The sequence below is a fragment of the Papaver somniferum genome, chromosome 8 (genome assembly GCF_003573695.1).
Source record: "Papaver somniferum cultivar HN1 chromosome 8, ASM357369v1, whole genome shotgun sequence".
Classification (NCBI taxonomy): Eukaryota; Viridiplantae; Streptophyta; class Magnoliopsida; order Ranunculales; family Papaveraceae; genus Papaver; species Papaver somniferum.
Window position 1 is genome coordinate 30,002,844 of NC_039365.1, and position 72,089 is coordinate 30,074,932.

Here is a 72,089-nt window from a genome sequence, read left to right on the forward strand (position 1 = left end):
GCATGCCTTTGGCGCGGAGTTGTGGCTAGCATGGTATGCCATTGGCACGGTGGTGCGGCTGGCATGGTTGGCATGCCTTTGGCACGAAGATGTGGCTGGCATGGCATGCCATTGGCACGGTGGTGCGGCTGGCATGGTTGGCATGCCTTTGGCGCAGAGATGTGGCTGGCATGGCATGTCATTGGCACGGTGGTGTGGTTGGCATGGTTGGCATGCCTTTGGCGCCGAGATATGGCTATTAGGATTTAACGTGTCGAAACCCTAGTTTAAAATATGTGGCACGCGTGATTGGCACGTTTGGCTAGCATGTGCGGCTGGCATGTGTAGAGATGATGCCAGTCATTACCGAGGGCTCTGTCGTGGAGCATGGCTTTTACATAAAAAAAATGGCACCCCGATAATTTTACGTAGACATGTTGAATGGTTTAATAAATGTGTTAGTGGCAACATTATTACTCAAGTGTGACGTCACTGTTTGACTAAAGTTTTACGATTTTAACTCTAAACTAAAAACCACCATCAACAACTGGACATCGACTTTCTTATTCAATAGAAGGGTCTGCTAATGTTTGATATTTAAGGAAGGTTTTCTTAATCAGCAACCTTTGAAGTGGAGAAAATGTAACATACCCCCAAAAAGAAAAGTTGAGTTTGGTAAGTATGTCATGTGCACATTTATTCAAACCTAAAGAAAGGAATGAGTCTAGTTAGTTATTAACCCAAATACATAGTGAAGCTTAATTATCCTAAAAGGGACGATGATTTTGGCTAGTTACTAGTCCATATACATGTTGTAGAAAAATTGTTACCATAACACTCCTCAAGATGTGTGTTTGATTTTTTTGATAGCTACTTGATGCATGATTCATTACTTTAATAGCTTAAATGCTCCAAGGTTTGTTGTAAAGCGAACGTGGGTGTGTAATTGCAAGAACAGTTCGGTGCCATAATGAGTAATTAAGAACTCTATGCAAGTTTTGTGAGGAGGACATAATTAGGGAATGTGTACCTTTTTAGTTGGAATTTCAGGTCTATTTATATACTCCTTCCGTCCCACTCTTAAGTGACCTATTTGAAATTTGCACAATTTTTAAGGCAAGCAAGTAAAATATTATTTTTAAGCATTTTTTACAATTATACCCTTATGAATAATAACTATCGAAATTTAGAAATGATTTACCTCTCAAAATACTCCACGGATGTTCGCAAACTTCATACCATTGAAAAGCATTTTAAAACACCTACGTAACGAATATAAACATGCCTATCAAATTATGCATATTTCGTATATTCTTTATAATTAACTAAAAGGATAATTCCGGAATATCTCATTGTTTAATGATATAGGTCACTTATCATTGGGACAAAATCCAAAATCAAATAGGTCACTTAGGAGTGGGACGGAGGGAGTATTTTTTATGATATACGTCCATCCTTGTAATCGTATGGATTTATCTGACAATGCTCTTGGACCAAGTATTCCCCAGGTCCATCCTTATATTAAGGATAATTAAATTTATATTATGTATCTAAATAATGAAATTATATATGAACTACTAACTATCCAAATTTATCATATACTTTTCCGATAACAAGGATTTTTCTGTGTATCTCGACTAACTCAAATTCTATGGGGACTCATTTTCATCCAATCAAGTAAGAAACCGAGTGAAGTGGCCGGGAAATATTAGGAAAACTGATTCCTCTATTTTAATTACCATGCCACATGTTTAATATTTTTGATTTTTCTTATTTATAAGAAATGATATATTTTATCGGTAAATAATTGAGTTACACTAAGTTTCTCCATGATCAAAGAGGATAGCCATAATAGTAGCCTCTCCAACCAGACTAATAACTATCTTGAATTTTTGCATCCATACCTAACATATGGGCTACTTCATTTGTTTCTCTTGGGATATAACGACACTCCCATTTATTAAATGACTTAAACAATTCTAAACAATCACTAATAATATTAGTAGTAGTCCACTGAATAAATCTTAATTTCCCGTTGGTTGCATTCACCACAATCAGGCAATCCTCTTTTAAAATGAAATTTGAAACATTATGCTACACTTCCCATTTGATTCCCTCAAATGTATCCATGGGTCCCTCCTTCTCTGGATCTTGATCTAAGCCTAGAATGCATCCTGCCCTTCTTGAATTACTAGTATCATCAACAATAATTAGTCTTGTTCCCATTTGATTTGTTTGATTTGAGAAGAAGGAAAAGAAATGATTTTTATAAAAGAAACATCCGGTCTCTTCCAATGTAACGAATTTCTAATCATGCCACGTGTTTGCCTACTAAACACCTGATTAGGCTTACTAGTAAGCCACTGCATCCTGCTTTGGTTAATCTAACTTACTATATTTCCCTATTCAACTGTATATTTTCAAATACAACTGCATATCTAAGTTTCCATATACCCCATATTGTAAATCCTGTAATACTCTTAAGGTTATCTTGAAAAAAATACCATTGACACTAGTCTGAGACCAGCTGGCTATCCATTATGTAACGGGAATTCCATTGAAGTTACCTACGGTATTATTATCCACAAAATCCGAAATTTTTCTGCCAACAATACCATTTCTAGCGGGTGCAGAACCTTTCTCGTTCGTCATTGGTGGTTTTGTAAACAACGTATCAACAATTAGCAAAATCCTTTTTGTGATTTCCAAAGACTTTGATGGATTTTCAAAGTATTACATTACTGGTTGTATATTTTAGAAAACTCCTTGTGAATATATGTTACTCGTTATATATCTGTAAAATCTCTTTCAAAGTTTGTGTTACTTGTTGTAAGCTAGAAATTTAAAGACTTTGCATGCTTGCCAATTTTTAAGACTTTGAATGATTTTTATGTGTATATTTGTTTTGGTGAAAGTCTTGCATAATATGAAAGATTTTGGAAGACTTCTAAAAAAATTTAACGTTTAATATACTATCTTTTATTTTCTTTGATATATATTTTTTTTTAATTTATGCCATAAATTAATATACCATCAAATATGTTATTACCATGCCGTACCACTCTCACGTTCTACACATGGTGATTAACTCCTTACTCCAAATTACCATTTAGACTAGAATCAATTCCTCCCTCCTTGGTGGTACTAGTATGTTAATTAAATATTTGACCCGTGAAAAATCTGATTGCATACCATAAATAAACACATGTACGTGTAGATATAAATATAATGATAATTGTATACAACAATATCAAAAAAAAATGTACTTATTTTAGATTATGATTAACACTAAATTTATACATTAAAATGTGTACTTATTTCTGATTTTAATTTGTAACTAGTGTTTTTCAAGAATTATTTTTAATTCGATAAATTTGTATATTTGTCGCGTTAGGTTGTTATACAATTCCATAGAAATTTTGTTTTCACAATTTTTTAGGACTCTACAAATCTCTTTAAGATTTGGGCCAACTCTGCAAAACTCTACAAGTATTTTCCCAACTCTGTAGAACTCTCTGAAAGTTGTTATTTTTCATGACTCTTTTTAAATCTATACAAATCTACAAAAGTAGTTATTGAGTAAACCCCCGTAAGACTCATCTCCGAATCATTGTTTTTCATCTTTTCAGGCAAGTACAGGTTTCCAACCATTAACGGGGAAAGAATATTATACTAATGGATCTGGCTCGTATTATGCTACCAAGGTTATGTGGAAGTGATAATATAAGTCTGGAATGAGTATTGAAGACACTGTCAATGTTGTTCAAGAATCTACCACATATGCATCAATCAGGGAATCGAATTGTGGCTGAAAGGTTCAAACAAATTGTATGGAGAATCTTGTTCCAAATGATACAAAGACAGATATGATTGATCAGTTGTGGAATACCCTTCAGGCAACTCTTGTGTCCAAGAATCTCGGATTAGTGCTAGAATTTGAAAAGTTATATCCCAATGATCTAAGTGATTGGTTCACTAGTTACTATATTGCGGATTCTTGGCCGAATATCTGTTGCGTTAAACCCCCCATCTGTTCCAATGACTCAACCCTCTATTCCTAGACAGAGGAAGAATATAATGATAAAGAGAGATTAGCATATCCCTTTATGGATATTCTTGTGTTGTATTTATTTGAGATAATTTCTATATGTTTTGTTCAAAATTTTATTTATTTGAGATCATTTCCATCTGTGATGTTTAAAATTATGTTTTTGCAAGAAGTTAATTGTTATCATAAGTAATTGATATCCTGTTTCATCTTCAGATCTCAATTTCTTTTGTTCCACCTTTGATGTTGTATCAATTAGTTCCGATATCCAGGCGTTTACTTACTTCTCTTTTATCACTCGCCACCCTCATGCAGTAGAGAGGCTATTAAGCGGATTATTGTTTGATTGGAACATGGTTATAGGGTTGTTGCAGATTTGGTTTACTATTTTGAACAATAACAAGGTCTGGAGCAAATGAACTTATGGAAGTAGTTCATTTGCTGGTGGTGATGTTAGTAAAATTGAACAATTTGGTGTTGGGTTTTACTCTTTTTTTTTTTTAAGTAACGAAAGCGAAAACCTTAACCACTCCCCCACACTTAAACATTACATTGTCTTCAATGTAATTGAGTCATCCAACGTAGAAATTAAGATGGGAGATTCATAAAATGCAAAAGTAAACAAATAAAAATAAAGCAAGAAAATAGATATACCTACTGGAATATACATAAAGGATCCCCATAAACTAATAACCTAAATATTTGAGGATCAACCCACAGTATAATATTTACAAATGACAGCTTCACACTTATGTTATGACAACGCCGAGACACTGAACTATCAATAACAAAGAATTACCCCCGAGCCAATTTTTTACTACACAAGGAAGTGCATAAAGAATATAATATGGGGATACTATTTGGACTGGGAAAATATTAATTGGTTCATGCACGATTTCAGGAATATGCAAGTCCTCTGGGTATTTGGATGCAAAGTAATCCAAAAAAACATTAGAAGCACAATTCTAACCCTAGATTAACAGTATTATTATCAAACCAAATTTGCAATACATATGCTTTCCAAGTAGTTTCAGATTAATCAATTGGTCAACAATCTGTATATAGGGTGAAGCATGTTGAGATGATAGTGGATGCTTACAACCTGGAATCCAAACATCCTTCCAAATGGAAAATACTTCTACCATATCCAACTTCTGAGCAGTAGTTTTCTCTAATTATATTGAGGCTTCTACCCACACTTTTTCATTTCAAGAACCCTGCTTATCATTAGCATAATGTAAAGGGTTATGATTAAGAAAATACTTACTTCTCATAGTAATGACCCATTTAGAATTGGTTTTAGTAACCATCATCCGAGCCAGCTTACTAAGCAAGGTAGTATCTATGGATTCGGTCTCCAAACCTCTTAGACCTTTAGATTGATCTTTTTGTTTTCCTAAAAAAGTACTAATTTCGTTTAAACTGGGTGAATGCCAAAATATAATAACATTTTTGTCTCCTGATCCTCCTCCACATGATCAGCATCACCCTCTTACTCCTAGGAAGCTCTAATGAGTGCTCTCCATTAAAGATATACAACAATATATATGGATGATCCATAAAACTCGTCCTTGACATAATCAACCTATTCATCAATATACTTATAGTACTAAAAGTGATCACATGGAATGTATTAGGAGCGGCAGACTTATTCAATGATTTACTTCATAGTGTGCAAACCGTGCAATTGTATTTATTATGAACATCAATAACATAAGAATAATGGTTGATGAATTGGAAAATAATAACAATGACAATTTCATGTTCATTAATTAAAGAATAGGCTCAGAAATACAAACAAATATTGAACTTCGTTAGGGATTATACAGTATGTGAATCACAAAATAATGTTGTTCTGCAGCTAGGATTCTTTTAATAAGAAAGAATCCTTCTCCACGGACAAGACTTGCTCTACTGTAGAATAAACTAGTATAATTCCCTACCATTTCGCAATGAAATATGTCTAATAGGATTGCTCTCCTATCTTAAATATGCCTTCAACGATTTAGAGATTTGATGTTAATCATTTTCTTCTTTAGAGTTTGAATTATAATTATATTTAGGCTTTGGGAATTTAAGTTTTCTTTAGGAAATTAAAAAGAAAAGAAAAACAACGTGAAACAGTAAATAGTAGAGAAATATATTTTCCTGCAATATATAAGCCATCTCATTCAGTTTCATACTTGACTAAATAAATATAATACTGAATTAGGGTTACATAAAGGACGATACAGTCTGGTTTTCTTCAAAACCAAGTACCTGTACATCCTAGTGGCCGGTTTCAATTTTGGGTACATGTTACTGTATATGTACTCGTGCCTATGCTTGTACCTGTTTTACCATTCCGGTTCCAGTCCGGTTCGGTTTTTTAAATATTATGATTATCAATTATGTATATTTGAATTCATTCCTTGTGTGTTTGAATCCATACAACATTTGTTCAATCATACAAATCAATATCGGAGATATCAATTTTTTCGTTGTTTTTCTTGCCTAAAACTTGTTGAAAATTATTTCAAACTCTAATCTAAACTCACATCACATTCTACTTATTTAATAGTTAGATTCTGTCGTAGTTGAACATAGATGAAACTTAATAGTTGTATCGTAAATTTAAGACATATGGTTGAGGTCCTGACAATGATTTTTGCGTACATTATGGTAATGTTTTTTTGTTTTTTTTGTTTTTTGGACTGTGACAAGGCTATTTTGCTTGCAGTTGATGAATATTTTAGACTAGCAGTTGATGTTGGGCTTGTGTATGAGACAATAATTCTTGTTTACATGTATTAGTGCAAACTTTTATAATTTTTGTGCGCCAGACGGATTTTGTGCTTTTGGTGAGAACAAGACTTAAATTCTTCTTGTGAGATGAGGCTTACATACCTCCATGAAGAGAAAGTTTTCCGTTGATACTATGGTAATGTTGATGCACTTACTATTTGCAAAAATTGGCGTAGTGCTTGCTCTGAGTACGATTTGTTCAAGTTGTTGTAAGATAATATTAATATATTCCAACTTGATGTTACGCTGATGTCGAGATGTCTTCTGGGCCTTTTAGATGTTATAAAATATCACTACTCGTGTAATGAGAGCTTAGTAGGTAATATCATCAGACTTAATGCATTTCTTTTGTTTTCCCAGATATCGCTTCATTGTATCTCAAACCCAACATCAAGTCAGATGAGGGGAACGTAAGTTGAACATGAAAATCGTTCCTTTTAAATCTTTGAATCATCTAATTGATGTCGATTTTATTTTACATATTTATAAAGTTTCATTTTTCCTTTTCTTTCCGTATTCGTTCTTTGTAGAAGTTTGTTTCTTAGCTCTTTTCCACCAGTTCTAACAAAGTTTCTTCGTAAATTTGATTTCTTTTATTTATTTTTCCAATTCTATCTAAGCTTTTTTCGTGATTTATTTGTTGTTGTTTCTTTTGTACTTTATTTCCGGCTTTAATAAAGCATCTTTATGAATATTGATTTATTATTTATGTCCTTTTCGCTCCATATTCACTCTTTCCAAAAATTTGTTTTATCATTCTTTTTTCCGGCCTTAACAAAGCTTCCTCATTAATTTTATTTGATTTTTCTCCCATCTAATCCTCTTCGTCAATTAATCTTTTACTTTTTTTTTCCTTTCGCTCCAACTCCAATAAAGCTTACTTACGTTAATTTATTTATTGTTTTGTCTCCTCTCGTTCCAGCCCCAATAATAAGAACGCGCAATTGGGGATAGTTAAACTAATCGGGAGTTATAAACTAGTATGCCCATTAAATAGTGTCTTCTAAGGGGTGTTTTTTGGGGACAGAAATACTAAAATATCCTTTGGTTAATTAAAAACATTATGGAAAGAAAATACTACCTTTCTCACAAAATAAAAATCTTAAATCTTAAAATAAAAACATCCCCCATTCTCATTCATATGTTCTGGCACTCCTCTAAGTGTAGGTTTTTGAAAGGAAAAAAAATTCCTTTATCATTCTTCATCGTTAACACCATCGTTCTTCATCGTTGATTCAAAAATATATTAGTCGATTACCCGAATCAATAACCATGCCTCCGTGAAAAAAACCTAATCCCAATCTGCAATCAAAATCGAAATCAATAGCTCAACAAAAACAATAAGAAAAGGATCAATCAAATTGCTCTTGAAGAAGAAAAAAAAGGATTCGGACCATCAAACTCTTGAACAAATGACTTCTATGAGAAGGCAAGTGATTATGAACTATTCTTTAAGTGTTTTAATCGATTTAAGGCAGTGGGTTTAGGTTAGAATCGCGAACCCTAACTCAAACAATTGAGTTACAATCAATCCTGACATTGAAATTAGTATGAATACAATGCCGACACTGATTTACGACATTGAATTTAGTATGAATACAATGCCAGTAGCTTGTTTCGGCATCGAATTTAATATGAATACTATGCTGGCTACAAAACTAAAATCACCTGAAACTGAGTGTTTAGTCCCGGCATTGAAATTAGGATGCATACCATTCCGGGACATGGTTACGGTATTGATTTTATTTATATATATATTCCGGCAATGCTCTTTCGGTATAGATGAATAACCTAGGAATTACCTAAGACAACCGGTATTGTCGGAATTTTCTCGACAATGATGGCTTCATGTCCCGATATACTTTATTTTTAAATTACAATGCAGTTTTATGGTCTCGGCATGGAAGGTTTTTCGTGATACAATGCCGGCACTTATGATTCAATGTCGTTATTCAACATATCTATTCCGGCATCAGATATGAATGTTAGTTGTCTTATATTTATTTCGTGTGTCTTTTGATGTAGGTCTAAAGCCAAGAAAGCTAAGAAAGAAAAAAAATAAAGATGCTGGCATTAAGAAAAGAAAGAAGAACGCTCTTGGTACTCCGGGAGCAGGCTCTACAAGAGGGAAAAATTGGGAGAGTGGTGGAGACCGTAGAAAACTCGTAATCTGTGAACGTACTGGAATAGTTGATGATGAGCACGATGAAGAGGAAGACGAGAAGGAAGCTGATGAGGTTGATCCAAGTCAATTAGCAATTAAAACGAAGTTTTAGAGGAAGACGGTGGGCCAAGTCAACAACCGACACAAGGTGAAGGTGAAGGGGAACAACCAGTAGAAGGATATCAAGAGAACAATAAAGTAGTAAAAGTAAAAGGTTCACACCTTCCTCATTATGATGACATGTTACCTGACCTTGATCGTGGTAGAATTTGGGGTGAAGCTTCGGATCCGAGAATGCTATTTGGCTACAAGGACATGTGGGCTCGTACTATCTATCAAACCTATGTAAGAATTTTTATTGTCTGCATATGTATTATTTTGTATTTGTGTAAAATCTCCTAATTGTATTGTCTTCTAATTGTAGGATCATAAGAAAGTTGTGCGTGTTTGCCGTCACCAAGCCGCGACTCATTGGGATTTGGATACGGAATGTAAAGAGGTCCAACAATTAGTAAAAGACTCTGGGCTATATCCTTTGGTTGAAAATTATGTGAAGTATGATTCCGTGACAGTCAATTACTTCGTCAAGAGGTATCATGGTGAAACTGATACCATGCACTTCCCATTTGGGGAGATGACCTTGATACCTGATGATGCTCAGAACATTCTAGTATTATGGTTTATCGGCAAATCAGTTGCAGAATGAGATAAATGTCCGGACCTAGAATGGTCGAAGTTACACGCTTTGACTAACAAGCTGTTTGGCTGGGAATAAAAAACTTCTTTGAAAAACTTTTATGTATCTAAGAATTCGAGGACAAAGACAATCAAAATGAAGATGCTTAAGGAGAGGTTTCAAAATACGGAGAAGAGACGTTTGAAGAATGGCTGGGAACCCGCACAGGTTCGTTATACAGCTATTGTGTACCTGTTATTCATCTTGGGGACTAAGATATTCCCTGACGCTAGTGGGAACAAGGTGAGTGCAAACCACCTGCAATACTTGGATCCGTTGGAAGAGGTCTGTATCTATTCTTAGGGCACCGTGGTAATGGCACATATGAGGGAGGAGATGAGAAGGGCCTCTAAGGCTGTTACCAACAAATTTGTCGGGAATTTCACTCTACTCCAGGTAATTTTGTTATTAAACTTATGTTCTTATATATTGTTCACATGTACCCTTATTATTAGAAACAAAATTACTGCTTCTTATATGTATCATTTCACATTGGCATAGGTGTGGGCTTTTGAACACTTCCCAACATTGTTCACGAACTATAAATCCTTGACGATAAAAAAAAGTTCTGAACCCGATGAGCCTAAAGCTCGGAGATACGAGTTCAAAAATACTCCGAAGACCGGTAACAATCGTCGACTGACAAATATGCGATTGGCTCTGGACGCGATGCCTACAAAATAGGTTGTGTTTGACCCTTACAAGGAGGATAGAGAAAACCGCCACTTTTTGAGGTATCATAATGTTGCAATTTACAATGGACCGTTGTTCCACCCAAAGGGATACGTTATGGCTGATCCTCGACGTGTGATACGGGAACTTGGATATAAGCAATTACGTACATAGATTGGAGACAGTCTCTCTTGAAAGGTACGTTGTTGACTATCCTCGAAACATTTCAACTTCCTTAAGGTTGAGGGTAGAGTATACGCCAAATCCAGAACCAACACATTGGAAGGATAGGGAACCACGTCGTTTGGTAGATATTAGTTAACAAAGCGGGATCTAACAACCATACCCAATATTTAGTTTCGGAAATCTATATGGACTAACTCCAATATAATTCCAAGAGAATCAACTAGACAGTCAGACTCAATCAAGGAAAATAATCCAAGAGTTATATCTCTGTTTCTCAATGTAATCAGCAAATCAAACAGATAGAAATCCGCGAGCCTGATTATTATGAGAAACAAATTGAACGGTACCAAAGACCAATGTTCAACTGTCAATCAATTTATATCAACAACCAAAGGTTGGATATCTAATTGATTGAACTACACACAACCTGTGATATTTCAATTATATAAAAAAATATAATGCGAAAAAGAAATAACACAAACACTAGAAATTTTGTTAACGAGTAAACCGCAAATGGAGAAAAACCTCGGGACAGTCCAGATTTGAAGACCACTTTGTATTAAGCAGCTACAGACTCTAGCCTACTACGAGTTAACTTCGGATTGGAATGTAGTTGAGCCCTAACCAATCTCACACTGATCAAGGTAAAGTCGCATTCCTTACGCCTCTGAATCCCAGCAGGACTGTACACACTTGGTTCCCTTAGCTGATCTCACCCACAACTAAGAGTTGCTATAACACAAAGTTGAAGACTTGGTAAACAAATCTGTCTCATACGGAAAAGTTTATTGAATAGATAAATCTGTCTCCCACAGAAATACCTAGAGTTTTGTTCCGCCTTTAGATAAATCAAGGTGAACATGAACCAATTGATACACCGGACTTATATTCCCGAAGAACGGCCTATTAATATCAATCACCTCACAATAACTTAACTGTATGGTACCGGAAAAAGATATTGTGGAATCACAAAGAATGAGACGAAGAGCTTTGTGATTACTTTTTATCTTACCTATCAGAGATTAAATCTCGAGCAAATCTTAGAGAAGATAGTATTCAATACGATGGAACAAAGTAAGATCAGAACACACAACTACAGAGAAAATAGTTGGGTCTGGCTTCAGAATCCCAATGAAGTCTTTAAGTCGTTAACCTATAATGGTTTTAGAAAAACCTAGGTTAAAGGAGAATTGACTCTAGTCGCAACTAGTATCACACAGGAGGTGTGGGGATTAGGTATCCCTGTTGTTAGAGTTCTCCCTTATATATTCTTCAAATCAGGGTTTGCAATCAATGTTACCTTGGTAACAGAGCATTCAATATTCATCGTTAGATGACAAACATGATTAGATTCAATCCAATATCTTTCAACCGTTAGATGGTCTTGGATTCTTACACACAAATGAAATATACTTTCATTTAGATATGGATAACCGTACCTAAACGTGTACACTTAGTTGGCTCAACAACAGTTAACTGCAGTTATCCATATGAACACTATCATATCAACCTTGTTCATCTTAATCACAACTAGTTCAAATGACTCAAATGAAAATAGTTATAAAGTTGTTCAATTGTTTATATTCTCGTAGAAGTATTCAAGACACAATTGAAGCAAAATCGGTTTTGATTCACTCGAATCAATTCATGAACATTATAGCCACAGTTTGAAAAGATTGCATTCCTTATTATATAAATGTATTTGTTCATGAGTATGTAAACATACTTAACTGATTTTAGAACTTAACCCACTCAACTATGCAAACGGGTATGCATACTTAAGTTCCCGGACTTGGTCTTGTTGGCCAGTATGCAAACGGGTACGCATACTTTCGTTCATGACCGAACTCAGTTGACATCGGTACTCATACGGGTATGCTACTATAGTTCCCCGAATCAGTACGCATACGGTTATGCATACTAAATTAATGGACTTGGAATACACTTGGAACGGTTAGCATACAAGTACGCATACTGTGCAATATCCAATCAATGGTTAATTGTTCTAAACTCCCATTTTAATCATCGAAACATTCTTAGAAGATGAGAAAAGTTGTCTCACATAAACTATTAGCTTCAAAGCAATTTTTAAGTGATCAAATGATCACTATGAAACATTCCGAGTCTACATCAAATGACTGTCTCACACAAACCATATAAGATGTTACCAGGCGATTTTCATATGATCATCTTTTGACTTTCGTCAAGAATAAAATATGAACTTGGTTAAAGCGAAAGCTTACCAACACATATTTCGAGAAATATGTAAGCGAGTTAAATTCAACTCGAAATATCAAATGTGTATAATTTAAAGTCTATATATCTATTCGACTTTTGTCTCAATAGGAGATATAATAAAAATAGACTTCTGAGTGATAAATGAGTTCAAGTCTCCACATACCTTTTTTTTTATGAAGTTCCACAAGCTCCCCTTAGTAGTTTTTCGTCTTCAATCGATGAACGTCGTGAAATATAAAGCTCGACTACACATTTTATCCTAATATGAGACATAGATATAAGTAGACTAGAAATCAAGAGTTATAGTTTTGACAACTAAGCTTGACAAAAAAATCTTGAGATAGCAACGCTTGCGAGTTCGATAGAGAAATGCTCTAACAATAGTAATTGAGAGATTGCGGAAAACGATGATGAAGCCCATCCCGACTACATGAGGTATTACCTGCAACGTGCACATCCTTTTGTTGTGCGCCTGGATGACGTCAAAGCTCCACCCCAGAAAAACCCTCCCGTTCCAACTCCTATAGAGGCACCACCTACGATTTCCGGACTTGAAAAGACCGTTGGATTGCTAGTAAGTATTGTTAATTTCTTAGTCATTTAATGTATACATAATCTTATAGTAGCATGTATATACTAATTATATGTTGGAAGTATGAAACTAGCGACAGAGGCTTGGCAAGTTGAGGAAGATGTTTGGTTGCAAGAACGAGAAAGGAGATGTGTTATCCCCTGAAGAACGAGAAAGGAGATGTGTTCGGGAAAAATAGGAAGGTTCCAAGAAGCAAAAGACCAAGTGATATAAGATTCGTATTTTTGTTTCTTCATTTGGATGGTGGTTGTTACGTTTTGAACAATTTGGAACTTGTTTTTGTTTGTAACTCATGATGAACACTTTAGTTATTTGGTTTTCTTTTGGTTTATGGTAGATGGATTAAGAACATTTAAGCAGAATTCAGTGATTTAGTTTATGTTGAACATGTTTAGAGCTTTAGAAAATTAAAAGTTATTTTCTAAGTTTTCTTTATATAATTCGATATGTTTTGGCGTTGTCAATTCACTACATTTCAATGCCGGCAACTGTGTCGGTATAAAGGAATTTTCTAAAACTATGTCGTTAAATAAAGACGAAAGTCACCACATTTCGTGTATAAAATTTGGACACTGTCGGCACAAAAATGTTTATTGATTCCATGTCGGTAGTCTGATTTGTTTTAAACTTGGGGAATTTTCGCAGAATATCTGCATGGTATATAAAATATATATCAATGTCGGCATACTGTGCACCTTCAGAAATTTAGGTTTTTCAGAATGTCGGCATTGGGTTGGATAAAGCCACACTGTCGGCTTTCTATGAATATACATGAGTTACGAATGCTCTTTTTACTTTATTCCTAGATAATTTATTACATTAGATTTGAAAGAACAACTTTAAATTAAAACATACTAAAAAACATGGGAATTGAGTACTTTTTGTTTTTATGATGATCTCCTATTTAGTATCCCTTTTCAACAATTACAACACCTTTGAGCCTTTCGCGAATATCTTTGAAGACATCGTCTGGAAGCTCGGTTTCAAGGATCATCTTCATTGGTTCATATTTTTTTTTCAAGGTATTATTTTCCCTTCATATAAGAGACCAATAAACTTTTTCCCAATCACTTTGAAATTCCAACCACTTTTTACGATTTTCATTGTATTCCTTGTCCGCTTTCTCTTTGTGTTGAAAGAAAGACTTGCAGAATATGAAGCAAGATATGAATCTCAACAAAAATGTTTTAATGAAAGAGAACTCAGTCTTCTCGCCAGAGAAACCTTTTTGGATACTGATCTCGCTGCTGCCCTTGATAAGGTAAAATCACTGGAAGAGAATGTGGAAAGATTCAATTCTAGCTCTACAAAATTATCTTTTATACTTGGAGCATGTAAAGAACATCGTGATACACGTGGTCTGGGCTATAAAGGAATAAACTCTCCAAGTACTAGTAAGATCAATTTTGTTCGTGCTAATGACAACTCTTCATGTGAAAAACCTTTTCCATCAGCTGACGTTCTTAGGAACAAGGATTGTGCACCTTCGAAATCAACTCGCATGAGAACAATCAAGAACAATTCCTTTAACTGCTATTATTGTGGAAATAAAGGAAACCTTGAACGGAGATGTCGTCTTCGACTGAGGAATAAAAAACTTCATAACATTCTTGCATGGATGTCTAAAGAAGTAGTTAAACCTGTCTCTCATCTTGGTGGAGTACAAGGCATTGTCTACAATCAAGAGAAATGTTGTTATAAGTCATTTCTAGATTATGATTTTGAGACAAAAAACTCCTGCAATTGTAGAAGGAAGAACGTCAGATGGACAATTGACTCTTTAAATTACTCTGAGAAGAGAAAAAGGCATATGAGAAAGAAAAAAGGTTCAAATTCCTTTACTCTCTCTGAAGAAGGCCTTGAACCCAAAGAGTCTGATCTAGACTTCATTCATATCAATAATCGAGTCTCAGAGCTCAAGAACAGCATAAACAGACTCAAACTGAGCATTAAGAAGGCAAGGAAAGCAGCAGTTTCAGGTATCCCTTGTTCTCCTCTGGTTAAATCTCTTTCGACTCATCCCAGTGATTTTTCTGAAAATCTTCATGAAGGAAAGACAAAAGAAGTCAATATTCTTGATGAGCAAAATGTTCATCAAAATACAACTTGACTGCTCAATGTAGCATCCTTCTTGTAATTGTGGAAAGATGCTCGTAATTCTCAAGAACATATTTTTTCTTGAGAAAGTAGACGTTGTTATATTATTATTTTCATTATTTTTTCCCTTTACATAATGATGATCATAAAACTGTTGAGCCTTGCTCCAGTACCTTACATGATGTAATGTTTTTGATCGTCCACTCTTGAGAATAATTCCTTGTTGATTGCCTTGGAGGACCTTTTTTTCCATTGACCAATTAGTTGTTGTTTATCAACAATTATCTTATGTTCTTTTGAACTAAGAATGTCATCAATCTGTTTAGAACGGGTCCTTGAGTTTTTCAAGACTTGTTCTAAATTTGGCTCCACTACTCTCTTGGTCGTGTACCAAGTTTGTAACCACAAGTGCACGTACACCTGACCCGCACGGAACATATACGAGTTTCCCTAGGTTTCCTATGAAACACTCATATATATATATATATATATATGTATCATACTCCTCCTTGATACATACACGTTCCGTAACTTCAAAAAAGTTCGCCTGAATTTTGTATGCACAATGGATGGATGCAATAAGGAAGACAAAGTTGGGAAGGGCAAGACTATCGAGTTTCACGAGAACCCTATTTTCATAACCTGTTATCATGTTGTTGATCATGAAAACAAACTACCAGTTCAGATGTCATCACAACTGGTAGGAAATCTTCTTCGAGATTTTGAGGTCGTACGTGAACAACTTGGAATTGCAACAACGAATCTTGAATTTCTGAAAAACAAACTGAAGAAAGCAACTGATGAGCTCGTCCATGTTCATTCTCTGGTTGCTGGCCATGTTTAATATTTTTCGAATTGTGTTCTCTATGAGTTGTTTTGATTTCTTTTGTTTAGGAAACTTCTTATGAGAAGGATAACTAGGGTTTGAAATATCCATTATTGTGAGTTCACATAGCTATGTCCAACGTTTTCATCTTGCAATGTTTTTAGATTTATTTATTTAAACTCTAAAGTTTATTTGGAAGATGATTTTGCAGTATTAATATTTATGGTTTTATATATTGTAACTTGTTATGGGATATGTGTGTTTGCATCCATGAACTATGATTGTCCCATACGTGGTCAAAAGTTAAGTGTTTCATATGTCGGTATACAAGTATTGATAAAAAAGATTGAATGAACTTTTGACAAACAAAAGATAAGCCTATTATGTCATTATGAAAATATTGATGGAAGATAAGGTGAGATTTTGTTTACAAGATTAAGTCTATTATATGTCATTGTGCAAATAATGATAAAGAATATAATGAATCTTTGTTTATTCATCAGTATTGATCTTCCCTGATCCATATTTTTTATGTATATATTGTGCGGCTCCGTAAATTTTCTTATGAGAGCATTTTCGATTAAATTAATCATAGATTCTCTTATGGTTATTTTAATTGAGATTTTTGGATACAAATTCATGTTTCATGTGATTTTTTAATGTCCAAAGAAATCCTTCTTTTCTTGTGAAAATAAGGTCGCTCTTGTTCTTTCGGGAATGACATTTTATGGGGGAGAGTTTTAATTGAACTTGTGCTTAATTTCCAAATATTTGTGGGGAGTGAGTGCAGCTGTGGAATATTTTATGGGTTATCTTGTATCTTTATAAACTCCTTGATGAATGCATTTAGTTTCGGCTATATGATTTCATCTAAAAAATTTGATATGTGCTTTCTTTTGGTCATGAAGTGTCTCTATGGAAATTTCATTAGGATCCCACTAGTTTTCGTACATTTGTCAATTTTATTGACAAAAAGGGGGAGAATTAATGTGTAGTTCACACTACAAATACATATGTTTTTCGGATCATTATGTAAGGGGGAGTGGTTTTCATGTGAGATGAAGTATTGACTAAGGGTGAGTGATACATATCACCATAGTATTATTGTCAAAGTTGTGATAAGATTGAACTTTGATGTTGTGTAACAAGCTAAGTTCGATCTAACGGTTCAAAGATATTAGCTTGAATCTAATCAGGTTTTCATCTAACGGTGAATATTGAATGCTTTGTTACCAAGTTAACTTAGATTGCGAACCCTGATTTGGAGACTATATAAAGGAGAATTCTAGCAACTGGGAAACCTAATCCCCACACCTCCTGTGTGATACTAGTTGTGTAAGCTAGAGTCGATTTTCCTTTAACCTTAGGTTTCTCTCGAGACCCTGTAGGTTAACGACCTGAAGACTTCATTGGGATTGTGAAGCCAAACCCAACTATTTTCTCTGTAGTTGTGTGATCTGATCTTGCTGTTTCTATCGTGATTGAGTGCAATCGTAAGATTGGCTTGATATTTGTATCTCTGATAGGCAGGATAGAAAAGTAGTCACAAACATCTTCGTATCATCGTTTGTGATTCCAAAATCTCTTGTTTACCTAGTCGATTAAGATTATTGTGAAGTGATTGATATTTCTAGGTTGTTCTTCGGGAATATAAGTCTGGTATATCAATTGGTTCCTGTTCACCTTGATTTATCAAAAGACGAAACAAAACTAGTAGGTACTTATGTGGGAGACAGATGTATCTATTCCTGTAGACTTTCTGTGTGAGACATATTCGTTTATTGAAGTCTTCGACTTTGGGTCGTAGCAACTCTTAGTTGCGGGTGAGATCAGCTAAGGGAATCAAGTGCATAGTATCATGCTGGGATCAGAGACGTAAGTAGCGCAACTGTACCTTGAATCAGTATGAGATTGATTGGGGTTCAACTACAGTCCAGACCGAAGTTAGTTTGTAGTAGGCTAGTGTATGTAGCGGCTTAATAAGTGTGGTGTTCAATATGGACTAGGTCCCGAGGGTTTTCTGCATTTTCGGTTTCCTCGTTAATAAAACTTCTGGTGTCTGTGTTATTTTTTTCCGCATTATATTTTGTTATACAATTGAAATATCACAGGTTGTGCGTTGAATCGATCAATTGGTAAATCCAAACTTTCGTTGTAGATTGAAATTGATTGATCCTTGAACATTGGTCTCTGGTATTGTTAAAGTTATCTCTTTTATATTCAATCGGGCTTGAAAATTATTATTTGTTTGATTGCAGATTGAATTGAGATATTGAGATATAACTCTTTGATATACTTTTGTTAAGATTGAGTCTGACTGTCTAGTTGGTTCTCTTGAAAGTATATTGGAGTTAGTCCATACAGATTGCTAAGAGAAATATTGGGTGAGGTTGTTAGACCCCGTTTTTTCAGTTGTGATATTAGGCTATCTTCTCAAATTCTTGCATAACCCTCCTACCTTCTCATTCCACCCTTCTACTAGTTGCTTGTGCGCTATAAATTGTACTCAGAGAAGAAACGTTCGTCGAATGCTTTTTCTTGAAGCCTCTGAGAATTTGTCTTGGTTTAATACATGCTTTAGTCAATCTATTCACATCCTCCATTTTCATGAGGTTTTAGCTTCGTAACTAATGAGTGGCCAATAAAGTTTTTCGGGTCCTCGTGGTTATGGCGGCCAAACCACACCGCACATTTCCATCCCTTTTCCTTGTCTCTTAAATTGAATACAAGCTTAAAGGAGATTTTATCCTTCCTCGTATGAGTCTTGTATACCCTATTAGTCTTCTTTGGATATACATAACCCTTTCTATTGTGGCTATTCTTCTCCTTGTACGACCCACTTCTCTCGCAAGCCATCTAGAACCAAAACTCAAAACCTTGGGTATTCCTCACTAGCACACACTCGTTCTTATTAGCCGTCTTTTTAGCCCACTCAATTGCTTCCTGTTTAGATGTTATTCCCTACATAAGGACAACTACGGGAGATTAGAAGGTTCATTATAAGCAATACCTAAGTAAACTTCAAAATACTAGGTGAAAAGTATTATTTGGTAACATACCGGAGGAATTTTACAGTATTCCGTCGTATCCCGACCCAGCAGTCTTGCATTTGTTGGATCAATATATGTTACAATCTAAGGATCAAATGAAAAGAAAATCCAATTAGTTCAAAAAACAAATAAAAAGACTGTGTCGGACCACGATTGCGGCATGCTCGACCACATTTTCGGCATATTCGAACTGAACCGAAAATGAAGACCAAATTTAAAACGTTTCCGGCATAATAATTTCATTGGAAATCAACGCCGGAAACTAGTGTGCCGGCATGCTCATTTACTAAGATTCAACACCGGTACACAGTGCCGATATTTAACTTTCGAAGTCAATAATTCCTGTATATATTTTTTTTTGAAGTTTCGGCATGGTAACTTTATTATTGAACCATGCCGGTAGCATATTACGTAGAATATTCTGTGGTAAGTAAAAAGTAACTTTTTTACCGGTATGGTTTGTTTGGTTGAATACAATACCGGCATGCATTTCAAAATGGAGGATATTATAGGCCGGCATGGATGTAGTATGAATACCATGCCGGTACGGGTGCTGTCCGCGTTGTATTCATACTACGTCCATTCCGGCAACGAGCTTTTTCAGCGGCAAAAATGGTGAATTCAGAGGGAAAAAATCAAATTTTCAACACACTAGCACTTGTACCTGAGTATTAGGAGTGATTGTATGTTGAACTTGTTTACTTTCTTGGGTTGGTTCTTCAAGAAACTCTCCATACTCATAAAAATCATGATCCAAGGTGTTGGTTCCACAAATAATTGCAATTGTGAATCATTATCATTTGCCGAAGATTCAAGATATACTCCTTGTTGTAGTTGAGCTAAAGATTCAACACCATTTCTCTCTTCACTATCATCCACCATTTTCACCAAAAAAAAACTTTTCTCTCCTTCACTCAAATAATAATACACACTAATCATTATCAAATAATCTTATAAATTTCTTAATTATAATTAAACACTAAACCTGATAAGTGAGGGTGGATTAGAAATTAGTTAAAATACATAAATAAGGGGTGACCCTGATTTGATATATAAATCCATTTTTTGTCATTTTCCTCTATCCTCCAATCGCGCGTTCATTAATAAAACTTTTTTATGTAAATAATTTATTATATTATATTTTCCTTTTCGCTCTTGTTCCAACAAAGTTTCCTCATATTTCTTTTTATTCAATGTTCGCTCCAGCTTCAACAAAAGTTTTTCATGCAAATTTATTTTTATTTTTATTTTTCGCCCCAGATCACGCTCCAGCAAAACTTCTTCAAAATGAGCGTTAATTTATTTTTTTTGACTCGTATGACAAGCTTTCATTTCCCCCAAGAATGAGGTTTCACTGCACTGGATCAAGGGCCTTGTTATGGTTGATAACTTATCTTGTCTCATTGCTCTTAGATAGGGTTCCACTATCCTGAAACTGGGTCCTTGTTGATTTTGAGCCAGCTTGCACTAATATTGGACCATGCAAAAATTATTGTTTAAAAGCTTTGACTACAATGCCCGAAGTTTGTGATCTATTCCAGCAACGCGAGAATTATTTTGAACGACTTTTGAGTTTAATAAGTATTGAAATTTGTGAATCAAACATTTGATGGTGAATCATGCATTTATTTGTGAATTTTTCATTTATTATAGGATAAGAAAATACAAATAATGTAAAGAAAATGAGTAATAGTTTAGGATTATCTTATTAGGCATGGATGAATCCAGTATTAAAAATATGTATCTTATAGATACCATGTCAGTTTACCATTTTTTCCATCCTTTAAAAATAATGCATGTCGGACTATCTGGAAGATAAAAGATGTAAACAATAGATGAAGTTATTTATCAGTGGTAAACTTTTTCCAAGACGTTGGAGTTCCAAATTTTTGGCTCCATTGTAACGCTCCACATTTTTCTTTCCAAGTGATTGGGTTATTTATTAGATACGGTGTTTCACCCTGTTACAGAGATTTAAACGAGGTGTCCCCGGTTGTTCGACCATTTTAAGAGACGTAGAATTTTCTCAATGTGCTTGCTTATGATTCATCAATTGGAACAATATTATCCATTAAAACTGTAAGATTTAAACTAAGATTCGCTTGAACCTTTATTTACTTGTCAATTCAACCATATATGTACAAGTTTTCGGTGTTGCAACTACAAAATGCGTTTTCCTTTAACGCCATTGCACTAGTGGTTAGCAAGGCATAATTTTTATTGCGGGGATATTTTTAAAGAACCGCTGCACTTATCGTCAAGACGTTGAAGAGTTCATATTCTATAAGGTTTACCAGACTTAGCTACCTTGGATGTCCAGAATGAAATGAATCTCGACACACTTGAACAACCTCTTTTTTTCTTTGCGCTTGAGATCTCCCTTTACCTTATAACATGGCAATAATGTAGTTATTTGGGACTTCAGCAGGCAGGTTCATATGTTGTTTTGCAGGAATCTGCATGCCATGACGTGCCACGTTATTTAGAGGGTTTTTATTTCAAGACAGCTGTTTTATGAGATTCATCTTTGATATAATTATAATTTGGTGCTTACAATGTGTGAGATGAAATTTCCCAAGAGAAGTTTCAGAACTTTTCAAACCTGAAGATAATCTTCTGTATTATTACATCCTTATCGGTGGTAACAACTTCAGAACTGTATCCTTTTGGACGAGGCTTACAGTTCTTCGATTAATCATATCCTTGTCCTTGTTGCTAAATCCATTTAGTCACACTCATTCCCTAAGATAAAAAAAAAATCATGGCCTAAATAAAAGTATTGTTTGTATATTTCACTAATCAATCATCTACGATAATATCATCTTATAAATTATTGAGTATGGATCGCCAGATCTCTCTATTATCTAGAAAATTGAGTTGTAAGGAGTTGGATCACCAACATATTAAACTGGCGAGATGGAATGATGAATATAGCGAGTTAGATTGTTGGGGGAGTGTTGAGTCTAGATTGATGGTGGGTGTATGGATGTTGAGTTATAAGGTGAGTAATGATGGATTAGGCGTAGTGATATTTTGATGATGTTTTTCGCTCATTTAGGAATATAGGCTAAGATAATGTGGAAAATTAAGTATGCCAGGTTTTACTACAACCGACATCGAGAATTAGTATTCATGTCATGTACGTGTAAACGTTGTTAATAACTGCCATCCTCATACGTGTGTGGTGCATGTATTTCTTTTTTATCTGATGTTAGAGGGTTGTGTCCGTGTTGAGATACATTGACAAGGTATATAACGCAATTGACTCCCATTTTTCGCGGACACTAAGTAACCATCAAATGGACCATGTTGAAATTCTTAATTGGTTACTACTATTAGAATTAAAAAATATTTCTGACAATGACAAAAAATAAAATAACATGATCATTTGATTTTAAGGAAGCTTATATTTGAAAGATGTGTGTCCTTTATCGCCTGATTAGACTAGGGCTTTCCGCGTTATTATATATATTTGAAGTTGATGCTCTTTAAAGTCGTAATGAATTTCTAGAGAAATTTTGGGTGGATCTGTAAGCATATCTAACGAAGAAATAAATTTTTGGATGCCAGAACTCAACATTTTTTGTTGTAATTTAATAATTCGAGATCGTTAAAATCTTTTGTTACCTCCGCATTTCTAACACTTAGACTTATTGTTTCTATTGTTGTTGTAAGACTTATTTTCTCCCCTTATTGGATGTTCAATGATGCTGTAGCACTAGTGTTACTAAAGCACTCCTCGAGATGTGTACTTTATTGATAACGAGTCTTCGTATTTGACACGTGTACTTTATTGATAACGAGTCTTCGTATTTGACACGTACTTGATGCATGATTCAGCACTTCAATGCTCCAAAATTTGTTGTAAAGTGATTTGGGGGTTGGGTACCTACAAGAACACTCTGATGCTTCAATGAGTAAGAGCTTTATCCAGATTTTATGAGAATGAAATTATTAGAGACAATTTGTACGTTTTGAGTTGGAAATTCACCAAAGTTTATGATTTTATAGGGTGTGTATACAACAATATACACGGACCAAATGTTCTCGGGATTCATCCTTGTCTTAAGGATAGTTAAATTTATATTATCTGTGTATACATAGGTAATGTAAATGTTTATGGACTAGTAGCTAACCGAATTCATCCTACTTTTTAGGTTTTGACTATATATTGAACTAATAACTGACCAGATTCATTCATTTATATTTTTTGAAGTTTGAACAGTACTCGTCCTACTTATCATATTCAATTTTTCTAGTAAATGCAATATGTCTAGTCACTTTTGGAAAGCATATCAACGAATGGGGCTACTAACATTTTGTGGACTTAAAATTAAGTCAAGGGCACGATTATTTATTTTTCCTTAATTTGGTAGGATCTATGACGTGGAGTTGTTTGTGCACCTACCCAACCCACATATAGTTAAATAAAGAAAAAGCGCATCCGAAAGTACGTGTAGAATAATACTCTTTATGTTCCAGAAAAAGCGGATCTTTCACTTTAGATCATAATAGTAAATTTCGGGTCACATTAGCAGATTGGTGGTCATGGTGTGGGCTTTAGGTTATTAAACAATTTATAACACGAGAAAACCACTTGGTGAAGTGGCAAATTTCATGTCACATAATGCAATTTTTGAAGCGTGATGCAAATTTAAGTCTAAAGTTGTTTTCTTCTTAATCTCCAATAACAAGAAATTTTTTTCCACTAAGAACTAATTTTTAATATTATAGAGGAGGATTTTATATTACGATATGTTGACTTGGAGTCACAAGGTAAATCTTGAGCCGCATGACAAATTTTTGATACCCGAAAAGATTCACATTTTAGTTTACAATGACAAACTTTAGGCCACTTCAGGACATGATACGAATTTTGCATGCAAGTTTTTATTTAATGTCCAATATTTGATGAAGTGATACTTTAGAACACAATGTTGTTTATGTGTCCCGGTGCTTATTTTAGTGAAAAGATAAATATATACCAACATACTAGATTTTATGTTACTAAATAATTAGGTAGGAAATGGTAAATTTTGGATTGCAATGTAAAATTCAATAATTAGGTCGAAGTGGTAAATTTAGATTGCAACGTAGTTTCTGCTAGTTTATTATAAGTAACGTGTACGGGTGCACACGGTATGGTTCGACTCGGTTCTTGCCGAGGCCGAGTACCTGTATCTCTCTAGTCTCGGTTCATATTTTCTGGACCGGTACCTGTACCCTGTATCTCGGTTGCGGTACTATTCGGGACCAGTACGGTATCAGGGACGATTCCGGTACTAGTCTCGGTACTTAATTTTTTCCATCCATTTTTTGTTAAAGTGAAGAAAAAAATATAACTCTTCTAGTGCTTATAATTAAGTAGCTCTATTTTATTAACATAGGAGAATTTGTGATGTGGATCACCCTTAGCAATTGTATGATGCTCCAGTATCTAAAAATATAAATAATGAATTTAAGTATCCATGATTTTTTCTGTCTTCGTTAACCAGTATGGCAAAAATACATTTGCTTTGTTTCTGTTTCTTTGGATTTATCAGGTACAACTTCTCCATTGTTTTATTGCTAGTGATAGTTCGAACTTATATTTGATTCACACATTGCCTATACCGGACTTGGAAAATGTCGTAATCCATTTTCCTTGTTCTACTTTCATAGATACTTCTCAGTGTTCACCACATGGTTTCGCAAGTCTCATCGTGCCCCAGAATGTTTTCCTTATTCTTCTTCATCAACAGCAGTAGCCCCAGAATGATTCTACCCGCTCATATTCTGCACTCTAGACTCCTTTCAGTTTTGCCGTTGTTTGCTTCATTTGTTCATCCTACTGTGAAGCAAATGATCCTGTGATGATCAGATGGTAATCGCCCCTAATCAAATAATTAAGGAATCAGAAAAATTGGAAAAGAAAAGAGGTGGTGTTCAGTGAATTGGTATTCCTTCTTAGAGAGAGGAGATGCAAAGAAGAAGGAGAGAAAAAAAAATATGAGAAACCATGTGTCCCTATCTAATTTTTCTATATATACCACATAAGATTAAGCCCCTAACTCTAACGGTTAATATTAGTCGGTACAAAAGGGACGGGACGGTACGGGACATGGATAGGACCGTGTACTTGTACCCCCTAGAGGCCGGTTCTCAATTTTTGGACCGGTACCTGTACCCCCTTCCTCGGTTCGGTACGAAAACAGGTACGGTTCCGCCGGTTCCGGTTGGGTCCGGCTCGGTTCCAGTGCACCCTTAGTCACGTGGAAGATTTTAAAAATCCTAATCAATTTAAGCACATGTTTCCAAATATGATTGAGCAACACCAATTTATTGAGTAGTCTTCTACATCACAATTCACTATGATTCGATAAAATCTTGCTCGCACGTAACTCGAGCCTTGGTATTTTTGATTTAACACCACCACAACAATAAATTGGTCGTGATGTTGCTAGATATTTGGTAAATAGAACCGTTCTCCCCTCTTTCTCCTCTTTCCAAAAACTGGACGAAAGAAAGAAAGAAAAAAATACCTTTGTTCTTCGTTGTTTTCGACTGTGACCTGTCCAGTTTTGATCTGATTTTTAAGATCTTTCGAACAAATCAAGAGTAGTCTTCCCAGTATATATAATTTCCAATAAAACAAATTACTGCCTAACAATTTTTAGGGTTTTATTTTACCTTATCAGTCTGATGGCTTATCTGTGCTATCTAAACTTCTTATATAACAATATTAACGGCGTTTTCTGGTGTTGTCGTTGCAATATTATCAAGTATGTTTTAGGATAAATACAATCAACACTGACAAAAATAAGACCGATTTCAGTCATGATGGCATTTCTTTTTCTTTTATAGAAACCTCTATGCCTCTAACATATATGATGTTGATGAGCAAAAAAAACAACAACAAAACATCGGAAGCCAAAATGGTTTAAAACCGATATCAATTTCTTCAACGAATTGTAACACTTTCATAAAATTTTCGTTTTTTTAGTCACGAGATTTTTAATTTTAATACAAATTCTTTTCCATTTTTTTTTTTTGATATCTTCTCCATTTTCTGATATAATTTCCATCAACAAAACATAATGCATCAATCAAACATGAAGATATGTTTGTTCCACATTGTGGTACCAGTCAAAATAGTTACATTTATTTACATTTGAACCCTCCTGAGCCATGACATATCTCTTTACTTTAACCTTACCTTAAATCTAGTAAAAATAAATGAAATTGAAGCATCTCTCTCCCTAAAATGTCAGAGATAAACAACAAGAAACACTTCACTAAATTCTCAAATCCTCACAAATAACAAACACATTTCAAACAATCTCCTTCTTTTCTTTCTCTCATAATGAACCCTAAAAATGATAATCCCCAAAATCTTCTTCTTCACCAACAAAACCCTAACCCTGTAATACCCGAATCAGAACAACAACAACAACACCATCAGAAACCCCTTATTCATTTCCAGAATCTTCTAGAAGAAGAGAAACAAGACTCCCCCATCCAATCAATTTCTGATATTGTTGCATTTAGAGATGAAGATGAAGAAGAAGTTGATGAATCTGGTGGTGGAAGCCCTAGCTCATCAGATATTGATGATTCTTCTTCACAACATCAAAATCAAGGGATTATTACATCATCTACAATTGTTCCATCTGAATTAAGAACAACGCCAGTTTATATTAACACAGAGCCACATATCTCTTCACAATTTTATACATTTAATCGGGATTCTTATGCATTAATGGTTCAATGCATTTTGGAGAGAAGATTAGCAACAACAGATGAGATTCAGAAAGCTACACCAAGGTCTGTGCTTAAAATATGGAGGTCTGTAAGGAAATATCGCAACGAGGATACCGCTTATCTTACGGCATGGAAACGGATACAAGATAAGTTAAATGCTCATATTGATGCTCATGGTAATCAAGTTTTGTATTTTAAGAATAATGCACAACATTATGTTTCACATGTTAATCAATGGCAAGACATTGTGATGACTTATCATAGTGATGGTGATTTGAAACATTTAGGATTAAAAGAAACTATTGATAGGATCAAACAGATATGGACTGTCGGGGCTAAGTTTTATGGAATTCCCGAGTCTTTTATTAGGGTTTTTGTTAGTTCGTGCCTTGTTTGCAATGGTCCTTCGGGTTCTAGTGGGAAAAATAAAAGATGTAGGTTCGAGTATACTGAAACATTTGAAATACAAGCGAAAGAAGTACCTCAAAGACTTCAGCAGTTAGCTGTAAAACATAAGGTTGTGCTTTGTATTAGACAAAAGTATATCAGGTATAAACCATTTATGGCTGAAGTTAAAGATTATGCATGTCATAGAGAAGGACATCCGTCTACGAAGAAATCGAAGCTTTTGAAGAGGGAACCTTATGCTTCCAAGAGATGCGGATGTGGGTTTAGAATTAGGGCAATTGCTCCGATAGAAAATTATAAAGAGAAAGATAAGACGTTTGTTTATCAGGATGAAGGAATGGCAGTTTTCAAACTTTATGTTGTTCATTCAGGGCATGAACCAGGGCCACTAGATGGAAATGCAAGGATTGTGCACAGAGTTGTTGGGCATAAAGGAGTAGAAATGTTGATGGATCAGGAAATAGTGTATGGAATGAATGAGGATATGGAAACAGTTGCATTTGGTTTGATGGGTAAGGATGATGGTGATTTGCAACTTTCTGTTATGCTTAAAGTGCAGGAGTTAAAAGCTGAGGATGCTTTGTTGGATGGGAAAGTTGGGAAATATCCTCAGGAGCTTTTGGGTCCTTTGTCTCATGAACTGTCTGATATCATTAATAGGCTTCGGAGTATCTTAAAGGATCTGTCTGGGCAAATAATGATAAAGAATATTATCAAGAACAAAGCTTTTTCTCTAGGTGGAGCATCTAAGACTCAATTATATGTCATTGTGCAAATAATGATAAAGAATATAATGAATCTTTGTTTATTCCTCAGTATTGATCTTCCCTGATCCATATTTTTTATGTATATATTGTGCGGATGTCTAGTAACATATCAACGAATTGGGCTACTAAAATTAAGTCAAGGGCACGATTATTTGTTTTTCCTTAATTTGGTAGGATCTATGACGTGGAGTTGTTTGTTCACCTACCCAACCCACATATAGTTAAATAAAGAAAAAGCGCATCAGAAAGTACGTGTAGAATAATACTCTTTCTGTTCCAGAAAAAGCGGACCTTTCACTTTAGATCATAATAGTAAATTTTGGGTCACATTAGCAGATTGGTGGTCATGGTGTGGGCTTTAGGTTATTAAAGAATTTATAACACGAGAAAACTACTTGGTGAAGTGGCAAATTTCATGTCACATAATGCAATTTTTGAAGCGTGATGCAAATTTAAGTCTAAAGTCGTTTTCTACTTAATCTCCAATAATAAGTAATTTTTTTCCACTACGAACTAATTTTTAATATTATAGAGGAGGATTTTATATTACGATATGTTGATTTGGAGTCACAAGATAAATCTTGGGCCGCATGACAAATTTTTGATACCTGAAAAGTTTCAAATTTTAGTTTACAATGACAAACTTTAGGCCAGTTCAGGACATGATACGAATTTTGCATGCAAATTTTTATTTAATGTCCAATATTTGATGAAGTGATACTTTAGAACACAATGTTGTTTATGTGTCCCGGTGCTTATTTTAGTGAAAAGATAAATCTATACCAACATACTAGATTTTAAGTTACTAAATAATTAGGTAGGAAATGGTAAATTTTGGATTGCAATGTAAAATTCATTAATTAGGTCGCAGTGGTAAATTTAGATTGCAACGTAGTTTCTTCTAGTTTATTATAAGTAACGTGTACGGGTGCACATGGTATGGTTCGACTCGGTTCTTGCCGAGGCCGAGTACCTCTCTAGTCTCGGTTCCTATTTTCTGGATCGGTACCTGTACCCTGTATCTCGGTTGCAGTACTATTCGGGACTAGTACGGTATCAGGGACGGTTCTGGTACTAGTCTCGGTACTTAATTTTTTCCATCCGTTTTTTGTTAAAGTGAAGAAAAAAATATAAGTCTTCTAGTGCTTATAATTAAGTAGCTCTATTTTATTAACATAGGAGAATTTGTGATGTGGATCACCCTTAGCAATTGTATGATGCTCCAGTATCTAAAAATATAAATAATGAATTTAAGTATCCATGATTTTTTCTGTCTTCGTTAACCAGTATGGCCAAAATACATTTTCTTTGTTTCTGTTTCTTTGGATTTATCAGGTACAACATCTCCATTGTTTTATTGCTAGTGATAGTTCGAACTTATATTTGATTCACACATTGCCTATATCGGACTTGGAAAATGTCGTAATCCATTTTCCTTGTTCTACTTTCATAGATACTTCTCAGTGTTCACCACATGGTTTCGCAAGTCTCATCGTGCCCCAGAATGTTTTCCTTATTCTTCTTCATCCACAGCAGTAGCCCCAGAATGATTCTACCCTCTCATATTCTGCACTCTAGACTCCTTTCAGTTTTGCCGTTGTTTGCTTCATTTGTTCATCCTACTGTGAAGCAAATGATCCTGTGATGATCAGATGGTAATCGCCCCTAATCAAATAATTAAGGAATAAGAAAAATTTGGTGTTCGGTGAATTGGTGTTCCTTCTTAGAGAGAGGAGATGCAAAGAAGAAGGAGACAAAAAAAAATATGAGAAACCATGTGTCCCTATCTAATTTTTCTATATATACCACATAAGATTAATCCCCTAAATCTAACGGTTAATATTAGTCGGTACAAAAGGGACGGGACGGTAGGGGACATGGATAGGACCGTGTACCTGTACCATCTAGAGGCCGGTTCTCAATTTTTGGACCGGTACCTGTACCCCCTTCCTCGGTTCGGTACGAAAACAGGTACGGTTCCGCCGGTTCCGGTTGGGTCCTGTCGGTCCGGCTAGGTTCCTGTGCACCCTTAGTCACGTGGAAGATTTTAAAATTCCTAATCAATTTAAGCACATGTTTCCAAATATGATTGAGCAACACCAATTTATTGAGTAGTCTTCTACATCACAATTCACAATGATTCGATAAAATCTTGCTCGCACGTAACTCGAGCCTTGGTATTTTTGATTTAACACCACCACAACAATAAATTGGTCGTGATGCTGCTAGATATTTGGTAAATAGAACCGTTCTCCCCTCTTTCTCCTCTTTCCAAAAACTGGACGAAAGAAAGAAAAAAAAAATACCTTTGTTCTTCGTTGTTTTCGATTGTGACTTGTACAGTTTTGATCTGATTTTTCAGATCTTTCGAGCAAATCAAGGGTAGTCTTCCCAGTATATATAATTTCCAATAAAACAAATTACTTCCTAACAATTTTTAGGGATTTATTTTACCTTATCAGTCTGATGGCTTATCTGTGCTATCTAAACTTCTTATATAACAATATTAACGGCGTTTTCTGGTGTTTTCGTTGTAATATTATCAAGTATGTTTTAGGAGAAATACAATCAACACTGACAAAAATAAGACCGATTTCAGTCATGATGATATCAATTTAGGCATTTCTTTTTTTTTTATAGAAACCTCTATGCCTCTAACATATATGATGTTGATGAGCAAAAAAAACAACAACAGAACATCGGAAGCCAAAATGGTTTAAAACCGATATCAATTTCTTCAACGAATTGTAACACTTTCATACAATTTTCGTTTTTTTAGTCACGAGATTTTTAATTTTAATACAAATTCTTTTCCATTTTTTTTTTGATATCTTCTCCATTTTCTGATATAATTTCCATCAACAAAACATAATGCATCAATCAAACATGAAGATATGTTTGTTCCACATTGTGGTACCAGTCAAAATAGTTACATTTGAACCCTCTTGAGCCATGACATATCTCTTTACTTTAACCTTACCTTAAATCTAGTAAAAATAAATGAAATCGAAGCATCTCTCTCCCTAAAATGTCAGAGATAAACAACAAGAAACACTTCACTAAATTCTCAAATCCTCACAAATAACAAACACATTTCAAACAATCTCCTTATTTTCTTTCTCTCAGAATGAACCCTAAAAATGATAATCCCCAAAATCTTCTTCTTCACCAACAAAACCCTAACCCTGTAATACCCGAATCAGAACAAACAACACCATCAGAAACCCCTTATTCATTTCCAGAATCTTCTAGAAGAAGAGAAACAAGACTCCCCCATCCAATCAATTTCTGATATTGTTGTATTTAGAGATGAAGATGAAGAAGAAGTTGATGAATCTGGTGGTGGAAGCCCTAGCTCATCAGATATTGATGATTCTTCTTCTTCACAACATCAAAATCAAGGGATTATTACATCATCTACAATTGTTCCATCTGAATTAAGAACAACGCCAGTTTATATTAACACAGAGCCACATATCTCTTCACAATTTTATACATTTAATCGGGATTCTTATGCATTAATGGTTCAATGCATTTTGGAGAGAAGATTAGCAACAACAGATGAGAATCAGAAAGCTACACCAAGGTCTGTGCTTAAAAGCTGGAGGTCTGTATGGAAAGATCGCAACGAGGATACCGCTTATCTTACGGCATGGAAACGGATACAAGATAAGTTAAATGCTCATATTGATGCTCATGGTAATCAAGTTTTGTATTTTAAGAATAATGCACAACAGTATGTTTCACATGTTAATCAATGGCAAGACATTGTGATGACTTATCATAGTGATGGTGATTTGAAACATTTAGGATTAAAAGAAACTATTGATAGGATCAAACAGATAAGGACTGTCGGGGCTAAGTTTTATGGAATTCCCGAGTCTTTTATTAGGGTTTGTGTTAGTTCGTGCCTTGTTTGCAATGGTCCTTCGGGTTCTACTGGGAAAAATAAAAGACGTAGGTTCGAGTATACTGAAACATTTGAATTACCAGCGAAAGAAGTACCTCAAAGACTTCAGCAGTTAGCTGTAAAACATAAGGTTGTGCTTTGTATTAGACAAAAGTATATCATGTATAAACCATTTATGGCTGAAGTTAAAGATTATGCATGTCATAAAGCAGGACAGTCGTCTACGAAGAAATCGAAGCTTTTGAAGAGGGAACCTTATGCTTCCAAGAGATGCGGATGTGGGTTTAGAATTAGGGCAATTGTTCCGATAGAAAATTATAAAGAGAAAGATAAGACGTTTGTTTATCAGGATGAAGGAATGGCAGTTTTCAAACTTTATGTTGTTCATTCAGGGCATGAACCAGGGCCCCTAGATGGAAATGCAAGGATTGTGCACAGAGTTGTTGGGCATAAAGGAGTAGAAATGTTGATGGATCAGGAAATAGTTTATGGAATGAATGAGGATATGGAAACAGTTGCATTTGGTTTGATGGGTAAGGATGATGGTGATTTGCAACTTTCTGTTATGCTTAAAGTGCAGGAGTTAAAAGCTGAGGCTGCTTTGTTGGATGGGAAAGTTGGGAAATATCCTCAGGAGCTTTTGGGTCCTTTGTCTCAGGAACTGTCTGATATCATTAATAGGCTTCAGAGTATCGGAAAGGATCTGTCTGGGAAAATAATGATAAAGAATATTATCAAGAACAAAGCTTTTTCTCCAGGTGGAGCATCTAAGACTCAATTATATGTCATTGTGCAAATAATGATAAAGAATATAATGAATCTTTGTTTATTCCTCAGTATTGATCTTCCCTGATCCATACTTTTTATGTATATATTGTGCGGATGTCTAGTAACATATCAACGAATTGAGCTACTAAAATTAAGTCAAGGGCACGATTATTTGTTTTTCCTTAATTTGGTAGGATCTATGACGTGGAGTTGTTTGTTCACCTACCCAACCCACATATAGTTAAATAAAGAAAAGCGCATCCGAAAGTACGTGTAGAATAATACTCTTTCTGTTCCAGAAAAAGCGGACCTTTCACTTTAGATCATAATAGTAAATTTTGGGTCACATTAGCAGATTGGTGGTCATGGTGTGGGCTTTAGGTTATTAAACAATTTATAACACGAGAAAACTACTTGGTGAAGTGGAAAATTTCATGTCACATAATGCAATTTTTGAAGCGTGATGCAAATTTAAGTCTAAAGTTGTTTTCTTCTTAATCTCCAATAATAAGTAATTTTTTTCCACTACGAACTAATTTTTAATATTATAGAGGAGGATTTTATATTACGATATGTTGATTTGGAGTCACAAGATAAATCTTGGGCCGCATGACAAATTTTTGATACCTGAAAAGTTTCAAATTTTAGTTTACAATGACAAACTTTAGGCCAGTTCAGGACATGATACGAATTTTGCATGCAAATTTTTATTTAATGTCCAATATTTGATGAAGTGATACTTTAGAACACAATGTTGTTTATGTGTCCCGGTGCTTATTTTAGTGAAAAGATAAATCTATACCAACATACTAGATTTTAAGTTACTAAATAATTAGGTAGGAAATGGTAAATTTTGGATTGCAATGTAAAATTCATTAATTAGGTCGCAGTGGTAAATTTAGATTGCAACGTAGTTTCTTCTAGTTTATTATAAGTAACGTGTACGGGTGCACATGGTATGGTTCGACTCGGTTCTTGCCGAGGCCGAGTACCTCTCTAGTCTCGGTTCCTATTTTCTGGATCGGTACCTGTACCCTGTATCTCGGTTGCAGTACTATTCGGGACTAGTACGGTATCAGGGACGGTTCTGGTACTAGTCTCGGTACTTAATTTTTTCCATCCGTTTTTTGTTAAAGTGAAGAAAAAAATATAAGTCTTCTAGTGCTTATAATTAAGTAGCTCTATTTTATTAACATAGGAGAATTTGTGATGTGGATCACCCTTAGCAATTGTATGATGCTCCAGTATCTAAAAATATAAATAATGAATTTAAGTATCCATGATTTTTTCTGTCTTCGTTAACCAGTATGGCCAAAATACATTTTCTTTGTTTCTGTTTCTTTGGATTTATCAGGTACAACATCTCCATTGTTTTATTGCTAGTGATAGTTCGAACTTATTTGATTCACACATTGCCTATATCGGACTTGGAAAATGTCGTAATCCATTTTCCTTGTTCTACTTTCATAGATACTTCTCAGTGTTCACCACATGGTTTCGCAAGTCTCATCGTGCCCCAGAATGTTTTCCTTATTCTTCTTCATCCACAGCAGTAGCCCCAGAATGATTCTACCCTCTCATATTCTGCACTCTAGACTCCTTTCAGTTTTGCCGTTGTTTGCTTCATTTGTTCATCCTACTGTGAAGCAAATGATCCTGTGATGATCAGATGGTAATCGCCCCTAATCAAATAATTAAGGAATAAGAAAAATTTGGTGTTCGGTGAATTGGTGTTCCTTCTTAGAGAGAGGAGATGCAAAGAAGAAGGAGACAAAAAAAAATATGAGAAACCATGTGTCCCTATCTAATTTTTCTATATATACCACATAAGATTAATCCCCTAAATCTAACGGTTAATATTAGTCGGTACAAAAGGGACGGGACGGTAGGGGACATGGATAGGACCGTGTACCTGTACCATCTAGAGGCCGGTTCTCAATTTTTGGACCGGTACCTGTACCCCCTTCCTCGGTTCGGTACGAAAACAGGTACGGTTCCGCCGGTTCCGGTTGGGTCCTGTCGGTCCGGCTAGGTTCCTGTGCACCCTTAGTCACGTGGAAGATTTTAAAATTCCTAATCAATTTAAGCACATGTTTCCAAATTGATTGAGCAACACCAATTTATTGAGTAGTCTTCTACATCACAATTCACAATGATTCGATAAAATCTTGCTCGCACGTAACTCGAGCCTTGGTATTTTTGATTTAACACACCACAACAATAAATTGGTCGTGATGCTGCTAGATATTTGGTAAATAGAACCGTTCTCCCCTCTTTCCTCTCTTTCCAAAAACTGGACGAAAGAAAGAAAAAAAAATACCTTTGTTCTTCGTTGTTTTCGATTGTGACTTGTACAGTTTTGATCTGATTTTTCAGATCTTTCGAGCAAATCAAGGGTAGTCTTCCCAGTATATATAATTTCCAATAAAACAAATTACTTCCTAACAATTTTTAGGGATTTATTTTACCTTATCAGTCTGATGGCTTATCTGTGCTATCTAAACTTCTTATATAACAATATTAACGGCGTTTTCTGGTGTTTTCGTTGTAATATTATCAAGTATGTTTTAGGAGAAATACAATCAACACTGACAAAAATAAGACCGATTTCAGTCATGATGATATCAATTTAGGCATTTCTTTTTTTTTATAGAAACCTCTATGCCTCTAACATATATGATGTTGATGAGCAAAAAAACAACAACAGAACATCGGAAGCCAAAATGGTTTAAAACCGATATCAATTTCTTCAACGAATTGTAACACTTTCATACAATTTTCGTTTTTTTAGTCACGAGATTTTTAATTTTAATACAAATTCTTTTCCATTTTTTTTTTGATATCTTCTCCATTTTCTGATATAATTTCCATCAACAAAACATAATGCATCAATCAAACATGAAGATATGTTTGTTCCACATTGTGGTACCAGTCAAAATAGTTACATTTGAACCCTCTGAGCCATGACATATCTCTTTACTTTAACCTTACCTTAAATCTAGTAAAAATAAATGAAATCGAAGCATCTCTCTCCCTAAAATGTCAGAGATAAACAACAAGAAACACTTCACTAAATTCTCAAATCCTCACAAATAACAAACACATTTCAAACAATCTCCTTATTTTTTCTCTCTCAGAATGAACCCTAAAAATGATAATCCCCAAAATCTTCTTCTTCACCAACAAAACCCTAACCCTGTAATACCCGAATCAGAACAAAACAACACCATCAGAAACCCCTTATTCATTTCCAGAATCTTCTAGAAGAAGAGAAACAAGACTCCCCCATCCAATCAATTTCTGATATTGTTGTATTTAGAGATGAAGATGAAGAAGAAGTTGATGAATCTGGTGGTGGAAGCCCTAGCTCATCAGATATTGATGATTCTTCTTCTTCACAACATCAAAATCAAGGGATTATTACATCATCTACAATTGTTCCATCTGAATTAAGAACAACGCCAGTTTTATATTAACACAGAGCCACATATCTCTTCACAATTTTATACATTTAATCGGGATTCTTATGCATTAATGGTTCAATGCATTTTGGAGAGAAGATTAGCAACAACAGATGAGAATCAGAAAGCTACACCAAGGTCCTGTGCTTAAAAGCTGGAGGGTCTGTATGGAAAGATCGCAACGAGGATACCGCTTATCTTACGGCATGGAAACGGATACAAGATAAGTTAAATGCTCATATTGATGCTCATGGTAATCAAGTTTTGTATTTTAAGAATAATGCACAACAGTATGTTTCACATGTAATCAATGGCAAGACATTGTGATGACTTATCATAGTGATGGTGATTTGAAACATTTAGGATTAAAGAAACTATTGATAGGATCAAACAGATAATGGACTGTCGGGGCTAAGTTTTATGGAATTCCCGAGTCTTTTATTAGGGTTTGTGTTAGTTCGTGCCTTGTTTGCAATGGTCCTTCGGGTTCTACTGGGAAAAATAAAAGACGTAGTTCGAGTATACTGAAACATTGAATTACCAGCGAAAGAAGTACCTCAAAGACTTCAGCAGTTAGCTGTAAAACATAAGGTTGTGCTTTGTATTAGACAAAATTATATCATGTATAAACCATTTATGGCTGAAGTTAAAGATTATGCATGTCATAAAGCAGGACAGTCGTCTACGAAGAAATCGAAGCTTTTGAAGAGGGAACCTTATGCTTCCAAGATGCGGATGTGGGTTAGAATTAGGGCAATTGTTCCGATAGAAAATTATAAAGAGAAAGATAAGACGTTTGTTTATCAGGATGAAGGAATGGCAGTTTTCAAACTTTATGTGTTCATTCAGGGCATGAACCAGGGCCCTAGATGGAAATGCAAGGATTTGCACAGAGTTGTTGGCATAAAGGAGTAGAAATGTTGATGGATCAGGAAATAGTTTATGGAATGAATGAGGATATGGAAACAGTTTGCATTTGGTTTGATGGGTAAGGATGATGGTGATTTGCAACTTTCTGTTATGCTTAAAGTGCAGGAGTTAAAAGGCTGAGGCTGCTTTGTTGGATGGGAAAGTTGGGAAATATCCTCAGGAGCTTTTTGGGTCCTTTGTCTCAGAACTGTCTGATATCATTAATAGGCTTCAGAGTTCGGAAAGGATCTGTCTGGGAAAATAATGATAAAGAATATTATCAAGAACAAAGCTTTTTTCTCCAGGTGGAGCATCTAAGACTCAATTATATGTCATTGTGCAATAATGATAAAGAATATAATGAATCTTTGTTTATTCCTCAGTATTGATCTTCCTGATCCATACTTTTATGTATATATTGTGCGGATGTCTAGTACAATCAACGAATTGAGCTACTAAAATTAAAGTCAAGGGGCACGATTATTTTTTTTCCTTAATTTGGTAGGATCTATGACGTGGAGTTGTTTTTGTTCACCTACCCAACCCACATATAGTTAAATAAAGAAAAGCGCATCCGAAAGTACGTGTAGAATAATACTCTTTCTGTTCCAGAAAAAGCGGACCTTTCACTTTAGATCATAATAGTAAATTTTGGGTCACATTAGCAGATTGGTGGTCATGGTGTGGGCTTTAGGTTATTAAACAATTTATAACACGAGAAAACTACTTGGTGAAGTGGAAAATTTCATGTCACATAATGCAATTTTTGAAGCGTGATGCAAATTTAAGTCTAAAGTTGTTTTCTTCTTAATCTCCAATAATAAGTAATTTTTTTCCACTACGAACTAATTTTTAATATTATAGAGGAGGATTTTATATTACGATATGTTGATTTGGAGTCACAAGGTAAATCTTGGGCCGCATGACAAATTTTTGATACCTGAAAAGTTTCACATTTTAGTTTACAATAACAAACTTTAGGCCAGTTCAGGACATGATACGAATTTTGCATGCAAGTTTTTATTTAATGTCCAATATTTGATGAAGTGATACTTTAGAACACAATGTTGTTTATGTGTCCCGGTGCTTATTTCAGTGAAAAGATAAATCTATACCAACATACTAGATTTTATGTTACTAAATAATTAGGTAGGAAATGGTAAATTTTGGATTGCAATGTAAAATTCAATAATTAGGTCGAAGTGGTAAATTTAGATTGCAACGTAGTTTCTGCTAGTTTATTATAAGTAACTTGTACGGGTGCACACGGTATGGTTCGACTCGGTTCTTGCCGAGGCCGAGTACCTGTACTTCTCTAGTCTCGGTTCCTATTTTCTGGATCGGTACCTGTACCCTGTATCTCGGTTGCGGTACTATTCGGGACCAGTACGGTATTAAGGACGGTTCTGGTACTAGTCTCGGTACTTAATTTTTTCCATCCATTTTTTGTTAAAGTGAAGAAAAAAATATAACTCTTCTAGTGCTTATAATTAAGTAGCTCTATTTTATTAACATAGGAGAATTTGTGATGTGGATCACCCTTAGCAATTGTATGATGCTCCAGTATCTAAAAATATAAATAATGAATTTAAGTATCCATGATTTTTTCTGTCTTCGTTAACCAGTATGGCCAAAATACATTTTCTTTGTTTCTGTTTCTTTGGATTTATCAGGTACAACTTCTCCATTGTTTTATTGCTAGTGATAGTTCGAAATATATTTGATTCACACATTGCCTATACCGGACTTGGAAAATGTCGTAATCCATTTTCCTTGTTCTACTTTCATAGATACTTCTCAGTGTTCACCACATGGTTTCGCAAGTCTCATCGTGCCCCAGAATGTTTTCCTTATTCTTATTCATCCACAGCAGTAGCCCCAGAATGATTCTACCCGCTCATATTCTGCACTCTAGACTCCTTTCAGTTTTGCCGTTGTTTGCTTCATTTGTTCATCCTACTGTGAAGCAAATGATCCTGTGATGATCAGATGGTAATCGCCCCTAATCAAATAATTAAGGAATAAGAAAAATTGGAAAATAAAAGAGGTGGTGTTCGGTGAATTGGTGTTCCTTCTTAGAGAGAGGAGATGCAAAGAAGAAGAAGAGAAAAAAAAAATGAGAAACCACGTGTCCCTATATAATTTTTCTATATATACCACATAAGATTAAGCCCCTAAATCTAACAGTTAATATTAGTCGGTACAAAAGGGACGGGACGGTACGGGACATGGATAGGACCGTGTACCTGTACCCCTAGAGGCCGGTTCTCAAATTTTGGACCGATACCTGTACCCCCTTCCTCGGTTCGGTACGAAAACAGGTAAGGTTCCGCCGGTTCCGGTTGGGTCCTGTCGGTCCGGCTCGGTTCCTGTGCACCCTTAGTCACGTGGAAGATTTTAAAAATCCTAATAATTTAAGCACATGTTTCCAAATATGAGTGAGCAACACCAATTTATTGAGTAGTCTTCTACATCACAATTCACTATGATTCGATAAAATCTTGCTCGCACGTAACTCGAGCCTTGGTATTTTTGATTTAACACCACCACAACAATAAATTGGTCGTGATGCTGCTAGATATTTGGTAAATAGAACCGTTCTCCCCTCATTCTCCTCTTTCCAAAAACTGGACGAAAGAAAGAAAGAAAAAAATACCTTTGTTCTTCGTTGTTATCGACTGTGACCTGTCCAGTTTTGATCTGATTTTTCAGATCTTTCGAACAAATCAAGAGTAGTCTTCCCAGTATATATAATTTCCAATAAAACAAATTACTGCCTAACAATTTTTAGGGTTTTATTTTACCTTATCAGTCTGATGGCTTATCTGTGCTATCTAAACTTCTTATATAACAATATTAACGGCGTTTTCTGGTGTTGTCGATGCAATATTATCAAGTATGTTTTAGGAGAAATACAATCAACACTGACAAAAATAAGACCGATTTCAGTCATGATGATATCAATTTAGGCATTTCTTTTTCTTTTATAGAAACCTCTATGCCTCTAACATATATGATGTTGATGAGCAAAAAAAACAACAACAGAACATCGGAAGCCAAAATGATTTAAAACCGATATCAATTTCTTCAACGAATTGTAACACTTTCATACAATTTTCGTTTTTTTAGTCACGAGATTTGTAATTTTAATACAAATTCTTTTCCATTTTTTCTTTTGATATCTTCTCCATTTTCTGATATAATTTCCATCAACAAAACATAATGCATCAATCAAACATGAATATATGTTTGTTCCACATTGTGGTACCAGTCAAAATAGTTACATTTATTTATATTTGAACCCTCCTAAGCCATGACATATCTCTTTACTTTAACCTTACCTTAAATCTAGTAAAAATAAATGAAATCGAAGCATCTCTCTCTTCCTAAAATGTCAGAGATAAACAACAAGAAACACTTCACTAAATTCTCAAATCCTCACAAATAACAAACACATTTCAAACAATCTCCTTCTTTTCTTTCTCTCAGAATGAACCCTAAAAATGATAATCCCCAAAATCTTCTTCTTCACCAACAAAACCCTAACCCTGTAATACCCGAATCAGAACAACAACAACACCATCAGAAACCCCTTATTCATTTCCAGAATCTTCTAGAAGAAGAGAAACAAGACTCCCCCATCCAATCAATTTCTGATATTGTTGTATTTAGAGATGAAGATGAAGAAGAAGTTGATGAATCTGGTGGTGGAAGCCCTAGCTCATCAGATATTGATGATTCTTCTTCTTCACAACATCAAAATCAAGGGATTATTACATCATCTACAATTGTTCCATCTGAATTAAGAACAACGCCAGTTTATATTAACACAGAGCCACATATCTCTTCACAATTTTATACATTTAATCGGGATTCTTATGCATTAATGGTTCAATGCATTTTGGAGAGAAGATTAGCAACAACAGATGAGATTCAGAAAGCTACACCAAGGTCTGTGCTTAAAAGCTGGAGGTCTGTATGGAAAGATCGCAACGAGGATACCGCTTATCTTACGGCATGGAAACGGATACAAGATAAGTTAAATGCTCATATTGATGCTCATGGTAATCAAGTTTTGTATTTTAAGAATAACGCACAACAGTATGTTTCACATGTTAATCAATGGCAAGACATTGTGATGACTTATCATAGTGATGGTGATTTGAAACATTTAGGATTAAAAGAAACTATTGATAGGATCAAACAGATATGGACTGTCGGGGCTAAGTTTTATGGAATTCCCGAGTCTTTTATTAGGGTTTGTGTTAGTTCGTGCCTTGTTTGCAATGGTCCTTCGGGTTCTAGTGGGAAAAATAAAAGACGTAGGTTCGAGTATACTGAAACATTTGAATTACCAGCGAAAGAAGTACCTCAAAGACTTCAGCAGTTAGCTGTAAAACATAAGGTTGTGCTTTGTATTAGACAAAAGTATATCAGGTATAAACCATTTATGGCTGAAGTTAAAGATTATGCATGTCATAGAGCAGGACAGCCGTCTACGAAGAAATCGAAGCTTTTGAAGAGGGAACCTTATGCTTCCAAGAGATGCGGATGTGGGTTTAGAATTAGGGCAATTGTTCCGATAGAAAATTATAAAGAGAAAGATAAGACGTTTGTTTATCAGGATGAAGGAATGGCGGTTTTCAAACTTTATGCTGTTCATTCAGGGCATGAACCAGGGCCACTAGATGGAAATGCAAGGATTGTGCACAGAGTTGTTGGGCATAAAGGAGTAGAAATGTTGATGGATCAGGAAATAGTGTATGGAATGAATGAGGATATGGAAACAGTTGCATTTGGTTTGATGGGTAAGGATGATGGTGATTTGCAACTTTCTGTTATGCTTAAAGTGCAGGAGTTAAAAGCTGAGGCTGCTTTGTTGGATGGGAAAGTTGGGAAATATCCTCAGGAGCTTTTGGGTCCTTTGTCTCAGGAACTGTCTGATATCATTAATAGGCTTCGGAGTATCGGAGAGGATCTGTCTGGGCCAGTTGAATTGCATATTGATAAGCAGCAGTCTGATGATGTGTTAGTGGAAGCGAGTGATCTCGCTCATTGGGGTGATCATGAACATGATCATATGTATGGGGATGGAAAGGACGCTGATTTGATTGAGGATGATGAAGATAGTTTCAGACAGCCACTTGACGATGTTGTACCATGGGATCAGATGAGAGCGGATTGTAGGAGTAGGAAGAGTTTATTGAGCGAGAATTGTAAACCCGACAAATGGTTGAAGGATACTTGTGGTGAATTTGATGAGAAGAGCATCCTAGATTGTGAGGATTCCAAGTTGATAAAGCCTTCAAGTCACGACGGTACAACAATAATGACAGATTCTGGTCTAGTTGGTATACAGGTGGACAGTTTCTATCCCGAGAGTTCAAAGTGGTACGATTCTCCCTGCAGTTTGGATCCTAGTGCAGACTGTGGGGATAATGGATTCAGACCTGGGGAGATCCTGTAAGTCATAAACCTAAACCCACTCCTAGCTTGTTTATACTGTATAAGGTGCCATATGCCCCTCTCTTAATGTTGACAGTGGGGTTGTAAATTGTATATACGGAAGCTCAGAACCTGCCACACATGCTTTTGGTGTTGTTACAATGTGGTGGTTCCGTAAATTGTGCTGTTGGCTTCCTGCACAGGTTTTCACCTTTTAACCCTTTCTTATTATATTCTGATTTTATGTCGACTCTTCCAACAATGCACATAATGATTTTTATTTTATTTTTACCTTTCTTTAATGTCCAAATGTTGGTTGTTATGCTATTTGGTTCCCTTGATTATATTAAAATTATATTTGCATCTACATGGAAAATATTCTTTATGCTGTGGAGTCTAGTCTTCCACATGCTAGTAATCACCATCCGGACATCTTATATTTGAATGGACACTCTGTGTCGCAGGACATTCATTCGTTTGCATGTACAAATAGCTATAGAGACAAATTCTTTGTTCAAGATGGGTTGATTATAGATGGTACAAGTATCAAGTAGTTGTGTGGATCTTCACAAAACTTCAGTTGCACTGCTGCATGTTTTATTCTCAAATTCAACTGGTTATCTGTGCATAGTTCACAGTTTTACATATTTTTATTTTTCTTTGCATAAATGGGAGAGGAAGTTGTGCCCTTTTATAGCTTAAGGATGAAGATGCTAACTGTTAGTTGAGTGTGGCTCAGCCTTGCACTTTCACCAATCTGTGTACAGTATCACATTCTTATTCTAAACCTCGTCCAGATAGCTATAATGTAAAAGAGCGAGAGCCATTTTTGTACATGAGTAATAAAAATCTGGAGGAACTGTTAAAAACTCATTCTGGTACCCATAATGTCCATTTGTTGGTTGTGTTTGCTATTTGTTGCTCTTAGTTATTTTAAGATTATACTTGCATCTAGGTGGGAATATTCTATATGCTGCAGTGTCTGTAGTCTTCCACGTGCTAGTTGACTCCGCGTATTTGCATACACGAGTAGCTATAGAGACATATTCGTTGTTCAAGTAGGGCAGTTTACACAAGTATTTTCTATATCTGCAAATGCAAGTAGTTGTAGAGATATCTTCACAAAGATCTCAGTTGCACCGCTGAAAATTATATGCTCAAACAGATGTTCCAGTTTGGGTGGTTATGTGTCCACTTTCACGGTTTTACATTATTTCTTTTTGCATACACAAGAGGAAAAATTGTGCTCTTGATAGCTTAAGGATGAAGATATCAACTGTTAAGCTGAGAGCGACTCAACCTTACCATGAGGTTATCTTGGATTAACCTTCACTAATTTGTCTACAGTATCCATTTTTATTCTGTACCTCATGCACGATTCTATACAGTATTAAATCTAGAGAGAGGCCCATTTTTGTGCATAAAAGTAAAAAGCTGTAGGAAGTGTTAAAGATTATAACTTTAGAATAAACACTTAAGTAACACGCCTTTCAGATCTTTAATTATTTGCCTCAAGTTTTGAAGTCAACTGCTCATTGAGAGACACTCATGCAAATTTATTTTGAGACTTTCTGTACTAACTCAGATTTTGTTCTTTGGTTTGACTCATGTATCTCTGTAGTCCATGCAGAATATATCTTATCGATTTTGTCAGAACCTCTAAGTATAGGATATCTTCCCATGCTGACATATGATGATGATCTCTTTCTTATGGCCTTAATCTATTATTCGCATAGTTTGATAAATTTGGGTTTCTTGAAGATGCAGTTGATAAGTTTTCTTCAACTCTGCAGATACTAATGCAAAAACCTTCAAGTTTATAAGCCAACTGCTATTTTACTAGATCTTCCTAGACATCTTTTTTTGTGGTTGCAACTTCTTAATCTCTATCTGTTACATGCACAAGAAAAAAGAGTGAAAATGAAAGAATAAAGGTACTCTTCATTAAGCTGTACCATTTTGAAGCCTGTATCTACAGATGGAAAGCTTGAATTTTAGTTACATGACAAGCTCATTTTCAAGTAAGAGTTGATGGACATTTGGAAAGCTATTAGCTTGGCGCAGATGAATTGGATACAATGCTTTTTCTTATTAGTAGGTTTCATACAAATTTGATGCATGTTTTTATGTTTTGCAATTACGCGGTACTATTTAGGAGGCCTATCTGCCCTCTCACATGCATTTATATAGTTAAAGTACCAAGTGCATCTCTTTTTGAAGAATCTATTGTTCAACACAAACATACTTAGGCTATACCTCATATCTGACAGGTTTTATCTTTGAGTAGATCATTTTCTTGAATACATGCATCGGTGGTTGTCTTGTTTCTTATTTCGGTAATGCATGTCAATTCTGCTTTAGGAGCATACCATGTACTGGTGTTTCCGGCTTTTCTAGACTCTTGACGCCAGCTCATATAGTCAGTGCGAGAAGCCGGTCATGAGCTGATATTGTGCTCTTGATAGCTCAAGGATGAAGATGTTAACTAGAAAGCTGAGAGCGGCTCAGCCTTACCATGAGGTTGTCTTGGGTTAAACCTTCGCTAATTTGTCTGCATTATCCATTTTTATTCTATACCCCATGCACATTTCTACATAGAGTGGTAAATCTAGAGAGAGACCCATTTTTGTACATATAAAAAGCTGTAGGAACTGTTAACTGTTAAAGATTGTAACTTTAGAATACGAACACGCCTTTCAGATCTTGAATTATTTGCCTCAAGTTTTAAAGTGAACTGCTCATTTGAGAGCGTTCGCTCGTGCAAATTTATTTTGAGATTTTCTGTACTAACTCAGATTTTGTTCTTTGGTTCTCATGTAGCTGTGCAGTCCATGCAGAATACATCTTCTTATCGGATTCGTCAGAACCTCTAAATATAAGATATCTTCCCATGTAGATATATGATGGTTTCTTTCTCATGTCCTTAAATTATTATTCATAGAGTTTGATAAATTGGAGTTGCTTGAGATGCAGTTGATAGTTCTCTTCAATAAGGTTTTAAGCCAACTGCTATTTTCCTTATCTTACTAGACATATCTTTATTGGTGGTTCCAACTTCTTAATCTCCATCTGTTTACGTGCACAAGAAAAAAAAGTGAAAATAAAAGATTAGAGATACTCAGTCGTTAAGCTGTACCATTTTGAAGCCTGCATGTACAGATTATGGAAAGCTGGAAACTTATATACATGGCAAGCTCACTCCCAAGCAAGAGTTGATGGACATTTGGAAAGCTATTAGCTTAGCACCGATGAATTGGATACAATGCTTTTTCTTATTGGTAGGTTTGATACAAGTTTGAGTTTTTATTTTTTGCAATTACATGATTAGGAGGCCTATATCTGCCCTCTCACATGCATATATATAGTCAAGTACCAAGTGCATCTCTTTCTGAAGAATCTATTGTTCAACAGACACATACTGTAGGCTATACCTCACATCTGACAGGTTTTATCTGTGACAAGTTGATCATATTCTTGGACACATGCATCGATGGTTGTCTTGTTTCTTATTTCGGTAATCCATGTCGATCTTCTGCTTTAGGAGCATACCATGTACTTGTGTTTCAGGCTTCTCTAGACTCTTGACGTCAGCTCATAATGTCAGCGTGAGAAGCAGATCTTGATGTAGTCGGGGCTGTTCTTTCATATACATATAACCTCCCTATCCACGCATCTCAGGAAAGCTTTCTTGCATTCCCATGCTGAAATAGTTTGGCCACTCTCCACCTGAGGAATGAAAAACCTTGACTAGCTTAACTAGGTTATGAAGATTTTGAGTACTTGCTAGTCGGTAATCTCAAGTAGTACAGATTCACCATTTAATAACCCAGTCTTCACCTGAACTAAGAATGACATAATAGTGACTTGCAGAAGCATAACTGCATAAAAGAACATTTTGTGAGGATTCGCCAGTTGATGGAGCCCCGTTCTGGCAGGGTTGGCAATATGTCCTTATTCCTCTGTTAGGGTATTCAGTTGAAGTTTTAAGATGGGTCACACAAATGTGAATTTACAAATGCAAGTTTGCAGGTGAGGCTCACGAATGTGAGGGCATAATCCAATGTTGTCACGGGAAGCTGATCTGATCTAAGAAACTTCATCAATACAGAATGTAACAATCATCGTAAATTTCCACAGCTGGGACTATTTATTCAATATAACCACAAACTAAAACATCTGCACACACATATGTTCACCACCTGAAAGCTTGAAGTAACTGATCCACATAACTTACATAGTTTCAGACAAGATTATCTAACAGCAGCCCCAACTCAGAACCGTGAACCTCCACCTCACAAACTAGAACCTCCGACGCAATTGAGACTCTTCTATTTACTTACAGTCACCTCGACAGATCCACCCAGCATGTTTATTTATCATCTTGACCAACGATAGATTCACCAGGAAAGTTAAAATCATTGTGTCAAATCTTATAGGTATGTCCTGTTGAGAACACGTAACAAATGAATTAGCGAGTGCCCTTTGAATTTGAAGGGCGACTGAACCACTATCAATATTCAATAGACATTAAGGGTAAAAGAGATAAGGTGTACAAATCCTTTTTGTGAAAAATACTAGAACCCCCTATTATATGGGTTCAATATATAGAAGCCCCATTAAATGGATCCTCCCCTATCAACTCCATACTTTCACTTTTTAATATTTCTAGGCCCAGAACTTTAGATTTCAGGGCTTGGTAATAAAGTTTAGGGTTTGGGAAAAATTCGTAATACTAAAAATGCCCTTTACTATATATACATAATGAAATAGGCTATAGGTTTCATTTCCAGATTTATTTTCACTTTCTCTCACTTCTCTCTCGTCTTTGCTCTGAAGAAAATTAGGGTTCTTTCATCGAACCGAAGAAAAAATTGCAGAGAGCAAGAAAACGATTCTCGCTCCATCGATAATCGCTGATGACGTTTACGTATTAACAGAAGAACGAAAGTAATCGATTTGATTCAATCTACAAGTTCGAATCAGAGGACGAACTTCAAATCTCTACAACTCCAGCACAAATTGATTTGAATATGAGTATAAAGATAAGTTTATCTTCTTTTGTGCTTCATTTGATACATTTAAGTTGTTCGATTTCGAAAACATATTTCAGAAAAGCATTTTAGGGTTTCGAAAACCTAAATCTTAAAAACAAATATTCAATTAAGTAATTTGAATCGAGATCGGAGCTCAGATCTACAATCATCTATTCACTATGAGCGTTTTAATACAAATTTTTTTTGAAGAATCTTGGACAAAAGCTTCAGATCTGTTGCTTGTCAAAATAGTCGTAACTCTCAATTTCTTGTAATGATCTAATAACTAATTTCAGATTCAATCTCAGCGAATTATCATCTTTATTACATATGGAATTCATGCTTTTCAATTTTTTTCCCTAATCAAAATCTTATTTATGTTCTTTAATGCTTATAGTTTCAATCGGAGGATCACATCTATAATTCCTGCCGTAGTAAAACAGGAATAAGGTTTTTGATTCAGATTTTTATAATATAATGATAATTAATTGAGAGAATATGATTTTCTGTTTTCAGAATCACTTCCACAGGTCCTTCAATTTTGGTGGAAGTGCTGATTCATAATGAGTACATGGATATCTGAATGCATATACGTTTTTGCAACCATGAGCAAATGCTAGAGCAGTATAGAAGCCTGCATCAGTGGAGAAAAGAATGTTGCAGAATGATGAACATCTATGAGAAGCCACTGATTCGTAAGTGACTAAATATACAGGTATGGTTTCTCTGTTTTCAATTTTTGGCTATATTACAAATTTGTTTACTTGGATGAAAGCTTAAACCAACATTAGAAATCTACAATTTGGTTCCCCTGTGAATGATTAATAATTTGTCGCAATTAATGCATAAGCACATATCTTTAAGCATTGACCTTGCTGCATTTTTAATCTTCTGAAGTGATGATTGTTGTTTGGAAATTTGAAACCGTTATTAGTAAACATTCAAGTTTTTCGCAGACTTTACTTGATGCATGAAAAAAAATTTATTCACCTATGAACTCTTAATGTCAATCTTAAACATAGAGATTGTATTATGTTACTGTTAATATCTTCATTATCTTGTTGTGAACCTTCTAATGGTTCAGGTTTATATCTTTTGTTCACCATATGCATGTGTAAATTCAATATACACATGCCATATGCATGTGTAACTTCAGACTACACATGTCGTATGCATTATGGAAATCGTAACTAGTTACTATTTCTATCTCCTTTCATACTCTCTAGTAAGCTAAATGTAGAGGTTTATAAATGCTATTGCTGAGGTTTATAATGAAATGTCATATGAAAACATAAGAAAAACATGCCCGAGGTATATAGATATGTTAATATATTCGTCCATTATTGTTGTTAAACTTTTTTTGAGTGCTTATTGACCCTTCATTTAATGCAACTTGCAGAGGCATGAGGTTAATTACAGAGGTATATTTCACATAGTTTCGTACTATCTGCAAAGAAAAAGGTTTACTATGGCTAATATAAGGGTCTTGGAGTAACATTGATGGTATGCCCTTTTGCCAGTTTTCAATATTTTTTTTGCTGCTTTGATTGGTTGGTAAACTTACATAGTTCATGTTTTTTAGGGACTTGAACATGGTCTACCAACTTGTGTATGTAGATTTGATCAAATTGTGCAGACTGTAAAAGAAGTTGCACTAGCATATACCTTATAGTATGCCTCATTTCAGCTGATTAACTGTCATTTGATCTTATTTATTAAGTAGTCTTCACTGTTTAAGAATCAATAGTAGCTCTGTGTGATGTTCATGTTTAAACGCTGCTATTGATCATTTGTTGAAAAGAAGAGGCAATAATTTGATTTAAGAATGATTATTTATTGTTTATGTTCATCAGGATGTGTACTGTGTAGCTTCTAGTTAGACAAGTTAATTAGATGTGTAATTTATAGTTACATATGTTAATTAGATGTGTAACTTTTACTTACACATACTGATTGAATATGTAACTTCTGTTTTTAGTGATTGAATTGAAATGATTTGTGGTTTGTTTTGTTGTTTTTGTTTTCATTGGATTGTTGAGATTAGTTTTTTAAGTCTTTATTGTTTAACCACCCTGTCAAGGATGCGATAGTTCATGAATTGACCTAATCTTTCTGCGTTAACTGCAGCCATGGCTTTGACACGATCCATCTGCTGGAAGATAGTTGCAAAGACGACATTGTTGATCTTATGCAGGTTATTTTTCCTTCTCTATTTTTATTTTTCTCATTCGAAGTATGCCGAAAAATTCATAGCCATTATTCGATATTTGAATATGAACTAAGAGGAAGACATTTACTCACGTTATCTGTTAACTGTACTCTATTTGCCATCCTATTTGATCATGTATATGTGTTATTTCAGGAAAGACTTAGGCGACATAACCTATATGTTAATTTTAAACCATATTAGGAAGATACATGGGTAACTGTCAATCATCCATAACTCTTTATGTCACTATATGTTAATTGCTATAGAATTATTGGAAAAGCCTGGAGCCTTATGTTGGTAGGAACCCATATTTTGATGAAATTATGTTGCTATAAACATGTGTATCTACTAGTTACACATGCTTTCTAGTATGTTTATCTGCTAGTTACACATGCTTTTAGGATATGTAATTGCTAGTTACACTTGCATTTGGATGTGTAATTGTTGTTTACACATGTATTTAGGTATGTATGTTTGCCATCCTTAGATGATTCTTCTCTTTAATTATACATTTTAAAAGGCAAAGAATATAGATTTTGTTGACTTTGGGTTTTGTGGTTCGAAATTCATGTAGTAATCGTGAATAAAAGAACGAGGCATGTTTTTTTTTCCAAAGTATGTTGTTTGAAGATGTTGATAATGTTGTGCCTTTCAAGTGCAAGGTTCAGTTTTTTACTTGATGAAGAGTTAACGGAAGTTGCTGCAAGTGATGAGGTCAGAGAGTTGCTATTGATTATAAGATTAGCAGGGAGCGCATTGGCGAAGAAGTATGTTAATTATTTGGTTATTTCTGAAAAAGAATGTGTTATGCTTCAAGGTATTTGTTTTTGCCTGCTAAACCTTTGTGCAGATTGATTTAATTGATAAACAGACGAATTATTGTAAATGAAAATTAAACTAATACCTGTATATGTAGTTTTGATGTATAATTGATGCATATGGATGTGTAACTTGTAGATACACATAGATATAGCATGTGTAATAAAAAGTTACACATGCATATGGATGTGTAACTTTTAGATACACATGCCATACACATGTGTAACTTCTGGGTACACATGTGTAACCGTTTCTTGCCATACGCATATGTGAGTCCACACATATATATACAAGTGTAACTTTGCATTATACATGTCATATGGATGTGTAACATATGCATGTGTAACTTCTGTTTACACATTCGCACTATACTTTAATAATTTTGGGCCTAGATTTAATATTTTTGGGCCTAAACTTAAATTTTATTTAATTATGGGCTTGACAATATATAAAAGGGAATGAATGTCCTTTAATAACTCGGAGCCTATATTTAAACTTCTTTTAATTAAGGGCCTCATATTATGGTTTATCCATGGGTTGGGCCTTAGCCTAATTTTCCCTTCTTTTTTATGCTCAGCCTGGATTTTCTTGGCTTCCAACTCCTTCCGCGGAATCTTTTATACAGATAGGGTCTTGTGGTCACAACAATTGGAGTCGAAGAGTACATAAAGCATCTTTAAGTTTGTGTTATGAATCAACAAGAATAATTTGAAGAACACATAACAATAACCTACTCTTCCAATGGAATGAGTCTAGATTTCAATAATTCTTTCTTCTTACCAGATACAATCAATCATTCGAGATTAAATACAACATTTGACTTCTTCCTATCTTAGCTACCCTATGGAACGTTGGATTAAATATCACTAACTAATTGTGTGACTCACAAAAGAATCCAAAGTGACCACACAAACTAGGACACGTGCACTACCAACCACCAACGGGTTTACAAGTAAAACTGGCCAATGGGTTCAATCCGAAAATAGCCCAGGTGAAAATATCTAGCTAACTAAGGAATCCCAATAGTCATATGCCTAGCAAAATTGGGTATATGACAATACCCTCCCCTTCTAAACATCCTTGTCCCCAAGGATGAAATCAGGAAATTGAGCCCTGATGTGAAAAAGATCTTCCCATGTAGCATCCTCAGGTGCAGAGTTGGACCACTGAATAAGTACTTGTTTGACTGCCCTGCCACCCTGTAGGCTTTCTCTTTGGTTCAACACAGAAATAGGAGTAACAATGAATGCACCAGAAGTGTCCACCAATGGGAGGGAGGAAGAAGGGGTGATCTGCTGACCAATCTTTTTCTTCAGTTGAGAGACATGAAATACATGATGAATTCTTGAACCAACTGGTAGCTTCAGTTTATAAGCAACAGTCCCAATCTTCTGCAATATCTCAAAGGGGCCATAGTATTTTGCTGACAGCTTGAAGTTTTGCCTGAGAGCCACAGATGATTGTATGTATGGTTGGAGTCTCAAAAATACCCAATCACCAACACTGAATGACCTGTCACATCTAGAAGTATCAGAATAAAACTTCATTCTCTCTTGAGCTCTTAGTAAATCTTCCTTTAGCAACTGTAACATATGGTTTCTTTCCTGCAAGTATTCTTGTACAGAAGCCACTGAAGTAGTAGAATGAATTGGAAAAGCAAGATATGGTGGAATATAACCATACAAAGCTTGGAATTGTGTCATTTTAAGACTGTTGTGATAATTGGTGTTGAACCACCATTCAGCCAAAGCCAGCCAATTTGCCCAAAGTTTTGGTGTATTTCCTGTCATGCACCTTAATTATTGCTCTAAACATGCATTAGTTCTCTCTATTTGACCATCAGATTGAGGATGATAGGCAGTTCTGAGGTGTAATGAGGTGCCTAAAGACTTGAACAACTCTTCCCAAAACTAGATGATGAATATTTTGTCTATATCTGAAACTATAGAGGATGGTAGGCCATGGAGTTTGAAAAAATGATGCAAGAATTCTTTAGATACAAATACAGCTGAAAAAGGGTGGCTAAGTGCAATAAAGTGGATGTATTTGGTTAATATATCCACAACTACCAAGATGACAGATTTTCTGTTTGAAAGTGGCAATCCTTCAATGAAATCCATAGAAATATGTTGCCAGGCAGCATCTGGAATGGACAATGGTTGTAAGAGTCCAGCAGGAGCAGTGTGTTCATTCTTGTTACATTGGAAGATGCCACATGTATCTACAAAGTGGAGAATATCTTGTTTCATCTTGGGCCAGAAAAAATATGCTTTGGCTCTATTATAAGTGCCTAACATGCCTGAATGACCATCAGTAAGGATTGGAGAGTTGTAGGAGACCAAACAAAAGAGTCCTTCTTAAGCATATCAGTAAGTGGCTTGCTGATGGTGCCATACCCTTTGATAAATCTTCTATAATAGACAGTTAGACCAAGAAAACATCTGAGTTGTTTTAAATTTTTTGGTTGAGGCCAATCTTGCATTGCCGCTATTTTGTCAGGATCAGCAGCAACTCCTTCAGAAGAAATAAGATGACCCAAGTATGCCAGTTGTGGTTGAGCAAAACAACATTTCTTAAAGTTGGCTGAGAGGCTGTGTTGTCTTAATAAAGAGACCACCTGAGCTCGGTGTAGAACATGATCCTCCAGGGATTTGTTGTAGATAAGAATATCATCAAAAATAACTAGAACAAACCTCCTTAGAAAAGGTTGGAACACCTTGTTCATGAGATCTTGAAATGTTTTCAGTGCATTGGTGAGACCAAATGGCATCACCTTGAACTCAAAATGCCCATGGTGTGTTCTGAAAGCAGTTTTGTATATATCTTGGATGTGCATTCTAATCTGGTGGTAACCAGATCTAAGATCTAGTTTGGTGAAGATGATAGCCCCATTAAGTTCATCCAGCAATTCCTCAATGAGTGGAATTGGAAACTTATCTTTAATGGTCATTTCATTAAGTTTCATATAGTCCACACAAAATCTCCAAGATCCATCCTTCTTTTTCACCAACAATATTGGAGCAGCAAAAGGACTGTGACTATCCTGTATGATGCCAGCATCCAACATTTCTTGAACCAACTTCTCCACAACTGCTTTTTGGATGTATTGGCATCTATAAGGTCTTTGAGCAGTGGGTAAGGAAGAAGGTTTTGAGGGGAATTTATGATCTAACTCTCTTGGTGGAGGGAGAGTAGATGGATCCTCAAAGACATCCTGATATTCTTGGAGTAAAGAAGTAATCTCTGGTGGTATAGGGGTAAGTGGAATGGTTGAAATAGAGAAAAATTGACCAGTAAGAGCAGGAGTGTTATTCTTGATGAACTTATAAAAAGATTTCATCACTGAGCAAACTGCAAGAAGAAGTACGTGAATGCCCTAGTAATGTAATGAGCTTGCAGAGGTAGTGGAAAGAAACTTTTAGTTCAGCTAGATTAAACATTACATCTCTCAATTTGGTTAACCAATCAACACCTAACACCATATCACATCCACCTAATGGAAGTATTCTAAGATCACCAGAAAATTGGTACCCCTGCATAGACCAGAGTAAATCCTTGCAAACACCCTCACTAATGGTAGTATCACCATTTGCCACTGTCACCAGCATTTTACCACTTGGAACTAATGGGATGTCAAATTTGGTGGCTAAGGATGCATCAACAAAACTATGAGTACTCATTGTGTCTATCAAGACTAAAATATCTTGCTTATGAAGTTTACCAGGTACTCTGATTCACCAACCCATTCAAGGCATTCAAAGATACTTCCATAGTGGTGTCCCCTGAAGTAGCAGGAGAAACTGCTTCTTCTTCTGAATCCTCCATAGATGGAGAAGAATTATCCTCCTCGGAAGCTTCTAACATGAAGAGTTGTTGAGTTTTACAGCGATGACCCGGCTTGTAAAAAACATCACAGTTGTAACATAAGCCTTTGTCGCGTCTTGCTTGCATCTGAGCAGGTGTAAGCCTTTTGATTGGAGGTAAAGACGGTTCAGGCTTAGTAGGAGTAAGAGGGTGTGTAATGATAGGCTTGTCAGATGAAAAAAATGGTCTAGGAATGTTGGTAAGTGGGGCTAAGGAGGGTTTATAACTAGAGGATGGATAAAAAGAGTTTGATGATGGTGTAAATGGCAGGTGAAATGATTTAGATCGTTTCACCTGAGAATCAATTGAAGCTTGTTGTAAACGAGCTAGATAAAAGGCTTCAGTGTCACAATTGGGTTTGAACATTTGTACCGGATAACGGATTTCTTCCTTCAACCCACTGATAAAACTCATAGTGAAATAACCAACAGATAAACTCGGATTCTTAGATTTCATCACAGCCTTCAACGATTCATATCTCTCAAAGTATTCTTCAACTGTGGAGGTATGAGAGAGTTTATTAAAACTACCAACATAGTTATCATGAATAACATCCTCAAAACGAAAACAAACATCATAAGAAAAATTTTCCCAATCAATAAACAATTTACCCTCCTGGTAATCCAAAAACCAAGCATCAGCCTTATCATCCATATGAATTGAAGCTGCATCTACCCGCTTAGAAAGGTCAATAGAATTCAGATAAAAAATAACGTTCACATTTATGAAGCCAAGCTCTAGGATTAGAACCATCAAATCGTGGAAAATTAATTTTAGGCTGGCGGACGTAGTTACCTAAATGAAATAACGCACCAGTAGACTGTTATGTTTCACGGTGTTGATTGCCATTGTTACCCCGAGAAGCACCTGGATCTGAAATCATGGGAATGCCAAGGTGTCTACAGATTGTAGTAAACTAAGAACCCAAAGTTTCTTCAATTGAAGTAATCTTGAGCTTGATGTCAGATACATCTTTTTCTAGAACTGGTAATCGTTCCCCATCAATTTTTTGTTGAAGGGCAACTTTCTTTACTGTAGGTGCTTTCTCACCTCCTGCCATGAATCAAACATAGGATCTACGAAGCTGAAACCAAATGTTATGAATCAATGGAATGAGTCTAGATTTCAATAATTCTTTCTTCTTACCAGATACAATCAATCATTCGAGATTAAATACAACATTTGACTTCTTCCTATCTCAGCTACCCTATGGAACGTTGGATTAAATCTCACTAACTAATCGTGTGACTCACAAAAGAATCCAAAGTGACCACACAAACTAGAACACGTGCACTACCAACCACCAACGGGTTTACAAGTAAAACTGGGCAATGGATTAAATCCGAAAATAGCCCAGCTGAAAATATCTAGCTAATTAAGGAAGCCCAATAGTCGTATGCCTAGCAAAATTGGGTATATGACAGTTTGAATAGCTGCGAGTGAGTGAATGTTTTGGCAACATATACTATTGCATAGGTGGAACTAGGAAGCAGATTTTCTTTCTGGGAATAGCGATTTTCTTGTCTTGAGTCGGGTATTGGGTATCCTGTTACCTATCAACTCTTCTACCATTTTTTGGTTTGTGTTGGTTAGGTGCGGATCCATATATTGATCAACTACCAAGTAGCTTGACTCCGGTGCTTCCTTCTGTTACTTCTGCCAGGGACTGAGTATTATTTAAGTTAAGGCGTTAGAACTCCTGATCATTCTATCTACATGCATTCTTAATATCTAATTCTTGTTGTCGAACTTATGGTGGCTGAAGTGACTTCATTTCTGTACCAAAAAGGAAAAAAAGAAGGTCTCTCACTCCTCTAAGTTATCGATCTATCTATAAATTATAAACTAGCTCTTCGACTGGCAATGTGAATGAACTAGCCCATTGTATGCAACATATTCTGCGGCTTAGCCCTATGTGGTTGAGAATGAAGACTGACGAATGTATTTGGATAAGACCTTCGGAAGTTGCTTTTCAACTGTGGAATTGGAAGAAGCAAGAAAGGAATCCGTTTTAGATCAATTACTAGCTAAATATCCTTTCTCAGTCAAAAAGCAACATCAGAACAAAATTTTTTTTTTCAAATTGTAGCTCTTGTTCTTCTTTTGTTATTTTAACAAACAAGACTCTCTCATTCCTTACCAATGAGTTATTAGCCCTCCATTTCAATTTTGATTTAGACGATTTTTTGACTCACGCCTCTTGGCTTACAATGAATGATCAATGTAAACCGTGCTCTGGATTCAAGATACCATGTCATTGTGAATCATTCAAAGAAGGGTGGACCCGAATTTTCCTTCAATTGGTGGGGAATATGCAAAATGAATATGGACACCACACACCTGAAAAAAAGTTATAGTTCAGCTCATCTTCCCAGCTGGATGGATAGTGACTAAACCTGAGGAGATCTAAGTGGTTGGTATACCAGTACCAATGATGGTATTTACAACAAATCAAGTGTTGTCACAATCGCAAGATATTCACCTTGTCACTGTGCCTCAGCCTCAATCACTGTATTCTCTTTGGGAGAAGTTTTGCGGTACCAAAAAGCGCTCGCTGATAGCGGCCAGGAGGTCCCCTAGTCATATTCGGTGGTGGTCTTTAGCCGTTTGGCGTGGTGTCCATTTATTTGGATAACTATTCAGGTATATAGTGCTACAAGGGATTTGTCACTCAATTTCTAGGGTAAGGTATATGATCAACCACGATTCCTCACGTAAATTCACGCTTTCGGTGCCTCTACACAAAATGCAGCATTATCCGTCTCTTCAGCTACTGCAAACCCCAGTTTACATTTCCAAGCTGGGCTGTGGGCATTATGACTTCCATGATCTCCTTTTATTCTTTTGGTGTTGAGTGTGTATACTGGGTGTGGGAGAAAAAGTCAGAGAATTATTCAAAAGATAATATTGATTTTGACTTACGATTATAATACCTTTTGACTTCTGCAATTATTGGGAAAAAAATAAGTTAAGGTTGACGTTTAAATAGTGGCTCACCAATCCTACGAGGAAGGGTGTAACTGAGACAGCTTCTTGTTTCCGTTTTACTATAAAATACGAATATCCTGCTTGATGCTCTCCAAAGGTCAAGGACCAAGGTCGTAGTAGTAGTATATTGTCATTGATGTTAAGCTTGGTCAAGGAGCAGTGTGAAAAAAATAAGGGTTGGCGTTTAATCAGAGGTTCACCAATCCTCGGGTGAATTGTGTAACTAGCAGTAATTTGCACTGGACAACTATTTTTTTAATCGACAAAGAATCTGTCACTAATGAATTACTAACTCGGATAATTAGTATCATCATCCAAAAACTTTACAATAATATTTTGCATATTCCAGGTTTGCAAGAAATAAAGAAAGAAAAATCTTGCATAAGTCCATGATGGCAATTGACCCAAGCTTATGTTGCGAGTCTTTTATCATCTTAATTTGAGCTCGAAGAAGAATAAAAGCTTGGTGTCCATGCAATGCAAATGGTCTTGAGCCAAGATTTCAACTAAAAGCCTTAGAAGCCTATCATATCGCAAAATAGCTTTAGTTGCATTTGTCCGGTCGCAGACGTATCAAGACTTATTCTTTGAGATTGCAGTGTTATATTGGTTTGGAAGAAAAATATTACAAAATTTCTGTAAATGGCATAATAATTAGTCTTGATTTTGACTCACAAATAAATTAGTTATTGACTTTGGTAATGATTTGTTTTATTGAGTGGTTTACCAATTCTATCAAAAAATATTGAAGAAATGAAAACAAATTTCAAATAGAATATTCTTTTTATTTACAAAACAGATAGCTGTAAATACCAGGTAAACAAAAGAAACAGATTGAATCTATTGTTGATGTCAGCTTAAATTATTAGGATTATTTTAACATTAATGATGATAGTTAATTTGCTACTAACAAATAGGAATACGCTCCGGACATCGAGGGGTTTCAATCATTGAAATTAAAACAACAGATCACCGGTCAAATTTAGGATATCATTTTCATCCAAACCACAGCAAGCAAGAATTGACTCTGATTGGATCAAAATATCAATTAGCTGGTATCTAATTTATGGATTACTGTTAACAACCGCTTTCACTTTCTCTGTTCTACTAATGACAAGACCTCAGTTTCGAGTAATAACTTTTTCATTGCCTAGTTATATAATGAACCATTTTTTGAAATTAATCAAGTGAAGAAAGTGATTGAGATAGTGAAATATTTGAGATTTAGAACCTTAAAACCCTACTTGCAAGGCAAGTTAACATGCACATGAAATCAAATCAAGTATTACGTAACAATGGGTGGTGGAAATTGCACTTTTTGTGGTCTAAGTTGGTCTCGTGTTGCATTTTTGACCATCGGATTACTTCGGATTCGGTAGTTAGTACATCCTACTGATTTCCTATGGCCAACGGTGGAGTGATGTGCAATTGAGTATGGGTGTATTCATTTACTTCTTATGTTAAAATAATAAGCCTTTTGCACCTCCCCACTAGTTAAACTGGTTTAATGATTTTACTTTCTTGTATCATAATAATATCTTTTACTATCTAAAACATAAATGGAAGCACTTATCCTTAATGAAGGAATTAGAGTTGGTGCATGTGATGAATTGTATTGAGATGGGTATCAATTTATCCCACGTCAAAGCAAGTTTGCAAACCGGACAAAAATGATTATTACTGTGCAAAAAAGATAGAAATCATATCATCTGTTTGTTGGCGGTAAACGGGCAGTATTTTCAACCGTTAGCTAGACGGGTTTTTGGCTAAAAAGTGACCAAGGAGTTTTTTTTCCTTTTTAAGAAATGGTTAGTAATATTTTGATTAAGCAATGTAATACAATGAATTTACAATTTTATTTTTATCAATGATATTAGAATAATGCTCGGTTTGTAAACTCGTTGGTAAATATGTATATATTTGTGTTGTATTTTCTTGTTCCTTGTTTCTTTTGTAACTGAGTCTGTCGCTGCATTATGATCTCTGTTTATATATCTAACTTGGGCTTGAGAAAGATTTTCAACAATAGTAATAGTTTCTTTCAATAGTATTCTCAGCTAACCACGAAGTATCCTTGTCTTTCTTGATGATAAATTCCGCTAGAATTTTACAATTCGTAACGATAGAAACACTAGATATGATATTTTCTGCTAACCATTTTACCGCATTTTGGAGAGCTTTCGCTTCTGCATGAAGAGCTGAAGAAGCCCATTCCGAACCCAGAGTGAGGTGCATTAAAGTTTTTTGATCCACAATGTACAGAATATAGGCATATCCCATGGGTTTATTTTTTATAAGAAGCATCAACGAATATTATCCAATCTGTCTTTATAATGGACCATGAAGATTTTATGCTCCTTATTTTTTGGGTGCAATGTAATGTTACCTTGTTTTTGATATTCGGTGAGATAGGAAATTTCTTAATTTGTTCTACTAACACTGTTCCATTCGGATGATGTCTCCAAAAACCACTTCGCATCTATATTTCCCAATGCACCATAATGTTGTTGCAAAATTTTCACTGAATTGCGAAAATTTTGTATCAGTAATCCATTTTTTTACCCAAGAGGTGATCAAATTCGTTGGAATCTGAGAGTATACTGCGTCTAAAGAGCAACCAAACCACATGGATTTAGCGAAAGGGAAAATTCTGAATAGATGTTGTTCTGTTTCTGTATCCTGCTAATTGCACATTGGGCACTCTGGTGAAATTTTCGGTTATGAGCTGACAATCTGCTTTTCGTATAGGAAGCGCCTTCTGGTATAGTTTTCAAACAAACAGTTTTATCCTTGTAATTACTTGCATTTTCCAAAGTTTTTTCCAAGGGAAATCACTATTATTCTCATTTTCCCGATTTTGGTTAATGATACGGGACGTATTTAGGGCATTTTCTTATGCGAATCTTATTAGGAAGTCCAGATTCATTGTTGAGTCTGTTTTGTTAGGATTTACCTTATTCTGTTAGTTGGATAATGTGCAAGTCTAATAAGATAAGTCAAAAGGAGTTATCCGGCGTATCTTGTTAGTAAAGTCGTTAGGATAAACTACACTTACGTGTAGTTCCTTGAGTTTAATAGTTATAAGTAGTCGTCGTTTCTGTTTTGCAAAGCAGCTTGGTTTAGCTCATTTTGATTGATTAATGAAACTGTTAAAGTTTGTTTGGTTAAACACCATTGTTACTCTCTTTTAACTCTTAGATTAGAGTCTTTGTTCCTGGATTGGAGTGTTCTATCATCACCATTAAGGAGTGGATTCTCCTTCTCTTTTATTGCTTCCGCTTGTGCCATATCAGTTAACGATGAAATTGTATATGTTTTTCACTGATAAAGCTCCCGAGTGATGATGTTTCCATCTAATTTTATCTGCCTCGCCTTTTAATGGTGAAATATCTAGAATTTTTTCTTTTATTTCTGGGGAGAAAAGATCTTCTGATTTTTCGTTATCCCAAGATCCTTCGGAGTTTATTAGGTCTTGGACTTTTTCCGGTAACGGGTCTTCTTTATCTCTTGGCCTTTAGAATTTATCTGAGTTGGGTATCCAATTGTCTTCACATATCTTTGTGTTAGCTCCATTTTTCACTTTCCAAACATAATTATCCTTAATAATACTTAGTCATTTTTGAATACTTGTCCAAATCCAGGAAAGCTCATAGTTTCTTGTAGGATCCATAAGATTAGAGTTTTAAGTATTTTGCTTCGAGTAGTTTCACCCAAAATTGATATTTTTTTGTCATTAGACGGCTGGCCAACTTCTTTAAGAGAGCTATGTTGAATTTATGAGGATTTTTTTATACCTATCTCCCCTTGCGATTTTGAATTGCACATGTTAATCCACGCTTTAAAATAACCTTCTTTTTTTGTCTCATCTTTATTCAGCCAGAAATTTCTTTGTATTCTATCTAATTGATCTGTTGTTTCTTTAGGGAGAGCTAGAGCTTGCATTTGGTAAGTCGGGCAAGCTTGGAGGATGGATTGAATTAGGACTGTCCTACCCGCTTGATATAGAAGTTTTGCTTTCCAACCGTGTAAAGTCGCATAGTATTTTTGGAGAAGGGGTTCAAAGTTTTCCTTCCTATTTTTATTAAATAAAAGAGGTGTGCCAAGATATCTATCTTTCTTTGTCATCAAGGGAACTTTTAGGATCTTCGCTATTATTTTTCCATGTTTTGGATGAATTTTCGGGCTCAAAATAGATTCCCGATTTTTATAGGTTTGCCATTTGTCCCGTGATTTCTCCGAATAAAGATAAATATCCAGTAAATTTGTTGCTTCTCCTAGGTCTGATTTAGTGAAAAAAAAATCATTTGCGAAGATTAGGTGTGAAATGGTTGGGGCATGTTTATTTATCTAAATCCCAGATATTTTCTTATCCTCTGTTGTTTTTTCAATGAGTCTTGATAAGATCTTCATGCATATGAGAAAAAGTTAAGGAGATACGGGATCACCATGTCTAATTTCTCTAGAATTTGAAAAAAAAAAATTGGTCTTGAGGATCCATTTAGAAGAATTGAGAAAGATGTGGTGGAAATGCATTGTAAAATGAGGTTAACCCAGGCGTCACAAAAGCCTAGTGAGGATATATAGAGCTTTTTTGATGAAGGGATACTCCACCCTGTCAAAGCTTTAGAAAGGTCTATCTTTAAAGCCAGAAAACCTTTTTTTAGCTTTGGAAGTTTTCATCGAGTGAAGGAGTTCATGGTAGATTATTATGTTGTCGGTAATTTGTCTCCCCGGAAGAATGATTGATTGGGCGAGATCATTCTATTAAGAATAGGTTTCACCCCATTTGCTAGGATTTTAGATATAATTTTATAAATGGTATTGCTTATACTGATTGGTTTAAAATCTACCGGAGTTTGTGGAGTAGAGGTTTTTGGTATAAGAGTAATATACGAGTGATTAAACTCTTGCACCATCTCCCCAGTCCTAAAGAAATCCTGAATAGATTAAATTATATTCGTACCTAGATTTTCCCAGTTTTCCTTGAAAGAACCGAGTTGGAATCTGTCCGGGGCCGGAGCCCCACAAGGGTTCATATTGGAAATGGTGGACCAAATTTCTTTTTTAGAAGGGATTTGAATGAGAGAAAAATTGTCTGAATCTGAAATACACGGCTTGATTATCTCTGATAAATCAATGTTGTAATTAGGCATTTGCATAGATCCAATCTGGGTGAAATGATTGATAAGAAGAGAATTGATTTGGTCTTGATCAGAGTGCCACAGGCCTGAGGGATCACGTAGAGAGTGAATTGCATTTATTTTCTTCCTGCTTGTGGCAGTAGCATTGAAATATTTTGTATTCTGATCATATTCTTTAAAAAAATTATCTCTAGAGAGTTGATGGTAATAATAATTTCTAATTTCGTACCATTTTCCAAGTTCAGCTTGTAGGTTTTTGAGGATATCTATATTGGATGAGAAATTTCTTAACTTGTGAATATTCTCTATTTTGTTATTTAGTTTTTTTTATGTTTTTGTGAATATTGCGAAAAACATCTGAATTCCAGTGAGCTAGGTCAGAAGATAAAGCTTTAGATTTGTTGATAAATTCCTATCCGAGGAATTCGTAGAGTGAAGTTTCCAAAATGCCGCCACTATTGTGGTTAGTGTAGGGTGAGATAACCAGGATCTAATGCATCTAAAGGGTTTTTGAAGCTTTTTTGTTTCTGGGTTTGTATCAAAGAGTAGGGGGTGTGATCAGATCCTACTATGGTTAGATGACTTACCTTTGTATCCGGGAATATTTGTATCCATTGGTACGATACTAACGCTCTATCGATCCTTTCGCAGATATTTGCTTCCCTTTTTATGTTGTTGGACCATGTAAATGGAGCTCCTTCAAATTCAGCATCTAGAAAGCTCAGAGAATCAATAACTTGCGTAACAAAGGTTGTACTGCTTGAGCTCGAATTGTTTCCACCTTGTTTTTTTAGCCTGATCTCGAATAATATTTAAATCTCCAATTAGAACCCAAGGTTTTTGGATCCGTTTAGCCAAGTCCGAAATATGTGTTCGTTGGCCAACTTTTTTATCAGCATTTATTGCACCATAAACATAAATAATTTCTATTTCTTTTTCACTAATATTTGCCTTAAAACATTTAAATATGCGGATACTAAATTTAAGTATGCAGACTAAGGATTTTACATAGGACTTGTACGAGCGTGTACCCAGAAAAACATGCAATCTATCACGACCCATAGTCATAGCTATGCTGTCACCGACTGGCCTAGACAATTTTAGATATAGGCCAAGTAAGTATACTCGTGTGGCATATACGAATACAGATATAAATTTTCCCGTGGGGAATTATGCATGCTCATCCCAAACACATTTCAATGTGGAGCACGAGATGGATCATATATACCATCCCATAGGGTCTGTAGATATAAATCCCGTTATGCTTGTGATCGGTGCATTTAGTACCATGTATGGAGGGGTGTATCCTTATTCTATCCTTTTTTACCACATGAATCACGCAGTATATCTTGAGTTCGTTTCTTCAAATACACTCCAAAAAATTAAGTCCAAATGGTACAAAAACATTCCCAAGGCCAAAGAATGGGATTTCTGCGGCCTCGAAGCCGTGAGACAGTGATCATTTCAATTGTCAATTATCAAATCAAAAAAATTCCTACCGGCATGGATGGAGCTAAGTGAACTACAATCGAAGACAAAGAACTAGTAGCTTGCGAGTACGTGCAAGACGTGCGCTGAATCGAATACAGTTCGTGCTCGACATAAGAGTCTTCCAAAATAGTTGTTAATGCAAATTGTCGAGAATTTATGTATTAAATCTATTAGTGTTGATGTTGCAAATACGTGACCTACTATTACATATAGCTTATCACGTAAAATAATACATAGATGCGGCATTTATGATAGCATATTGTGCGTGCATATACATACTGCATAGTTCATGATACAATTTAAGTCAAAAGTGATTTGAATAATCTTCATAGTTAATGAAGTACAGAGGTCGTGCTCGCGATGAATTTCATGCTTTAAGATTAAAATATAAACTGATTTCCAAGAATCTTTGATTAACTACTTTAAGGATGCGGCGGTGTAAGAGAAGTGATCCAGACATGCTTCAAGCTAAAGCACTTATCCTTAATCTCGTGGCAAGAACGTGAGTAGATCAAGAAGAAGATGAGTTTAAGGATTAGGTTAATCATTTTCTTGGTGTACTTATACTAGGGAACTGAATGCTGATTCAGCAGTGACACAGACGCATCTGGCGATGTCGATATGCTACTGATAATATGATGGTCAAAATATAAATAAAAATTTGATCGAGGTTACAGAGAAACTGGTTTTTAGAATTTTGAGTTGGCAACATACTCTTTCACTTGTTCAACACCGTGGCACGGCTTCGAACTTTAACATCTTGTTTAGATGGCTTCACAGATATGTAGTACTCTGTGTCGGTTTGCAAATAATAAGGGCACACATTAAAATATGCATTGTTGGGTTAAAAATGTGGTTCTTTCTGTTTCAGGAAAAAAGCATTTTGTTTGAAAAAGAGGATCCATTGATATGGTTATTCTCCCACCGCTTCGTAATTTTTGTATTAATATTTTATTTAAAATTCAAACAATAATGAACATAAAAATAATTTTGTGTTAATAGATCTCTTTTTTGAAGTTTTATATTCTTATCAAACATCAATATATTTCGAAATATCAAACATCTTAATGTCAGCCATTAGTTTTTAACATCTGACTTTGAAAGTGGTACAACATAAGGTTATACATCTCGGATGCGAGGATTAGCTAGCTTCAAATCGATTATATCATTTGAATTGTATTAGAAATAAAATGATGCTGAAATCTAAAGATAATACGAGAACAACTATGTCCGCGGATTTTTATAAGCTTACCTATATTTCATATAGAATTGCACTTTTGTTTTTGCTCCAATGCAATCAAATTTAACAAAATCTTTTTGTTTCTGAACTTGTACTCACGATGCCCAGAGTAATTGCATGGGTGCTGACTTCAGATGTAACCACTTATCCTCATATGAGCTCCTGATATCAGTCGCCAAAGTACCTAATAAACTCAAAACAATCCCAATTCCATCTCAGCAGCAAGTCTTTCATAATTCAGACAATAGACTCGATGGGGCTTCAGGATGCAGGCTTTGAGGGAGCTCCTTTTACATGGTCAAATAACAGACAAGGTGACACCAATATATGTGAAAGAATTTACAGAGCCCTTACATCGTTTCAATGGACACAAAATTTCCCTAATACCAAGGTAAGTCATCTTCCTAGAATTGGTTCAGATCATACTCCACTCTTGCTAGACTCTCACCCAGAAAAACAAATTTTATAAAAACCATTTAGATGCATTAGATCCTGGCTCTCTCATCCATCTATTACTTCCATGATTGCTAATTCTTGGACTCTCCATTCCAGTAGTGATCAGAATTATAACTTCCATGCCAAACTTCAACTTCTTACAACAGACCTATCTCAATGGAATTCAGATGTTTTCGGAAATATTCACAAAAATATAAAATTCCTAAATAATAGAATTGATTCTCTACATAAATCCGGTAATTATTCCGCCAATCTAGAAAATTTTAGAAAACTACAAGTAGAATTAAGAGAGTGGTACAAGATTAAAAATGACTATTACCACCAAATTTCTAGGGATAAATTCTTCAGGGAATACGACCAGAACACTGAATACTTCCATGCCACTGCTTCAAATAGGAAAAGAAAAAATGCCATCCATTCTCTTAGAGAACCTTCAGGCCTATGGATTTCAGAAAGAGATCAAATCAATTCGCTCCTGATTAACCATATCTCTCAGATAGGCACTTCTCATATCCCAAATTACTTGGAAGACCTATATAATATAATAGATCCTTGTATTTCTGAAGAGGAAAATATTTCTCTAACCATCATCCCTTCAAAACAAGAGATTTGAAACACTATTTCTAATATGAATCAGTGGGGAGCTCCAGGTCCGGATGGTTTTCAACCGGGTTTCTTTAAAGCCAATTGGGATATTTTGGGACCAGATATAATTCAGTCTGTTCAAGAATTCTTTAAATACAGAACTTTAGATCCTAATTTAAACTACTCTTTCATAACTCTTATCCCAAAAACTTCCACTCCTCAAACCCCAGCTGACTTTAGACCCATTAGCCTGAGTAGTACCATATACAAAATCATATCAAAAATTCTCTCCAACCGTCTTAAACCAATTCTTAATAAGATAATTTCTCCTAACCGATCGGGCATTCTACCCGGTAGACAAATACGGATAATATCATCATTGTCCATGAGATTATCCACACAATGAAAACTTCCAAAGCTAGAAAAGTCCATTTTGCTCTAAAATTAGATCTTTCCAAAGCGTTTGACAGAGTGGAATGGAATTTCATTAAATCTGCTCTTACAACACTAGGTTTTAGCAATTCCTGGGTTAATCTCATAATGCAATGTATTTTTACAATCTCTCTCTCCATTCTTCTAAACGGTTCTCCGGGTCCTGCTTTCAAAACCTCTCGAGGGATAAGACAGGGTGACCCACTCTCTCACTATCTCTTCCTAATCTGCATGGAAATTCTATATAGACTTCTAGAAAAGGTGGTTTCGGAGAGGAAAATTTCTGGTCTAAAGATAAACAAAAATGCTCCCAATATTTCCCACATTTTCTTCGCAGATGATTACTTCCTATTCACAAAAGCAGACTTAGGGGGAGCAAAAAACCTTCTAGACATCTTATCCAGGTTTAGAGAAATTACGAGTCAAATGGTAAACCTTCAAAAATACGGAATATACTTCAGCCATAGAATTCATCCGAAACATGGGAAAATCATAGCTAAAAGTCTAAAAGTCCCTTTGATAACAAAATATGATAAATACTTAGGGGCGCACTCTTTTTTGATAAAAAAAGAAAGGAAAATTTTGAACCCCTTCTACAAAAGTACTATGCTACTCTGGAAGGTTGGAAATCGAAATTACTCTCTCAAGCTGGAAGAACGGTGCTGATAAAATCCGTCCTACAAGGTTTTCCTACTTACCAGATGCAAATCCTTGATCTTCCTAAGGAAACTCTAGACAAAATGGATAAAATCCAAAGAGACTTCTGGTGGAATAAAGATAAGAACAAAAAAAGAGGAGGTTATTTTAAATCTTGGGTCAGCATTTGCAAACTAATCTCACAAGGAGTCCTTGGAATTAAAAACCATCATCAATTCAACATTACCCTCCTAACGAAGTTGGCTAGAAGACTTATCTGAGAACATGATCAACTTTGGGCGCGATTATTGAAAGCCAAATATTTTCCTAACAACCACCCTTTAGAAGATTATAGAACTTTAAATTTATCTTGGATTTGGACAAGCATACAAAAAGTCCTAAGCCTTATTAAAGGTAACTTCGTTTGGCAAGTCAAAAATGGAGAGTCGGTTAAAATTTGGGAGGATAAATGGGTTCCTACTGAAAATACACTTCAAAAACCAGTGGTTTCTACAGAGCCGGTTCCACAAAGGGTAAGTGAACTGGCTACGCAAGAAGAAAGTTGGGATCAAGATAAACTCGATAATCTCTTCACTCCTAATATAAAAGAAAAAATTCTAGCCATTTCTCCAAATAGTCAAGAACAAGATAAGGTTAGATGGCAACATCATTCCTGTAGAATTTTCTCAGCGAAAAATGTATATAATTTCCTTATAAACCAAGACCAAGAAAACAACAACTCAGGTGAATTTTCTTGACAAAAGATATGGAAAATTAACGTGAATCCGAGGATCAAATTATTTATTTGGAAACTAGCTCATAAATCCCTCCCAACAAATGCAAGACTAGGAGCGCATAACAAAGAATTCAATACGGATTGCCCAATGTGTAACGCCCAAGTCCAAGAAACAGAGCAACACCTAATAAGATCTTTCCCTTTTGCTAGAGCTGTTTGGTTTGGGTTATCTTTAGAAGTAGTCAACTCAAGAATTAATACAGATTCAATAGCAACATGGATGTGGATTACGGGACCAGCTTTCTCAAACTACTCAATCTCCTGGTTTATCTGGAAGTATAGATGCTCAGTAGTTTTTGATAAAATAAATCCAAACCCAAATTCTCTTATAGAGCAAATCAAAAAATTCATACAACAATATCTTCAAGAGAATATTCAGAAGAGCAAAAGAGTTCAACGAGGTACGGTCTTTAAGGAAAAATGGTCAAACTTAACATCGGACTGGATACTGTTCATAGATGCGGCTTTTAAAAAGGAAAATTACACCATGGGTTATGCTTTCATCCTATACTCAGCGGACAACGAATCTTTTATGCACATTGCAGCTGGATCAGATAGGGCTTTCTCGGCGTTCCATGCAGAATCAAAAGCTTTATTAAAAGCTGCTTCTTGGTTGAGTGAAAATATTTTATCTAATGTCACCTTAGTTACAGATTGCAAAATGTTAGCTGAAACCATCAAAAAGGAATGCAAGATCCCATATTGGAACGCAGATAACACCATAAAGGAGACTCAAACAATTCTGCAAAAACTCCCTCAAGCTCAGGTGCAGTATATTAACAGAAGATATAACTCAGCAGCGGAAAATATAGCAAAGGAAGCTCGTGTAAAGCATCTTCGGCATTTCTCAACCCAAATTCAGCTAAAGGTATCTCAATCTAGTGTGATGTCCAATTTATTGCCTGATTAATATTTTCTTTTTACATCTAAAAAAGAAATCCCAATTCCATCTTAATATACATAGTTTACAAAATAAATAGAATGGAAAGCATAAACTATAAATGATAATCAAGGTGTTTTAAACACCTATCACTTAACAAAACTTGTACACTGGTTATAATCCGATTTTCAATTGAGTTTATTTGAAAAGCTCTTAGATTACTTTTCCAAATCAAGCAGATCATCCATGGACAATATGTACCACGACTCAAAATGTGTTCTTGGACCAATCCAAAAAGGTCAGTCATGACCGTACTATTATGACGAAAAATTTACCGCTCAAACTATTTTGATTGGTGATTTAAAATCTGCATCATGAGGAATAAAATTCTTGAAATGTCATTTTGACTCGGAGTCTGTCATGTGGGACACGATCAAGTGCTCATAGTTTGCCACTATTGTTGGAAAATGGGTTCAAATAGAGGATGAATTAAACAGAGAGAAATTGTTGTACTCTTGACTTTCAAGGCTCGAATAGATTTCTTTTAGACAATTATTTCTACCCTCCCACCATCAATTGGCGATTATAACAGGTATGCGAAATAATGCCTTCAGGATACAATGAAAGCCCCTACAACAGATAAATTGGATTCAAGGTTTGTACCCCTTAACCCAGTCAAGAACACACGAGAAAGGTTTCTGATGATGCTTTAGAAAGAGAGAAAACAAGTTGAATTGATTGATCAGAATGGGAGAATGCCTTTAGTGAAGCCTTTTCATTAGCAACGGACGCTTCCAAAAGTCATTAATGATGGCTTATGGGAGAGACGCGTCTGTTCAAGTTTGAATAGAAATTTCTAGACCCCCACGACATGACCTGTCAGGTCAAACACAACCGGGAGGGGCTACGCCCCCCGATAGCTGCAAACAATCTTGAAAATATCCAATAACTATAATCCGAAATATGCCTCACTGAAACAAATGCTTTGACACATAAAATTTACGTTGTTGCGTGTTGTAGTCTAAAATTTTCATTGTTCACTTTAATATAAAGTTTAGGACGATACCCAAAAACATGTTAATTATGTTTTGATTGTAACTACCCTTCAACTCAATATGGAACAACTTCCAATCTAAGTTAGATGAGAGATCGTTTTGTCAACTGAGTCAGATCGATCAACTACAGTTTCAACACGGTTAGGTGCCGCACGTCTTTGTAGTTTGTGTTAGAAAATCATTGCAAGATCTATGTTTGGGTTGATTAGAAAAAAAGGAATATCCTAAGCCAAAATCAACTTCCAAAGATCCATCTAAACTCTTAACATCGAGCTAGCTAGCACAAGAGCTCGTCGTAACCTGTATTTATTTCACATTTAATGCAAACATTCCACTACAGTATTATAAGGCCAGCAACTTATGCACTGTAAGAAATGAATGCAGTAGGTAGTCGCAAGATCACTTGCCATGTACAGTTGTCGTACAAGATATTTTCATTTCAGCAGCAGTAGTAATCACGAACGGGGATCAACCAGTTCAAACTAATCTTCTTCTCCTAAACACAATCTTGTCAGATCTGCATTTAACACTAACAATGATGGACCTTTACTTTAATTTCACAATGCAAAGACGTGCAGCGCCATGCGGAGGGTAGTCGGATACCACGACACTAGAAAGAGAATACACTGCTTTCCCTGTTTTTTGTATTCGAAGATCTCCTTTCAAGATCCGAAACCGTGGGGGCATGGGAATACTTTTCAAATGTTGGCGGGAATGGGTTACTGTTTCAACAGTCAAAAAGCTAGAAAAACAAACAGCACAAGAATAAAGCTGGATCTCTCCCATAAAAAAACTTTAGAAGGTACGAGATTTGATTTTCAGCTCAACGGATTTTCTTTGAATATTGCGGAACTAACATTTCATTGGAATGGAAGGTTAAGTTTAAACCCGCAAGTACTTGCACAAGGACACATTGCCATGTCCTTTGTTTACAAAAACCAAGTTTGGCAGAATTTTTAAATGTGATGTACATAACGGTTCTTGTTTATAAAATAGTATTATGATATGTTGGCCTTTTGGTTTATATAATTAAGATTTCGTTTAACCCACAAATACTTGCCGTTCGGCCTCGCATTTATTACTCCTTTAAGACTTTAAGGAAGGTTCGTTAATTAATTTCTTTTAATGGTGCTACAAAGGTTACTAAATTTAACAACAAATTAGTATTGGGATGAAAATAATAACCCGTTAAATTTGATAATTCTTATATTGACTTTGAGTTTTTACTGTGACTTTTGTTTTCCCTCTTCAGTCCATATATTCAAACTGCTCAAAATTTTTGATCAATGGACCAAATTGAGCACCACGTACTCTGCCGACCAAAGAAAATTATTAATTTGCACCATATCCACATGATTAAGTAAAAATTAAGGAGACAGGGGTATCATTTCTGACATGGCATCCAACGTGTAATTAAAATAATCCATATCCACGTCATTCACACCTCGTACAAAGTTGTCTCTCTACGCCAATGAAAAGCCATTTCCTATCTCTCTCTCTTCTAGGCCTCCTAGCCCATCTTCTCTCTTTCTAAAGTGAAAACAAAAAAAACATCTCGGACATTCCGCCATCTCCTCTCCCGACCGTACTTTACCAACTCAACCCCACCAAACTTCTTTTCTCGGGATATTCGGAGAAATAACAAATGACCTGTTATCCAACTTCCCAAATTAGCGGGGAAAAT

The 72,089-nt window shown here is 35.4% G+C and overlaps 1 protein-coding gene and 1 pseudogene across 1 annotated transcript; both read left to right on the forward strand.

Moving 5' to 3' along the window:
- Nucleotides 1-26,714: 26,714 nt before the first annotated feature.
- LOC113305334 lies at nucleotides 26,715-43,071 on the forward strand. The gene is made up of 3 exons (XM_026554392.1): nucleotides 26,715-28,283; nucleotides 31,491-32,878; nucleotides 42,292-43,071. The coding sequence occupies exons 1-3, from the start codon at nucleotides 26,715-26,717 to the stop codon at nucleotides 42,800-42,802; spliced, it is 3,468 nt and encodes a 1,155-aa protein (XP_026410177.1). The 3' UTR covers nucleotides 42,803-43,071.
- On the forward strand, nucleotides 34,860-37,600 carry LOC113301954 (annotated as a pseudogene).
- Nucleotides 43,072-72,089: the final 29,018 nt, after the last annotated feature.

What these genes read in the sequence shown, in the direction of transcription:
- LOC113305334 (XM_026554392.1), top strand. Translation starts at nt 26,715, where the DNA reads ATGAACCCTAAAAATGATAATCCCCAAAATCTTCTTCTTCACCAACAA. An exon ending in CATCTAAGACTCAATTATAT is followed by an intron (nt 28,284 to 31,490) that starts GTCATTGTGCAA and finishes TACCCGAATCAG; the next exon opens with AACAAACAACACCATCAGAA. An exon ending in CTGTCTGATATCATTAATAG is followed by an intron (nt 32,879 to 42,291) that starts GCTTCAGAGTAT and finishes TATCATTAATAG; the next exon opens with GCTTCGGAGTATCGGAGAGG.